This window comes from Staurois parvus, unplaced genomic scaffold (assembly GCF_062004578.1).
Source record: "Staurois parvus isolate SC_StPar_1 unplaced genomic scaffold, SC_StPar_1.0 ptg000438l, whole genome shotgun sequence".
NCBI lineage: Eukaryota > Metazoa > Chordata > Amphibia > Anura > Ranidae > Staurois > Staurois parvus.
Window position 1 is genome coordinate 1,618,313 of NW_028318234.1, and position 57,296 is coordinate 1,675,608.

Genomic DNA, 57,296 nt, shown 5'->3' on the forward strand with positions numbered 1-57,296 from the left:
TCTCTGGTCATCTCCTCTACTATGTCCGCAGTCTCTGGTCATCTCCTCTACTATGTCTGCAGTCCATTGGTTCAGAATTTTTTTTTTCCTGTTTGCTGCCTCTAAAACCTAGGCGCGTCTTATGGTCAGGTGCGTCTTATGGAGTGAAAAATACGGTACTTTCAATGGATTTCATTCATAAACCGAAAATTACATTAACCGAGGTGTTCGTAAACTGAGGTACACCTGTATTTGTAAAGCACTGCATAAATTTACGGTGCTATATAAAAACCTGTAATAAATAAAGAACTATAAAAAAAGTAACAGATAACCATATAATTGATTACCAACCATTTTATTTGCTACAAAAGTTATCATGAAAAAAGGCATGGAAAATAAAGTGGCATTTAAGTGGATTTCCACTAAAACATGATCCATTTAGAATTCAAGCACCTATTATGGTAATACATGGAACTCTCCTGCTGGGGAGTGTGAGAAAGCAATAAATTAAAGTGTATCTATACCCCAAACTTTTTAGAATGAGAAACCCTGGTCAGGTTTTACTGCTGCGTGAGGCTCTGTTGGAGAGATTTCTCCTCACTTTCTGTTCTGCAGACAACTTTTTACCATACAGGAAGTAAGAGAAAAACTAAAACAGACAATAATAAAAAGCTTACAGAGGTTCCAGCATTATTATACTTAACTTAAAAAAACACACATTTTGGTAATAGCTACACTTTAATGTACCGCTCCTCGCACGACCTCCTGCTCTCTAGCTCCCTTGTCTCCTCCTCCCATGCTCATCTCCAGGACTTCTCCAGAGCTTCCCCCATCCTCTGGAACTCTCTACCCCACCCAATTTATCAGACTATCGCCTACTCTGCTCACTTTTAGGCGATCTCTGGAAACCTCTCTCTTCAGGGAAGCCTATCCTGCTCTCAGCTAACAATGGAATCTTCTATTCCTCCTATCAGTCCATCCCCCACAGTTATTACCTCGTGTACCACTAGCCCCTCCCTCTTAGATTGTAAGCTCCAAGGAGCAGGGCCCTCCTAACCCGCTTGTATTGAACTGTATTGTTGCTGTATTGTCTCCTGTTATATTGTGAAGCGCTGAGCAAACTGTTGGCACTATATAAATCCTGTATAATAATAATGTATAAAAGTATAATGGAATTCTGCATTTCACAAAAATGTTAAGTACAGTGCAGGCATACAATATTAATACCCTATTGGTATTGTAATAAAAGAAATCAATACCTTTTTGACTTGCAGTGTATAGTTCCCTGCAGATGAAGCCTAGCAGAGGAGAGATGCTGCTTGATGACATGGACATCAGTAAAGCAGGATGCCCAGTCTTGGCTGCTAAATGATTAGATCACCTGTCTGTCAACCAGCACAGTTCACTGCAGCAGGCTGGATGAAGCACAGCTGCCTGTTGTTCACATAGGAGGGTGACAACACTTCTGCATCATTGGGAGCTGGTGGGATAGCGTTGTCACCGTAAGAAAAGAAGGACTTGGAAAAAGTGCAAAAACTGGCAGGATCAGCACCAGGGGCGGACTGACCATTTGGAAACTCAGGCACTGCCCGAGGGCCCGGGGTCAGTAGGGGGCCCCATGAGATGCCCTTGGTACCTTTTTCATAGGGTTTTTTGAGTTTGGGCAAGGACACAGGGACACTGGCCCCAATTTGAGATCCTGACACACACGCGCACAACTCTCAACTTGGGACCAGTGGTTGTGTCTGTGTATCTAAACAGATATGAATGGGCCTGCCTGCACACAAATGCAGGGGACACCGGAGTATCCCATGCAGGGGAACACATGGTCCCTTGCACTAGTGTATGCATACAAGATATGCCCATGTCAATGAGTCCTTTGGGTCTTCATACATTTTAAACAACTATACTGTGTGAGTGTATTTCTGCTAGATGAACGTTATCGGGTATGTGGGTACCACTTCGCAGTGTTCCTCCCTGACCAGCCGCAGCCTGCCTTATACTGACAGGCTGCAGGCAGCGGGACTGGAAACGTCATCCTGTGCCTCCCGAGTGCACTACAACACAGCTAGACACCCCCGTCAGCAAGCAGCCTAAACAGATTTAATGTCTCCCAGACGTCTTTCTACATTTCAATGGGGCTTATTCACACCATAATCTGTGTGTTTTTCATGCATTTTATTCACTTGTATGCATTCGACAGGCATTTTTTGTTTTTGGCATTAGGAAGGACAGGGCATTAAATGAGCCAAAGTTGTTTTTTGTTATAGGGTTGCATTTTTTGTTGTGCAAAAAAAAAAAAAACGCAGCTTGCTGTACTTTTTTTCCACTGCAATGCAACACAAGTGTGAACAATCCTCATTAGCATACACTGATTTTGGACCATCTATGCTTTTGAAAACACCTCCTAGATTGTAAGCTCTAATGAGCCGGGCCCTCGGTTTCCTCTTGTACCAAATTGTATTGTAACTATAATGCCTACCTTCATTTTGTAACGCGCTGCGCAAACTATTGGTGCTATATGTAAAATAAATATGCAGCGCTAATATTGATAAAATCTGGTGAAGACAAATAAAGCCTCTGAGGAAGTGTTTTTACACGAAACGCGTCAGGAGGTGCCCCTGACTTGTGTACATATACCACAAGGCCATCCTGATTGGTGGCCTTATCAGATCCTGATGTAAGTTTTGATTTACTTGTTTTATGCTGGATTTTTGACCATTAAAGAACTACTACACTATTAGAAGCTTTCTTGGGGCTCATTATTTCCATGTGAGCCTGTTTTTGAAGGTCCTGAGGATTTGGATTGATATATGACTTCCCCCTCCGCCTGCTGTTAATGGCCCTGGTGGAATGATTAAGAATGCACCTAGACTGAGAACATCTAGTGGCCGACTTGCGGATGACATCTGCCTGGTATTACAAGTCCAGAGCACCAGGAGCAGGTCTTAATTGCTCCATGCGCAATTAATGCGCTATCTGGTTAGTGCATTGTTTGTACATTCACAAGTACACAAGAGTCACCATTATCATTGACCATGGACTTTTGAATACCTGCACATTATCACTTTGCTTGATTACTGAGCTATCTAACATATGTGGTTTAACATATGACTTTGTTATTTATTTGTCTTCACCAGATTTTATCAATATTAGCGCTGCATATTTATTTTACATATTTCTTATATTGGGTTTAGAGATTGCCTTTATGCTAGCGTCTTTTTTATCATTACTATTATCATTTTTATTATCATTATTCCCAGCTCTCAATTACTACTTTTGCAATATTGATGCTATATAAATCCTGTATAATAATAATAATTCCATTGCAATTGGTATGAATGGTTCCTAAAGCAGGTTTAACTACATTTACATTTTTTTAGCCGCGGCATTTAGAGTGTCTAATCCTGGAAGCAGAGAATTCTATTTTCTCAGAGTGTAAAGGGCACCATTGGAAAATCATTACATGCATTTATATGTGTTTAGAAATGTCCTCTAAACGCATATATCACAGGCTTCACACTGCCAGTGTGAATCATTTCTTTTTTTCTTCTTCTAATAAGGCACTTTGCACACGGGGCTGTCCAGGTTCAGTGCACCAGGGAGGGACCATTGCAGCATCCAGCTCTGTTGCAGGCAGCTTGGATAGGGCGCAATGCTGTACTGAGTGGTACCCATGTTTAGGGCTCCATGTGCTCAGGGATGAATGCAGATCACTTGGATTGTGTGCAAACGCACCTGAATGCACAGGGCCTTAAATACGTGGGGTTGGATGTTGTACTTGTCACGCCCGGGACACACTGCACCTAAACAGCCCAGTGTGAGGGGCCTAAGTTCTGCATTTATATGGCACTGCATAGTCTGTACTCTCTTCGCAGAACATAAAACCACATCTGTCCCTACCACCAAAGAAGCAATCCCTACATACACGCCAAGGACCATTTTACCGAACATGCTTTGAGAAAATCCCCTCTAGGCTAGGTTCACACCTATGCAGTTTGCGTTTGAGCCGTTTCAGCATTGCGCTTTGCACCTGTGGGTTTGCCACATTTTTTATGCATTTTGCCATTTATTTTTTATTTTTCTTGTTGCTAGGCAGATTTAAAACACAAAACACATTAAAAAAAAAAAAAACGCAACACATTGAAGTCTATAGAACCAAAAACACAACTTTTGGCATTCAAAAAAGTCCCTGACCCTTTAAAAAACACACTGGGTGAAAACTTGCAGATGTGAACATGTCCCATAGGAAATCATCTTAAATGGACCGTACTGCGTTTCTGCAAAACGCTGCAGAAAACCGTATAGGTATAAAAAACATTTTTAACATATTTACAAAGGTAAAAGTAAAAATATTTTTAAAAAAAGTCAAATTCACAAACAGTATAAGTGCAAACAGCAGTGAAAAGATGTAAAACAGACCATAAAAGACTAAACTAAGCTGTAAAAAACAAAAACCAAGAAATCTAGTCACATATAGCACATTGTATAGTTTCACAGGTTGTATGCATTGACAGTGTCAGCTTCAAATCTCCTTCATATAGAACGGAATAAGAACAAATTCACTCATTCATGATTTTTAAAAATTCATTTTTACACTTTAAAGTGTCACTGTTTAATAGGCAGCTAATATAACAACCACCTATAAATAGGCACATTTAAGGCCCTATTTATAATGGAGTGCAGATATCAGTAACCACATTGCTGGGCCTACATTTTACGGATGTGCCAGCTGTGAGTTCTTTCGACTTAAAGTGGCTGTAAACCTCAGAAATGAATGACAAACAAAGCATATCCCTCTATAGTGTGTACTTGTCATAATCCAGAGCACTAAATGTTAATTCTGTCTGCTGGTTTGTTCTTCTGCTATTAGCATAAATCACTTTTGACAAGTTTTCCTGACACCAAGAAAAAAAGGTGACAGGGGAGGGACCTCTAGCAGATTGACAGCCTCAGTTCTGGTCCTGTGTGAAGGGGGGGGGGGGGGGAGGTGTCCCGTCCCTCTAATTAGCTCTCAGAGCTCTCCTCACTGATGTAACTTCAGCCTTCAGAGCTGAAGAGCTGAGAGATCCTGTGTAAATTCTACACTTTTAATGGATGCAGGGGAAAGATGACTGTAGATAAACGGGTACAACTTAATCTAGGATTATGTGTTCCATCTCTTTGTGACACCTGAGGTCAGTCACTTCACTTGGTGTATATAAGGGTTTACAAAAAGGGTTTACCAAAACACTTTCTATGCAGAGGTGCCTGTAGATAAAAAATAAACTGTGCACCTTTGACTAAAATTGGATATGCCCTTGCTGTGGGTGTAGGGCATTTTTGTATCTCCTGAAACCTGGCAAACAAAATTTCCAGAAATAGCATCATCCTGTCCTGCCTTGTTGGTAAAAAAGTTACTAAGACATTCCCAGCCGTTACTGTTCACCCTCCACCCATCACAAGAGCAATCTCTCACATGTGCAGTGGGTTTACATTAGCTAGGAGTCTCTTAGCAACACCCTAGAAACAAGGTAGGACGGGGTGATGCCATTTAGTTGGACCACATGTCAGATGCCTATAGAAAAGCTGAAAAGTATGCTTTTCCTTTAACAGACAACAATCGTGAAATATGACTTTTTGATATCTGCTGTAAAATATATAGTACATTCACATTCAGGATTCATTATGAGCTTTTTTTTTTTTTTCTTCTTGATGAATTGTACCCATATTAGTATTTTCCAACCAATTAGTCTGTGGTTTAGTAACACATAGATAACAGTATTAGAGGCTCAGTTGTCGCTTACACCAGCTTCTGATATCTGAAGCACCAACAGGTCGCCCAAGAGCGTACTTACAGAGAATATTAAGAAGAACAAGAAATATATACTTTATGAATCCTCGTTTTACCATAGCATGTAGAATCTGTTTATATGGCTCAGTACAGAAGCTTTTATCAACCAAGGTGGACATGGTCGGATTCACATTGTTCCATGTGCGTGGCAGTGTGCACATGCATAGGCGTGAATGGGCCCATACAGTATATATTTCTCTTTCCCACTAAGGTGCATTGCATAGAACCAGCCACATAGGAACGATATTGGATTGAAAAGCTTTACTACAAGAGAGTGGGTGAATAGGCACTGGACCATAGAAACAAGCTGTGTGTACCTTGGTGAAAAGAAATAAATACATGTGTATTGTATTTGCTTGTTTAAAAAACCCCACAAAGACTTGAATCCGTCCTCTAACCTAACCCTGGGCTATCACGGGCTGTAATATAATAGTAAGACATGCTTTGACTTTGGGTAGTTGTGGGTTTACATCAGCCTTTCTCAACCAGGGTGCCCAGGCACCCTGGGGTGCCTTGAGGTTTCTTCAGGGGTGCCTTAGCAAAATGTCTAAAAATTGCCCAAAACTTGTATACAAGCCAGCGGGTGGAACAAGCCTGCCTTTTAGTTACACAAAGGCACAGGTTTTCATTGTGCATCATTATGACCTTCAAGCCGCCGGTGTCCTGACAACCAATGACATCATCAGTTGATAAGGAGGATGTCAGCTGCCTGCACAGCATCCTAGTTTGACCCTCCCCTGCCCCCTCCATCAGTGCTGGGGACACATTAGCTCAGTGATGGGGAAAAACTGAGAGAGAAGAGAAACACTGGAATACTAGTCAGTACCAGTGTGCAAAAGTGTATTTGCTTTGGAAGAATAAATCACCTCTAATGTTGGGTGTCTTACATGTGTGGATGTTGCTGTTAGAATAGTTTTTCACATTTTAGAATGGGGTGTCCTTTTAAAATTATGGACAGTCTTGAGGCACCCCATTTTAGAATGGGGTGCCTCAAGACTGTTCATAATTTTAAAGGGTGCCTCGGGACTATATAAATATATAGTATATCCGCTTGCCAACCATATAACTTGCTTATACAGCAGCAGAGCAGATCTTCTGGGCTGGATTACGTACCTAATACATGATCAGCGCTTCTGGGGAGGATGTGCGCGTGTGCACCCACCAACCCAGCTGTGCTGTCATTTGTTACAGCAGAAGCCAATCAGTGGGCAATTGGCTCAGTGATTCACAAACAGACCTCTGTAATGGTAAACATCACAGAGCTCTGTATAGTGACAGGTGATCTTGTTGTTTTCTTTTCATTCCCTGCGAAGGAATTAAACCAAGATCAATTAGTAAAATCAGCACACAGTACACACATTAACACTTCCTAGGTACACAATTAACCCTTTGATTGTCCCAGATGTTAACCCTTTGTACAGTGTCAGTGCATTTTATTAGCAACGATCAATTTATTAGTGTCACTGGTAGCTAGTCAGTTCCTACTCACTAGTCAGTGCCCACTGCACTATCACAGTCCCACTATAAGTTGCTGATTGCTGCCATTACTAATTATATATATATATAAGTGTGCAGTGCAGAGGTGCTGCTGCAACCACATATGCTGGCTGCAGCAGCACCATACTGCAACAGGGGTCAGCAAGTGTCATTGGTGTCAGTGGGAGGAATAGTGCCGCATCATTGGTGTCACTGACACCAACGATGGGGCACTATTCCTCCCACTGACACCAATGATGGGGCACTATTCCTCCCACTGACACCAATGATGGGGCACTATTCCTCCCACTGATACCAATGATGGGGCACTATTCCTCCCACTGACACCAATGATGGGGCACTATTCCTCCCACTGACACCAATGATGGGGCACTATTACTCCCACTGACACCAACGATGGGGCACTATTTCTCCCACTGACACCAATGATGGGGCACTATTTCTCCCACTGACACCAATGATGGGGCACTATTCCTCCCACTGATACCAATGATGGGGCACTATTCCTCCCACTGATACCAATGATGGGGCACTATTCCTCCCACTGACACCAATGATGGGGCACTATTCCTCCCACTGATACTAATGATGGGGCTTATACTCGAGTCAATAGTTTTTCCCAGTTTTTTGTGGTAAAATTAGGTACCTCGGCTTATATTCGGGTCGGCTTATACTCGAGTATATACAGTAATAAAACAAACCCAGTGGTGATCAAATACCACCAAAAGAAAGCTCTATTTGTGTGAAAAAAGGACATAAAATTTCACTTGGGTACAGTGTTGCATGACCGCGCAACTGTCAGTTAAAGTAGCGCAGTGCTGCATAGCAAAAAAAAAAATGGCCCGATTATGAAGGGGGTAAATCTTCCAGAAGGCAAGTTGATATCTTTGGTTTGTTTCAGGACAAACAGTCTCCTTTAGTGAAATTGTCTGACAAAAAAGACTTCTCTACAGTCTATAGACAAAAAGACATGACAAAACTATAAAGAAAAAATGATCAGTTTTAGTTTTAAAACAAATAGGGGTCTATGCATAAAACATTCGCTGTGTGATTATGGCAAACATGTACACACTCAAGAAGAAAATTGCTGTATTTTCTCTAGTTCATCTAGTTCCATGTCAGTTGCCATAATGTGTTTTTTTTGTTTTTTATCCTGAGGTATTTCTGGGGAAAAACCCACTACGGCCACTACATGGTACTGAACTCTAATATACATATTAGAGAAAATATGGCCAATTTTTATTCTCAAATCCGAACAAATGTTTTATACATGTTTTATAGACCCCATAGTGTCATTGTTGACAAAAACATTTTTTTATTCTGTAATCTGTCCTGTTTATAATAATGCTAAAATTATGGATTCTGGTACAAAGTTATTTTCTAACAAAATATATATTTTTTTTATTTTGTATTTTTTTTTAATTGGATAGTAAATTAAATTACTGAACAAAATAAATTTAAAACAGTTTAATTATTAATGGTTAAAAAATAGAACCGAAAAAATAATCAAAATCGACAGAACAAGGACAGCTAATTAAAATAAACAAAATTATTTTACTGGTAGGGTTGCTCTAACAGACATCATATGCAGAGTAAAGGTCACTCCTATAAATTTGTTGATAAAAAAAGTAAATACCATGCAACAAAAACGTTGTTTAGTGGTATATAATAAGGCCTCTGAACAATGTTCCCTACACTGCCCCGACTGTTCATTTTAAACAGCAGTAGTTGCAGCTATAGGATATGGCACAAGTACTTGCTGTCACTTTGACAGCCAGGATTTGCCAGTAAGAACAACAGGGGAAAAGGAACACAGTGGGCCACAAAAAAAGATGCCATGGGTGGACAAAAAAAAAAACCAAGGCATAATTTATAGTTATTATTCCTTTGAAAAGTGGAGTGGACACCACATTACAGACTGACAAAACCACAGACTTATTAACTGAAACATAAATGTACAAATTGTGCAAAAAAATTAGTACATTGAGCTTGGACATCATTCTGCAGAAATTAAAAAAGGTCTATTTCACAATTGTCGTTCTTGAAAGATTGCCATATTTTAAGTCTGAACAAATTTGAGAAGCCAGAGAGTCAAGACACCTAAACTATTCCCTGGTGCCGTCTTAAAGTGCTCTTACATTAGACTAACCTGTTATTTTATTTTAGTGTATTTGTCCACCCTGGCAGACCAACCTCTCCACATTCGCACCAACAAGTTACAGAAAACTAGAGATTTCTTCTTAAGACAATTTAAAAAAAAATTCACGTTTAGGCAGAGATTAATACATGTTTTTTTGTCAGTGTTTATAATTTCTTCCCAACTTCAGTGAGAATCCAGTCGATGCCTTCCAACAGTCCAGACAAAGTAGAAGCTTCTGTATTCTGCACCTGTATATTAAAATAATTAGTAGGGTATTTGTGTTCAAAGTATAGACTTTTAACATGAGTAAAGGAGTTTAAAACAGATGATTCCTGATCACTGTAGCTGTAGGTACTGTGACGTAATTCATCCTCAAAATCACAAGAAAGAGACTATAAAGTTGCGTTTCACTTAGTTTCTAATAGCCTAACCACCCTACTACTACCATATTGGAAAAAAACATTGGTTGGGTTTGATGCTTACATCTGGAGCACTCTTTATAACTGGTGCACGGTTTATAGTTTGTGCATGTACCAGGTGCTACCCACAATTCCTATGATCTCACTGTTACTAGACAGCAGGGGCAGACTGACCATTTGGAAACTCGGGCAATGCCCAAGGGCCGGGGGTCAGTAGGGGGCCCCATGAGATGCCCCTGGTACCTTTTTCATAGGCTTTTGTGAGTTTGGGCAAGGATATGGGTGCCCCATGAGTTGTCAGTCCGCCCCTGCTAGACAGAGTCGATTACAGGCAAATAAAAAGCCAATCAGAGTTGCTCTGTACCTTGTGATTGCTGTGAACCAACAACAGCAATCACAAGTATAAACAATGCCTACGTTTTCAAACATTTAACCAATTCACAATGGAGGAGGGAAAGGAAGGAGGACTGCAGGGAGAAAGGGATTGGCAACAGTACATTGAAGGTTATAAAGTGTCATGAACTATCAATAATTGTCAGATTATTTTTTGAAGGCAGGGGGTTAATGTGGCACTGATCACAAACGATTGTGGGACCATTTTTTGAAGGGGTGAATACAGGGGCTAGTACTCAGGCTGCCAAGATTCTGTTGCAATGGAAAATAGGAAAAGAAGATTTCTGAGCCTAAGTTGTGAAATGTGAAGATAAATTTATCCACAATGCCCATATATACAGAGGTGAACGAGAGCTTGTTTTACGTGTGTTTACTGCTTGTTCAGAGTATGTATATACTTTAGAGTGCATGGTCTGGGCACAGGTTAACTTTGAACTGGAAACAATGAGTAGACATATAAATGTATGATACTGAAAACTAAGTCAGGGCATGGGTACATGGGCATATGTAGGTAAATTGGAAAATTTGATTCCAATTCTTTTGGGTTCCCATAGGAAATAACTATTTTAAATCTTAACTTAAGCATACAGGCTCCTCTCCTGCACTGAAACTCCTTAATCTGATTTCACTGCACACTGTGAACTTCTCACATTTTCATACTTGCCCAACTTTTCCCTAAAGCCAGCCTACTGCTTACATCAGGGCAGATGGTTCTTGAGAGAAGTACTGACGCAGGGTGCTGTGATGGCTTCAGGAAACTTTGTATAGCACCCCACCAGCCCTCACACCAGCTATGATCTATCTGTCTGTATAGTATAAAGAAGCAATAAGACCCAATGATGACATCACTGGGTCTATAATAAGGTATGGAAATAAAATGGTCTTATTTATAAACTGTATTAGCATGTTGAAAAGGGGTGGGGTGGGAAATGAAGAAAAAGAAAATATAAGTGGCTGGAACTTTAGCTTTAATTTACTCAAGTGCTGCCAATGCAACTACAATCTGTCTTTTATGGGGAGGTTGAAACAAAAGCAACCACCACATCTAAGGACCGGTAAGCAGAAATAAATGACACGGCTTTCCTTAGAGTAAGTTATACCTAACTACTACGCTAATAAATGTTGTTCATAGAGCTGAACATCTTGCCATTTGTATGCCCTAAGCTTATTGGAAATAAAGATTTTACAGAACTAAGAAACCATGATATAACACATCAGTTTAAAAGCTTGTAAACAAAAATTAACTCACTCCAAAAAGAGAATGGCCCATTTACACCTATCAGCATTGGTGTGTTGTTAACGCACGTTAGGTCTCATGTAAGGGCAGACTATTAGCTTTGAAAGGGCTGTCAACCCACCAGAAGCAGATAGGAAAATGTTCCTGCAGTATTTTTACAACATGCAGCTACCACAATGCATGGTAGCATGTTAATGTGCTCTGCAGTGCCAGCGCCTGGCTTTCGGCATGTTGATAAACCACTTAAAAAGCATGTTATCCCCAATAACATATAAATTATGAAATTAGATTTATGAAAAAACACAAATTAAAAAAAAATGGAAATATTACCATCCACGGCCGATTCAGATTGCTCAAACACAAGTCATGGGCCAGGTAGACACAGGGAATCCTCTTGTCCCCGGGGTTGGTGACACAAGCCAGAACCAACAAAGGTCTCCTCAGAGGTCCCAGATTTGGATCCATCATTGTCATGATCTGAGCTACTTCCTCATCACGATTGTGTCCTACACAGGAACATCACAGGAGTAACAGTGTCACACATAGCTTCATTTACTTACTCTTATTTCACAATATGGTGTCAACATGACTGTTACACAGTCCATACATGTCACAGGACAATGTACACTACAGTTATACAGGCACGTATTTTAGAACTAGCTGGGCCAAAAGTATGCATGACTGAAACTGCCTGGTTTCAATTTGCCAGTATTTCTTCGAAAAGAAATAGTTAAATGTGTTGGAGGCAATGATTTAAGGTTGTTTAAGGCATTTAACCTGTTTCCACTAGTGTAGCATATACAGTTGTGTTCAAAATAATAGCAGTCAGACATCACTAACCTGATCAATCACTGTTTTTGGTAGAAATGATATTTCTACATGGCAAATAATTTACTAGCAGGTGTAGTAGAGTAATAGAAATCCAACAGACCCAACAGTCATGACATGCATGCTGCTGATTCTGTGTAATTGAATCACTAATTGAAAGGGGCATGTTCAAAATAATAGCAGTGTGGAGTTCTATTAGTGAGGTCATTCATTCTTTGAAAAACAGATGGCAATTATTGCCCTTATTTAAGGAAGGAAGGCAGCAAATGTTGTACATGCTGGTTACAGTGCATTTCTCTCTGAAATTCGGAGGAAAATGGGTCGTTCCAGACATTGTTCAGAAGAACAGCATACCTTGATTAAAAAGTTGATTGGAGAGGGGAAAACATATAAAGAAGTGCAGAAAATGATAGGCTGCTCAGCTAAAATGATCGCAAATGCTTTAAAATGGCAACCAAAACCTAAAAGACGTGGAAGAAAGCGAAAAATTACTATTCGAATGAATAGAAGAATAGCCAAAATGGCAAGGACTCAGCCAACAATCAGCTCCAGGAAGATCAAAGAAGGTGTAAAGTTACCTGTGAGTACTGTTACAATTAGAAGACGCCTATGTGAAGCCAAGCTATCTGCAAGAAGCCCCTGCAAAGTCCCACTGTGGAAAAAAGACATGTGCTGAAGAGGTTGCAATTTGCCAAAGAGCACATTGACTGGCCTAAAGAGAAATGGCGCAACATTTTGTGGACTGATGAAAGTAAGATTGTTCTTTTTGGGTCTAGTGGCCTGCGACAGGTTTGTCAGACGACCCCCAAACACTGAATTCAAGCCACAGTACACTGTGAAGACAGTGAAGCATGGTTGTGCAAGCATCATGATATGGGGATGTTTCTCATACTACGGTGATGGGCCTATTTATCGCATACCAGGGATCATGAATCAGTTTGAATACATCAGAACACTTGAAGAGGTCATGCTGCCTTATGCTGAAGAGGAAATGCCCTTGAAATGGGTGTTCCAACAAGACAACGACCCCAAACACACCAGTAAAGGTGCAACATCTTGGTTCCAGACCAACAAGATTGACGTTATGGAGTGGCCAGCCCACTCCCCAGATCTTAATCCAATAGAAAACTTGTGGGGTGACATCAAAAATGCAGTTTCTGAGGCAAAACCAAGAAATAGAGAACTGTGGAGTGTAGTCCAATCATCCTGGGCTGGAATACCTGTTCACAGGTGCCAGAAGTTGGTTGACTCCATGCAACACAGATGTACAGCAGTTCTCAGAAACAGTGCTTATACAACAAAATATTCATTAAGTGATTCAAAGGAAAGCAAAATCTTCAAACATTTTTCAGTTTATATAGTGAATGTTTGAGTTTATAAAGAAGAATACAAACACTGCTATTTTTTTTGAACAGTCTAATATTCACTTTTCTTCCATTTTTTTTTTAGAGGAACAACAGAAATTTGATATATTTTTCTTCATGTTTTGATTTGGAATAGAATGTGTAGTGTTTCCAATGCATCTGTGTGTATGGAAATAAAAGCTATTAAAAGGATTTTGAGCTTTATTCATTTTTTTCAACACACTGCTGTATATATACAGTGGGGATCGAACGTTTGGGCACCCCAGCTAAAAATTTGTATTAATGTGCATAAAGAAGCCAAGGAAAGATGGAAAAATCTCCAAAAGGCATCAAATTACAGATTAGACATTCTTATAATATGTCAACAAAAGTTAGATTTTATTTCCATCATTTACACTTTCAAAATAACAGAAAACAAAAAAAATGGCGTCTGCAAAAGTTTGGGCACCCTGCAGAATTTATAGCATGCACTGCCCCCTTTGCCAAGCTGAGACCTGCCAGTGTCATGGATTGTTCTCAATCATCGTCCGGGAAGACCAGATGATGTCAATCTCAAAGGTTTTAAATGCCCAGACTCATCTGACCTTGCCCCAACAATCAGCACCATGGGTTCTTCTAAGCAGTTGTCTAGAAAACTGAAACTAAAAATAGTTGACGCTCGCAAAGCTGGAGAAGGCTATAAGAAGATAGCAAAGCGTTTTCAGATGTCAATATCCTCTGTTCGGAATGTAATTAAGAAATGGCAGTCATCAGGAACAGTGGAAGTTAAAGCAACATCTGGAAGACCAAGAAAAATATCAGACAGAACAGCTCGCAGGATTGTGAGAAAAAGAATTCAAAACCCATGTTTGACTGCACGATCCCTCCAGAAAGATCTGGCAGACACTGGTGTTGTGGTACACTATTCCACTATAAAGAGATACTTGTACAAATATGGTCTTCATGGAAGAGTCATCAGAAGAAAACCTCTTCTATGTCCTCATCACAAAAATCTTCGTTTGAACTTTGCAACTGAACATATAGACAAGCCTGATGCATTTTGGAAACAAGTTCTGTGGACCGATGAGGTTAAAAATTGAACTTTTTGGCCGGAATGAGCAAAGGTACGTTTGGAGAAGAAGGGGCACAGAATTTAATGAAAAGAACCTCTGTCCAACTGTTAAGCATGGGGTTGGATCAATCATTATTTGGGGTTGTGTTGCAGCCAGTGGCACAGGGAACATCTCACGAGTAGAAAGAAAAATGGATTCAATAAATTTTCAGCAAATTTTGGATGGTAACTTGATGCCATCTGTGAAAAATCTGAAGTTAAAGAGAGGATGGCTTCTACAAATGGATAATGATCCTAAACACACCTCGAAATCCACGGGGGATTACATCAAGAGGCGTAAACTGAAGGTTTTGCCATGGCCTTCACAATCTCCTGACCTCAACATAATTGAAAATCTATGGATAGACCTTAAAAGAGCAGTGCGTGACAGACAGCCCAGAAATCTCAAAGAACTGGAAGACTTTTGTAAGGAAGAATGGGCAAAGATACCTCAAACAAGAATTGAAAGACTCTTGGCTGGCTACAAAAAGCGTTTGCAAGCTGTGATACTTGCCAAAGGGGGCAGTACAAGATATTAACTCTGCAGGGTGCCCAAACTTTTGCAGACGCCATTTTTTTGTTTTCTGTTATTTTGAAAGTGTAAATGATGGAAATAAAATCTAACTTCTGTTGACATATTATAAGAATGTCTAATCTGTAATTTGATGCCTTTTGGAGATTTTTCCATCTTTCCTTTGCTTCTTTATGCACATTAATACAAATTTTTAGCTGGGGTGCCCAAACTTTCGATCCCCACTGTATATGTGTGTGTGTATATATATATATATATATATATATATATATATATATACATACACATATATATATATATATATATATATATATATATATATATATATATATACACATATATATATACACACACACACATACACATACATACATACACACATACTTATTTCTTTTTCTGTAACACTTTAGCTCCATTTTAAGTTGGACCTTGAGATAAAATGCAAGGTTGCTGATAATGTTGTGGCCTCCACTCCTGTAAAAAATCTCAGAATAATAGTTCATCCTAAAGGTATCTGTAATGAAAGAAAAGCTAGATTTTACATAACTTACCCACTGTCTTCTGTATCATGGCACCTAAATGAGGGTGATGTGACACTCTTTCCAGCAAGATCTCGAGGAATGCAGAGTAGCCCAGATCTTGAGAAGATACACTAGCAATAGACTGGAGTGCCTTCTCGCAATATCAGAAGGACGTCATGTTCAGAGATATAGCAGATGGGGATAAGATAATACAGTAATCTAACAGTTTACTCGAAGCCAACCATAGATGGGTCGAATCTCCAGCAGTTCAGCAGGGGCCAGCCAAGATCTGATCCATCCCGGGCAGGTTGGTTGTGCAACTAGCCTGTTGGATTTTTTTAAATGCGTTTACTTGTGGTGACTATAGCTGCTAGCACTATTCATTGTGTTCTGCCGCCTGGGAAGGCTCCCTACCGGCAGAACACAATAATGCTGTAGGAGGTAGGTGGATGGAAAGAAAAATCACATAATCTATGGGCTGCTTTACAGGCAGCTGTGGGACATACTATCAGAGAGTGATAGGATCAACAATACAGATCACAAAAATCAGAATAAATTTAGCAATACCTATTTTTATACATTAACTCAATGTCAAATGGGCCAGCATTACAGCAAAGCAACTAGCACTTTCAGAAGGCAAGGTCAGCAATAGCAGGTTGTCTACATACAATCTCTAACTGTGGTGCCTATTTTTATTACTGTAATTCTTTTATATGAAGTCAGCATATTCTGCTACATTATAAAAAAGGGAAATAAAAATAAAATGCAATGCAAACAAAACCTACAGCAACACACAAAACAATTGCATGCACAACAATGTTGAGAAGTACAAAAGTGCTTTTACTGACATCCAAATACATATTACTTTAGTATTGGTTAGAAGTAAAATCTTTCATTATACACTATGAATTTGTCTTGTCCCAGATCTGTCACCATGTTAGCACTGAACATGTGGTGGTCTGTGTACCCCATAAATCTGTGACTTGAAGAAGGACATCCACAAATGGTCACCATCAAATTTAGCTGAGCAGTTCTGCAAAGAAGAGTGGGCAAATATTGCAAAGTCTAGATGTGCAAAGTTAGTAGAGACATATTCCAACTAACTAAAGGCTGGAATGAAAGCAAAAGGTGGTTCAACAAAACACTGATCGACGCTTCCTAATTTGCAACGGGTTCTTGAGCGCTTTTCCTTGATCTCGGGTCTACGTATTAATTTGGATAAAACCGTTGCTCTCAATATTACTTTGGCTTCAGATTTGGTTTCGCGCCTACAATCCCACTTCCCTTACCGGTGGGCTTCCTCTTCTCTTGAATACTTGGGCATTCGCTTGACCCCCACCTATGACTCCCTTTTTGCTGCAAATTATTATCCTTTGCTTAGCTCCTTATCTTCTCTTATGCATTCCTGGCAATTTCCGCACCTGTCTTGGATAGGACGGGTTCATTCAGTGAAAATGACCATCTTGCCGAAATTGTTATATTATTTTCGCACCCTCCCAGTGCAAGTTCCCCCTCATTTTCTTCGGTTGCTTCAGGCGAAGTTTATGCGTTTTATCTGGGCCAATAAGCATCCCAGAGTTTCTAGAAATACGCGCTTTGCTCATAGACTCCAAGGTGGTCTTGGGGTACCCAATGTAACTAAGTATTATCAGGCGAGCCAAATTGCCCCGCTGTCTATGTTGCACGCTTCCTCCGATGTTCCTCTCTGGGTCCTGCTGGAACTGCCTAATTGTGCCCCTATCGCACTATCGACACTTCTATGGCTTCCCCCTGCCCTGCGCCCTACGGCGCTGAGTCCGATGTTGCTCCATGGCCTACGAGTCTGGGACTCGGTACGTTACTCCAGTGGCCTGATGTCACCTTTCTTGCCCTTGCTTCCAATCGTTAATAACCCTCTTTTCCCGCCGGGTCTAGATCACCCGAGGGCATTTTCTTGGTGGGTGGCTCATGGTTTCTCACAGGTGCGACACTTTTTGATTTTTCGGTCCTTTCCCACCTGGAATGTCCTCCGGGAGTCTCGGGATGTTCCCCCAGCGGAATTTTTTCGGTACCTTCAATTGCGGCACTGGCTACTCTCGCTGAGGGCCACTTCTGCTTTCCCATATCAGACATCTGCCTTTGAACGGCTTTGCCAGCAGCGTCCGGGCGCCCCAGGCCTTATCTCCCTTCTTTACGCAGCTTTGAACAGATGCTCGTCGCACACTTCTCTTTCATATGTAGTTCAGTGGGAACGCGACCTGGGAGTGGCTGTGGATCCGGAGGACTGGAATAAAGCCTGGTCACTCATAGCTAAATGTTCGTTTAATATGACCGCGCTGGAAGCAGCCTATAAGGTATTGTTTCGTTGGTATTGGGTGCCGGCTCGTTTGGCCCAGGCTAACCCTGCCTGTAGTGATCGATGTTTTCGGGGTTGTGGCCATCGTGGCGATGTACTGCATATCTGGTGGTCATGCCCGAGGTTGGTTCGTTTTTGGTCTCGTGTGTTTGGCCTCCTTTTCACTTTGTTTCATCTCTCCATACGCCGGGATGCTCGGTATGCTTTGCTTCATTGCCCCATACCGGGCCTCTTGGCTCGTCAGCAGCGATTGGCTTCCTATTTGTTTTTATCGGCCACTAGGACAATTGCCCAGGCCTGGAAGAGTCCGTTTGTACTTTTTCAGGGGGTGCGGGATCGTATGACTACTATGATGCTCAATGAACAGATGTCGAGTATATGCAATGACTCTCAACATAAATTTTTGAAAATATGGGAACCGTGGTTGCAATATGCCTTTCCCACGCTCCCCCCGGCCAGTGTAGGGAGGTGATGGAGTTTTGTATTGGCGCTCATGGACCCTTGCTCTCTGGTGTGTGTTTTTGTTTTTGTTTTTTCTCTTTCTTTCTTCTCTGCTTTTCTTCTTTCCTTTTCTGTTTGTTTTGATGTGACAGTGGACAGCTGTCTTTAGTTGCGATAATCTGAGTTTCACTGATGTTATTGTAACCTATGTGCCATTGATAGCCCCTACGTGGGCATACGTTTTGCCTTATTGGAATTAGAGCGTTGTCTGCTCTATTATACATTTTCTATCGGTGCAATTGATAGCCCCTGCGTGGGCGTGTTTTGTTGCCTCTGTTTTATACTGTTTAAAATTAATAAAAACCATTGAAATACAACAAAACACTGATGCAAGGGGGTGATCTCATTTCCAACTCAGTGATTCTGTGTTTGAATTTTTTTCTGACATGTTGGTCTTATGTCTTTCACTTGGATGTTATATGCTGCGCTAAGTAAATACAGCTGGATAAAACAAAAACTGTGCCTGTCTTCATTTCAGGCTGCAAAGCAACAAAATGTGATTATTTTAAAGAGGTGTGATTATTTTCTATACCCACTGTATAATTTATTAAAAAGAGTGTCCCATTAATTCTTATTATATACTTTGTTCTAAACCAGAATTATTTTTTTATCTAGGCAAAAAACAGCAGATTGTGTTTTTCAGCAATAGGAGAAGTCATGTGACTGGTAACCACACATTTGGCTCAGACATGTGACATCTCCTTCTAATTTCCCAATCTAAGCCTGAAGTATGGAGAAACCCTGAAGTATTTCCTGTACTGGCAGTATGTATTGATCATCAGCAGCCAAGTATTTCAACGCTCCAGTCTTCTACAGAAGTAACCCATTCCTCTACACTGCTCTTTTGCAAACTTGCAAAAGTTAAAGGCGCAGTCCAGTGAAAGAAACAAAAACATTGCATTGTAAGGGTTAGACCACCCAAATGGGACATTTGCATTACAGGTGGAGTCTGGTAGACTCAGGCTTTTGCGTTATATCTCGAGGACCTGAATTTCCCCAACACATGTCCTGGCCCTGTCTGTGCCCATTTGGAGTGTCATAGTGTTCTGATTCTACCTGTTGCATTTGTAGTATAAGGTAAGTAACTCTAAATGAAACTTGGTAAGCGAGAGATCTTGTAATTGAAGGAAGATTCAAGAGATCTCACCAGCATAGTTCATGAGACATAAGATATGGAGGTTGATTTACTTAAACTATTAAGTGTAAAATCTGGTGAAGCTCTTCATAGAAACCAATCAGCTTCCAGTTCCTTTTTGTCAAAGTTTAATTGAACAAGTTGAAGTTAGAAACTGATTGGCTACCATGCTCAGCTGCTCCAGGCTTTGCACTCTCCGGTTTTAGTAAATCAACCCTGTGGAATCCACAATATTTTTTTTTCTTCATTATGTTTCATATTGAAAAAATAAAAACTGAGGGTTTTTATCAGCAAAAATTAAATATTGCATATGTATATATTCCATAGCTATCATTTTCAGCCAAGTGAAGCTCAGTACTAGTTCTGTGCTCTAAGAAGTTTTTTTTCCCACAGTCACTATAGCACGAATAGATCAGAATGACTCAGAAGAGGAACACCCTCCTCCTCTCCTAAGAAAGATGACATCAAGTGTATGCACATATGCAGCCTCACTGAAGGGAGTCTTCTTTCATAGATATAAACAACATAAAGCATACACATACATGGTGTCGCTGCGATGGTTATGAGTAGCAGAATGTGTTTGGTTTTTATGCTTTTGTTGTATACAATCTTTGTTTTTCAAATAAATATATAACAAAGCATTTTCAAAAACTATGGGTTTGCTAGAGACTGCACAGCAGAAGAAGCTTCCTTTTATACACAGCTGTCTCTTCTTGAATCTTTGTACTGAGCCCTGTGATAAGGGAAGAGTAATAGGTCTAAATTGTTCAGTTCAAGTATGAAAATTTACCTTGATCTACCAATAATTTTAAAATGGTAGGCAGAGGAGACAATGAAAGTAGCATTGCAGCTCTACAAAATATTTTATAATATTTACATGCAATATTTAATTATCGGACCAAAACCTTCATTTACTTAAGCTTAACTGGCTTAAAAAAAATGCTGCTCTTAGAGGAGTTTTGCTTGTAAAAGCAACTAATGTTATCCTAAACATTAGGTTGTCCAGAGGCATTTTTAAGGTCAGCGTTTAGAGGCAGAAAAAAACCCTTCTGTTTTGCATAATTAGGCTCCATGTACACGGAACATTTGGAAAACACTTCTGAACGATGGAAACTGACTGCTGGAAAACGTAGGTTAAAAAACATCTGTTTAGCCACGTTTGCATACCGCGTTTATGCGCATTTATGTGTGTTTGCGTTTAGAAGCATTTTTTAAAGATAACATCAGGAGACCCTCCAAAATGCCCAGAATGCACTGAAAACAGTAAAAAATTAACTATTTCAGACATTTTGAGAGAAATAGAGAGAGCATAAGCAGAGAGAGCAGTATGTGTTGAGATGACCTGTCTTTTCTGGTTGTATTCACTATGGATCCCATCATGAGCATAATGCTACCATATTTTCTACCATATTTTCCTTCATGGTTCTACCATATTTTCCTTCATGCAAAACTTGGAACTGACTGTGCTGGTGTACCGGGTCCATTTGAATACATGGAAAACGCTTCGCATGCATTTCTGATGATGAAAAAAGGCTCTGGACAGCATCTGGACATGGAACAAATGCTTCTAAACGCAAACGCTTATTATTATAATACAGGATTTATATAGCGCCAACAGTTTGCGCAGAGCTTTACAAAATGAAGGCAGACATTCCAGTTACAATACAATTTGGTACAAAAGGGAAACAGAGGGCCAGGCTCATTAGAGCTTACAATCTAGGAGGAGGGGTTGAGTGATACAAAAGGTAATAGCTGTGGGGGGGGATGAGCTGATGGAGGAAATAAAAGGAAGTTTACTAGGTAGAAGCAGGATAGACTTCTTTAAAGAGAAAGGTTTTCAGGGATCGTTCAAAGGTGGATAGATTAGGAGACAGCTGGACAGATTGGGGTAGAGAGTTCCATAGGATGGGAGAAGCTCGGGAGAAGTCCTGGAGGCAAGTATGGGAGGAGGTGACATGGGAACTAGAGAGCAGAAGGTCTTGGAAGGATCGAAGAGAGCGATTTGGTTGATATTTTGAGACCAGGTTGGTGATGTAGCTGGGGGCAGAGTTGTGGATGGCTTTGTAAGTTGTTGTTAGCATTTTGAATTTTATTCGTTGGGTGAGTGGAAGCCAGTGGAGGGATTGGCAGAGAGGGGTAGCAGACACTGAACGGTTGGGAAGGTGGATGACCCTGGCAGCAGCATTCATGATGGACTGGAGGGGGGGATAGCCTGTGTAAAGGTAAGCCAACGAGGAAGGAGTTGCAGTAGTCGAGGCGAGAGATGACCAGGGAGTGAATTAGGAGCTTTGTGGTACCATTGGTTAAAAAGGGGCTTATTCTGGAGATGTTGCGGAAGTTGAGGCGGCATGATTTGGACAGGGATTGGATGTGGGCCTGAAAGGATAGTTCAGAATACAGGGTTACACCTAGCACCTTGAAGTGCAGGGATGGGTTGATAGTGGTGCTATTGATCCTGACCGAGAAATCAGGGAAAGAGGCACGTGGGGGAGGAAATATTATGAGCTCTGTTTTGGATAGATTGAGTTTTAGGAATGCAGTACACAGTTAGCCGCATTTACACGCATTTGGCATTTGAAACGCTGATAAAATCTACTCCTGAACACAAGATTGGTGCATTCAAAAACACGACTGTAATCTCAACTGACTGTAAATGACTGTAGATGGCATTGTGTACATGGACACATAGGAAAACATTAGGGAAAGTTCAGGGGCTGCTAAAAAAAAAAAAAAACGCAGAAAAGCTCCTGAATGTGAGTTTATCAGATGCAGTGTACATGAACCCTTAGAGCATTTTTGTGGCAGAAATATATGCTGAACACTCCTAAATTCTGTAAAACATAAAAAAAAAAACGCTCAAAATTTTCATTTTCTTCTGCAAGGAGCACTGGTGTTTTCTTAAGCCAGAGAGCATGGAGCCTGGAAGTGGTGCATCCAGGGATTTGCTCTTGTGCAGCCCATGCTCGAGTACAGCTAGTGAACAGCCATTCATTACTATGAGTGGCTGTATGCTCCAGCTGCATCTCTATCGGGTACAGAAAGGCTCCTGCAATGTATGCCCAAGTGTGTCCAAGTTCATGAGACCATAAAAAGGGGAACCTTTTTTTTTTTTCATGAACATTATATAGAAATGTGCAATCTCATGAAACATTTTCAAACCTGAACTTTCGTATCTGTACAGTTTCACACTGCAGTGCCTCCCCCCCCCCTGCCCTTTTGTGTAGGTGGATAGGAATGAGCATAATACTGCATTGTACCCCTAAATGTTAAAAAGGCTGTGACCAGAGACGCAGCAAACAGAATCTTTGGGAACCAGTTGTAAAGCTGGGAGGAGGACTGTGGGAGTTAACAACAAGGTAAGTATTTATTTCTATCCACCTAGACAAAATGAGCATTTAACCCTTGCAATGCAAGGGAAGGAGGCCACCGCAAGATGAAGTTTTACAGATACCCAGAGTTCAGATTTAGAGAACACAGTTCTCTAAATCTGAACACAGGAATAGCACAGTGGCTAAGTGGTTAGCACTTCCTCCTGACAGTACTAGGGTCGTTGGTTTGAATCCCAACCACGGCACCACCTGCCTGGAGTTTGCATGTTCTCCCTGTGCCTGTGTGGGTTTCCTCCGGGTACTCCGGTTTCCTCCCACACTCCAAAGACATGCAGGTAGGTTAATTGGATCCTGTCTAAATTGGCCCTAGTACATGTATGTATGAATGTAAGTTAGGGGCCTTAGATTATGCGCCCCTTAAAGGTTAGGCACTGATGTGAACATACAATATATATGTAAAGCGCTGCGTAAATTGACAGCGATATAAGTACCTGAAATAAATAATAATAAATAATATGTCATTTCTGGATTGCAACTGAGGATCCAGTAACCTCCGCAATATGGCCACACCAGTTCATTCTGAATAATATGTAATAGCCAGCAGCCACCAGCTACTCTTACTTGTATGTGCTTCAGCGTTTGCCACATAGATGAAGCCTTCCACCACCCGGCACACTTCCTGCACTTGTGGAATGAGAGTGTAGAGAACTTTCGGATTTCTGTCCTGTGGATTGTCTGCCAGGAACATCTTATTGGCTGATGCACTCTGCTCTGCTCGCGCTCTGTCACGCTCCATGCTAAAAGAGGAGAGAAATGATTTAGTGCTATCACAAATATTGCTTCCAAACCTTCTAATACCAACATTAAAGCAATATTGAATTGTCTATGTATACCCCAAAGTTTTTTATTCCTAGTTTTGAATGGAGTAGGGAACAGTCAGAACCCCTGTGAGGTTTGTGTTGCGGTCAGTGTCCAGCTATGGAGATGCAGCTGCTCTGTGTCTTGATCACCCCTGACAGTGGGGTCTGAAAAATCCAAAATTTTACAGTTGTCACCAGAACAGCATAAGAGGGGCTCTCTTCCAATGAAGACCCCAGTTCTAGTGACAACTGTGTCAGAGGGGAATTCCCCTGACTATTATCACCCTGCATGGAAATATGTTACCAGCACTGGTTTTGCCCCCACTTTAGATCTAGATCAGGGGTCTCCAAACTTTTTAAACAAAGGCCTGGTTTACTGTCTTTCAGACTTTAGGAGGGTCGGAGTGACCAGTGGGAGTAGAAAATGTCCCAGAGTCAGGAGTAAACAAAAATGACATCGTGCATGTAGTCAATGGAAAGAGGAATAGTGTCCAGTCATTGGTATTAGTTGAACAGTACCCCATCATTGGTGTCAGGGGAAGGAATAGTGCCCCATCATTGGTGTCAGGGGGAGGAATAGTGCCCCATCATTGGTGTCAGGGGGAGGAATAGTGCCCCATCATTGGTGTCAGGGGGAGGAATAGTGCCCCATCATTGGTGTCAGGGGGAGGAATAGTGACCCATCATTAATGTCAGTGGGAGGAATAGTTCCCCATCATTAATGTCAGTGGGAGGAATAGTGTCCCATCATTGGTGTTAGGGGGAGGAATAGTACCCCATCATTAGTATCAGTGGGATGAATAGTGTCCCATTATTGGTATCAGTGGAATAGTACCCCATCATTAGTATCAGTGGGAGGAATAGTGCCCCATCATTGGTATCAGAGGAAGGAATAGTGCCCCATCCTTGGTATTAGTTGGAGAAATAGTACCTAATTGTTTATATCAGTGGGAGGAATTGTGCCCCATCATTGGTGTCAGTGAAAGTAAAAATGCCCCATAGTTGGTGCCAGTGGAAGAAATGGTGCCTCCTTATTGGTATCAGTGGGAGGAATAGCACTCTGTGGGTTGAATAGAGGCAAGCAAAGGGTCGCAGTTTGGAGACCACTGATCTAGAGTGTACCCATTATAGTCTTATGCACACGGCCGCACAACATAAAAACCGGGCATATTTCCATGCCAGGAAGCCCCAGGCGCTGTGTGTTGCCAACCACAGAACCAATGGCTGTGCATGCTGAATACACACACACACACACACACACACACACACACACACACACACACACACACACACGTACGAACACATACCCACTTTGTATTCATGCTTCCTGACTCTGTTTTGTTCCACAAGTGAGACGGGAAGTCCTCATCCCATTGCTGGAACACAGCGCTGTATACTGTATGTAGCTGAGGCTGTGTACAGTTAATACAGCATGCCCAACAAGTGCACCTGTTAGTGAAATAAATAGTTTGGTTGGGCCAGCTTGGTCCACACAAACTTTTTAAAGGGATTTTAAACATAGAAATCAGCTTTAAGTATAGAGGTATAATTGCTTAGCATATTCCCTGCTCCAGTGTTCTGGTTCTCTCCTCTCTTCTTGGGGCACTCAGAGTTGTGAGTGGGCCCTTGCTGCTTCAAGTACAATGCGGGACTATTGGTCCTGATTGTATGGGATGACATCAGAGTATGTCTGCTGGCAGGAGTGCCTTAGATAAAGCTGCCCATAGATGGATCGAAATTCGGATGCTTCAGAAGGGACTGAATGAATTTTGTGAGAAGTTGATCTACTGTAATGATTGACTGCTCATGAATGGTAATGTTGGAAAAAATTTAGTTTGATTAGTACAGCAGCCAACTGGCTGCAGCGCTGATCAGTGTCATCTGACAGTGGAGGATTCCCATTGTCAGAATACAACAGGACATTGGGGAATATTCCTTTATCCACCTCAAATATGTGGGTGGGTAGGGGAATCTTTTTTTTTTTTTTTTTTTTTTTTTTTAAAGCTAGCTGGCTGTTAAAAAAAAAAAAAAAAAAAAAAAAGAGATATCCATGTATGGCCAGCTTAAAATGATACTGAAGGTATTTAGTTTTTTTTTTAATAACAAACATGTTATGCTTGCCTGCTCTGTGTAATGGTTTTGCACAGAGCAGCCTTGATGATCCTCTTCTGGGGTCCCCTGCTCCCCGTTCCCTGCTGTTGAGTGTCCCCGTAGCAAGCCGCTTGCTATGGGGGCACTCATGCTTATACTCACCTTTCATTCCCTCACCCATTGTTTAATTGATCCTCCCCATGATGCAGCAGGGACAGATTACTTAGTTCTATGTCAGCTCTGAACAGAGCGAATTACAGCTCACACAGGGCTTTTTTATTTACTTTGCTCCAGTGGATGAATGGGGCAGAAAACTAAGGTGGAATATAAGCAGCAGGGTAAATACTGAAAGTGAACCTATTGCTTTGCCGTGGATAGGCAAATCACAGACTTACTTTAAAACTGCATGTCAGGCAAACAGTCAGATACACAGATTAAGTACATTAAAAAAAACTGCTCTATCAAAGGATCTGTAATTCTGCCTATCTAATCTTGAGATTTACACAGTCACAGCTTTGCCACACAGCCTATGTAACAGGGCAGGAAATGTGATTTCTCTCTGTTGCAGTTCAGTAACACAAGTCTTGTCCCCTGAGTCTGTGACTGGACAGTGAAAGAAGAAGCAGCACACTGATAAGCTCATCCCTGTGGCACTCTGCTCTCTCCTATTAGCATGTTCCTTGTTAGCACATAAGCACTACAGCACAACTGATTGGCTCCATGTGTATATTGCAAGAGGGTGATGCAAATTCAGCACTTACACTGCTTGTATTTAATTTACATTTAACGATGTACTGATGAACAGAGGGCTGTGGTATTTTGTGCTGTCTGATGTTCCACCTTAAGTACATGAAATCTAGCATCCTATTTTGCAATCATACGGGGCTCCTGTGATTTTAGGCTGATCACTTGTTTCTGATTATTCACATTTTGACCAGCAGCAGACATATTTTAGATTGTGAATGCCCTGTAATGTCTGCAGAGAACAAGTTGGAAAGTCATTTTGACCATTATTCCCCATTCTTACCAGACAAAAAAAAAAAAAAGAATAATTTTGTACCTAGAGTGTTCTGATCATCATTCAATTCATCATACAGTAAATACACATCAGTTAAAATTACCCCCTTAGAGGCAAGTGAGAGCATAACCTACTTTCCCAGGGCTTCATTTTTTTATCTAGGCATAAATGTAGAGCTCTAATGTACCTTTCATCAGTAATCTGGTGATCTGAGAACCCCTACTATTGATCCAAAAAAAAAATACCAAACACACCTACTCACATGCAGCCTAATGTACTGAAGTGTCAGTACTAGGATCCCCAAAGCCACCAATCAATAAAAAAAAAGGACATCCAAGAGGCACTGGGATGTCAATCCTTATCCACACAAGGCATTGAAAACAGAGTGCTCATTCAAAGAGCTCACTGGTTCTGGTTAGGCAGCTCACAAGACAATGGAGCTACCCTCTAGTAGGGTACCCAGAAAGTCATCCAAAGCAAACATCAAAAGAAAGAGCACCAGACCGAATGGTAAAGAAATACAAATCGCTTTAGTGGTTCACAGATAAAAAAACATCCAATGCAGTTCGGTGGTCAAAAACACCCCCTTCTCATCATGGCATTTGATAGGGATCGTGAAAGAGCTCTTCTATTGTAATCTATATGGAAAAGGCGTTCGTGAATCACAGGAATTAATAATGAATGGTGACAGCATTATCCACTTGTGGACCAGCCACACACCCATACGTTGCTGGACTTTCAGAGGTTATACCAGGATGATGCCTGCAGCGGCAGCCGTCGTCCCAGTAATGTTTTTTTTTTTAGCCGGCGGTCAGCTTTCTTGTAAAAGCAACCTTAGCGGCTGGATTGCTTTTACAAACAGAAAGAAAGGAGGTCCACCACTCCCGCTGCCTTTCACGGCTCTCTTGGGGTCTCCCGTTCCACTGGGAGACCCAAGTGTTCAGCCGGCAGTTCTGCAGGCTAACCATAGAGCCGATTGGGGACCGGAATGGCTCTGATCATCTCTGTGGTCTAAGAAACCGAAAGCGATGCGCATTTTATCACTTCCAGTTTTGCGGTTGTAAACAAACCCTTAGGGGATTGAAAAAAGGATCGAATCATATTGATCTTGTTATGATCCGAAGCTTTAAAAAGGAAGAGGAGAGATTTGGGGGTCTAATAGACCCCAGACCTCTCACTTATAAGTACCTTTCACCAGTGGTGTATTTAGGTTTTGTGCTACCCTAGGCAACACAAAAATTGTGTGCCCCTTCCCAATGAGAGAACGAGAGAGTTCTAGGAGTGTGTGTGTATTATTTCTCTGTCTTCCCTCTCTCTCTCTTTCCTCTCTCTCTCTCCCCTACTAGCACATATTTCCCCCATTCCTCCTAGCAAATACCACCCCCCTTTCCAAATCCCAATTACACTTCCTAGAAAAAGTGGAGAGGAAAGAGCTTGGAGGAGGTAAGCTGTGTTGTGGTCTCTGGGCTCTCCCTCCTGTCGTCCAAGCAGCACATGATACACGATCACTGATAGACCTATGGGACTGTATACACAAACACAGTATGATTACCCCCCCCCCCCCCACCTCCTCCAAGGGCTGCTGACCTCCGGGCAGCAGGAAATGTGAGCAGGGGGTGGTAATCATACTGTGTGTATGCAGTCACATATGATCTATCAGTGATCGTGTATCAAGTACTGCATGGACAACAGGAGGGAGAGGCCAGAGAACACAACACAGCTCACCTCCTCCTAGCTCTTTCCTCTCCGCCACTTCTCCTCTCCCTGCTCTAGGCTTTCCCCTGGTCCCAGCTCTGAGTGCGGGCTGGGGAAGGAGCTCAGTGGAGAGCAGCCACTCAGGAACACCAGGGAACCCCCTGGATCCAGCCAGGTCTGTCTCTCCCTCAGCAGCAGAAAGCCGATGGGAGGGAGAGGAGGAGAAACCTCAAACCGGCTTTCAGCTGTTGGAGGGAAAGATGCACAGTGCATCCTTCTGCAACTGCTCTCCCCCACCACACCGATCCTCCTGCTGTCCAGGACACCTACAGGAGTACCGGTGCTACCCTTCAGATTGCGGCCCTGTATGGCTCTGTCCGCCACTGCTCACCAGGTCCCTTCCTCTGGGGGGGTGGTGCCACCCCCCTAAAAATTGCCGCCCTAGGCAAACACCTTGTTTCCCTTGCGGTAGATACGTCCTTACCTGTCACTGCCTATTGGTATCACAGGGGATATTTATATTCCCTGTGTTAACAGTACAGGTAATTAAAAAAAAAAGGGACAATGTAAAGAAAAATAAAAATGTCAAAAGCACCCTGTGCTCATGAGCAAAGGCAAATGCACACGTTGGTCCTGCACACATACGTAAACAGCAATCGCACCACACATGTGGTGTATCACCAAGAACGTCAGATCAAGGGCATTAATTCTAGCACCAGACCCTCTGTGTAAATCTAAAGTGGTAACCTGTAAAGGCTTTAAAAGGGTCACCTATGAAAATTAAAATTTACGTCGTTTGTCGCCGCTGCACAGGTGTGTTGAATTTTAAAGACTGACATGTTTGGTATCCATTTACTCGCCATAAAATCATTATTTTATATTTTACATAACAATTGGATATTATATTCTTTTTGTGCATTAAAATTCAAAAAAGTGTATTTAAAAATAAAAAATAATTTTGCAAATACATAAAAATTTGCAATGACCACCATTTTATTCTCTAGGACCTCTGCTGAAAAAAACAATGTTTGGGGGTTCTAAGTAATTTTCTATCAAAAAAAAAAAAAAAAGCAAAAGCCTCGTCTTAAAGTGGTTATTGGCTGTGTTAGCAATGCTAGCTGGCACAGCCAGTTACCAACTCTTCTAATTCATTAACCTCCTTAGCGGTGTTCCCGAGTGTAGCTCGGGGTAAAATTTCTATACCAAAAGCGGTAACCCAGAGCTACACTCGGGCTTACCATGCGGCGCTGCTCTGGGGGTCCCTGCAGCACTTACCTTGTCCTTTGCTCCCACGATGTGTCCCCTCCAGCGTCCCCGGCCATCTCCTCCGGCCGATGCCGGCATCCGGCTTCTGTGTTCCGGTCCCTGTGACGTCGGGACGTACGGGAGCCGGAACTGGCGGGAAATTTGAATTTTTTTAAAAATGTAATTTTTGCTGTCATTGCTATGTCAATGCATTTCACATACATTTTGTCCCTACTGCTTTGTCCTGTGCCCTGCCTGCATTTTGACTGTTCTTTCTGCCTGGAAACTTAGAAAAGTCCATGGCGTCCAAAAAGCGTCCCTTTACGTCAAAATCAGTTTTAAAATAGCGATAGTAAATCAGAACCACTTGCAGAATTGAGTGATAATGATTCGTGGGGAAATTCGTCATCAGACACTGAAAATGATTTTGCGACTTTGCTCAGCGATGTGCGAATTTGCCTCTGTATTTCAAATTTCAGTGTTTTTGGTTTGATTATATTATTGAATTAAATTTATTATTATATTATTATTTTTTGTGATTATTTATTAAATTATAATTTATGATTTCGTGTTTCAAATTTTATCATATCCGGAATGTTTAATAGACTCTTGTTCGGACAGATTTCAGTGAGTTATTCCTAAAAATTACAGCCTACAATAAAAAACTACATATTTCCATGCAAAAAAATGGTACCGCTTTCAGCACAAAAAAAAAATCGGAAAGAATCATACCGCCAAGGAGGTTAACACCTTTTCCATACACCTCTGTGGGTGATTAGCTGTAAGTGCCCACACAGCCAGTGTATTGGTTCAGGGTTCAGTGGCTTCTGGGTTGAATCAGAGCACTACAGTGTGACTGTGCTGATCAGAATTGCTCTTTTTATCTCAAGCCCTGAAACTTTTTATATCATATTAATTAGAGCAGTAACTTATTCCTTGCTAAACAGCACAGTCTATGATTTCAACTGGACAAAGGGAAACCTGAAACCAGATGCTCTGCAGTCACTTTAGCTAACCCATGGTGCTCTGGAAATCCTCTGTCATGTCAACCGGATATGAAATACACAATTTAAAACCTTACAAGCCTAAAAACCCAAAACAATTATAGCTTCATGTTAGGCACTTACCGTGTAGTAGAATAGAGGGTTAAGATGTTACATTTATGTTGGTTATTTAATTGAAAAGTTACACCAGAGCCAATGCCTGTAAAAGAAAATATTAATGATGACTATATTTGACTTATACTGCATAACTCCACAGGAGGAGATCCACACCTCCCACAATGACTGAAGAAATGACACTCAAAATACAATCTAGTCTCCCATGGACATTCAGCAGACAGCCATTTTAGCTATGAAAAACACGACTAGAGAATATGTTGCCAACAGTCAATTCTTATACTGTATGTTTGCAACCCTATCCTTGTCATGTTTCTATCTACAGTTGCAAGAAAAAGTATGTGAACCCCTTGGGATTACGTGGAGTTTTGCATGAATTGGGCATAAAATGTGCTCTGAACGTCATGTAAGTCACAACAATAGAAGAACACAGTCTGCTGAACACAATACTACACAAACATTAGATGTTGCCATGGTTTAATTGCACATAACATGTAAACATTCACAGTGCTGGGAGGAAAAAGTATGTGAACCTTTGGACTTAACTGGTTGACCCTCTTTTGGTAGCAATAACCTCAACCAAACATTTCCTGTAGTTGCAGATCAGACCTGCACAACGATCTGGAGTCATTTTGGACCACTCCTCTTCACAAACCTGTTTCAGTGTAGCAATATTCTTGGGATGTCTGGTGTGAATCGCTCTCTTAAGGTCATGCCACAGCATTTCAATCGGGTTGAGGTCAGGACTCTGACTGGCACTGGCACTCCAGAAGGCGTATTCTGTGCTGTTGCAGCCATTGTTTTGTGGAATTACTTGTATGCTTTGGGTCATTGTCCTGTTGCATCACCCATCCTCTGCGGAGCTTCAGTTGGCGGACAGATGGTCGTACGTTTTCCTGCAAAATGTATTGATAAACTCTGAAATTCATTTTCCCATCAATGACAACAATCCGTCCAGGCCCTGAGGCAGCAAAGCAGCCCCAAACCATGATGCTCCCTCCGCCATGTTTTACAGTGGGGATGAGGTTTTGATGTTGGTGTGCTGTGCCTGTATTTCTCCACACATAGTGTTGTGTGTTCTTCCCAAACAACTCAATCTTGGTTTCATCTGTCCACAGTATATTTTGCCAGTAGTGCTGTGGAACATCCAGGTGCTCTTTTGCAAACTTCAAACGTGCTGCAATATTCGTTTTGGACAGCAATGGCTTCCTCCGTGGTGTCCTCCCATGTACTCCATTCTTGTTTAATGTTTTCCTTATTGTAGATGTGTCAACAAAAATGTTAGCATGTGCCAGAGACTTCTGTAGGTCTTTAGCTGACACTCTGGGATTCTTCTTTACCTCATGCAGCATTCTGCGCTGTGCTCTTGCAGTCATTTTTACAGGACGACCACGCCTAGGGAGAGTAGCAACAGTGCTAAACTTTTTCCATTTGTAGACAGTCTGTCTTACCGTGGACACATGAACATCAAGGCTTTTGGAGATACTTCTGTAACCCTTTCCAGCTTCATGCAAGTCAACAATTCTTGATCGTAGGTCTTCTGAGAGCTCTTTTCTGCGAGGCATGGTTCACATCAGACAGTGCTTCTTGAAACCAGTAAACCCAAAACAGGTGTGTGTTTTTTAAGGGCAGGACAGCTGTCAGCAACACATCCAATATCATCACACTGATTGGAGTCAAGGTTGGCTCACTCCTGGCTCCAATGAGCTCTGGGAGAAGTCATTAAGCTAGGGCCTCACATACTTTTTCCTCCCAGCACTGTGAATGTTTACATGTTATGTGCAATTAAACCATGGCAACATCTAATGTTTGTGTAGTATTATGTTCAGCAGACTGTGTTCTTCTATTGTTGTGACTTAGATGACGTTCAGAGCACATTTTATGCCCAATTCATGCAAAACTCCACGTAATCCCAAGGGGTTCACATACTTTTTCTTGCAACTGTATATGTATGTATGTATGTATGTATGTATGTATATCAGTAATATGGGTGGAGTGCACAACGATGATCAATCACAGTGCATACCAATCAGGCCCTCCCAAAGGCCATATATAGAAAGAAAAGAAAATTGGATTGCTGCACATAAAAAAATTTTAATGTTGAAAAATTACCACACAAGTTTCCTTTAACGTTTTTGGGTCCTCGTAATTTTGGCTCTTATCCGTGTCTCAGTTGTATACAATATAACAATATGATAAAGGGAAAATCTTTCTCTCATCCTCATTTAGATTACAATATATCCATCAAGGAACACTATACCTGTCAATCATCATTTGCGGTTTATATGATAAAATGTCCATGTAGTTTGTTATATATTGGCGAGACCACCCAAAAGGTAAAGGTTAGAATAGCTAGACAAACACTCTATTAGAGATAAACTCACAAAGGTAAAGCTAGCAAGAAATTTTGTAGAAAAGGGTCATACGGTTTCTCAACTCAGATTTATGGTTATTGATGGGATTCCTAGAAATAGACGTGGAGGTAACAGGGAATTGCAACTTAGACAACGGGAGGTTCAATGGATCTATCGGAAGGGTTACATACGGCGTTTGAGCTGTATTTATTTCTTTTAAATAATTCTTTTGTGGTTTTTTCAATTTTTTTTTCTGGCTTTTGTATATATACGAGTGAGTGTGTGAGTGTAAGTGTGTGTGTGTGTGTGTGTATATATATATATATATATATATATATATATATATATATATATATATACACATATATACATATATATATACATATACATACATACATACATACATACACACACACACACACACATGTACTTTTTCATTTCTTCTTGGTTTTTCCTTAATATATATACACATGAGCTTTTTATAATAGGTATTATGTTTACATTCCAGATCTTTAATATGGGGATGTTTCTTCCTGACAGAATTTTCACTCTTAAACCACCACCTTTATTAGAAGATGTTCATCTGATGTGCATTCAATTTGTGGTTAATTATATAATTGATTCCAATTATGATGTATGTAATATATTGATCTAAGTAACATTACTGATCTGAAGAAGGGTGTTAACATAATATCCCGAAACTGTTTGTTCAACACTGTGATGTATTGCTTTGTCCATTATTTTGGGATCACCCTTTTGTATGGTGATTTTTCAACAATAAAAAAGTTTTTTTATGTGCAGCAATCCAATTTTCTTTTTATATATATATATATAAATAAACAAAGAATTTTGGACTCTCGAAACAAACCTTTGAGATCCCCTTTTTTTTTTCTCCTCACATGCATTTCTCAATTTGGTTGGCCCCTGTTTTTTTTAAAGGAGGCCCCACTCTTTGGAGAGCTGCTGAAACTAAGCCAATAGACATTACATATGATTCCTCAATACGGGTTAAGGCCTTGTGTCCAGTGCCTCATCCTCGTCTTTCTTTGGCTTAGTTACAAGCCAGCAGAATTCTTGATAACCAATTCAACTGAAAAATATGCTGGGGCAGAGCCTAAAGGCAATCTACCTACGGGAAATAGCTTGAATGCAAGTCCTATATATATTCGCACGTTTTCCTGATTGGTCTGAGACTCACCATCAATCTGTCTTTGAAGTATGCTGACCACAGGTAGCAGATCTGGAGATGTCATCATTCGTGTGACCAAGGAATCATCCAGCTGCTCGAGGCCAGGACCAAACATGGCAAACCGAGGCTCCCCTTGCATGACCAGTGATTGAAGGAATGATGTCACTGCTCCATAAATGGGGTTCTTGGACCGTATAGATTTTCTGGTCTTTGGGCAGCTCCTCAAGTAGCTATTAACAAGGAAAATCTGTGTAAATAAATGGGAACTAAAATCTGAAGTTCTAATATAAAAGTCTAATTAAAAAAATGGAACGTAATAATGGCTTGGCCAGTGTTGAGGCTTACACAGGGTTAATGACCCTCTCCCCTCCCCCATGACAGTATTTGGATCAAATGATTGGTCGCTCAGACTTGATCACTGCATCCTGAAAGGAAGTTATAAAGGTCACCCCCATGCCCGGAAAGTACTGCCTTCAACAAATAGAGTGACAGGAAAGATGGGTAGTAGTGGGTGGGAGAGAGTTTTCAAGAAAACCTGTCACTTATCCCTGAATAAGAAAACTGGCAGAATCTCTTTAACTTCAGCCTAGCCCCAGGCTGTAAACCTAGGCATTATTACAGCAAATGGATATGCTAAAATATATTATGATAAAAAAACAGGAGGCAAAAAAACAACCTAATTATTGTGTTGAATTAAAGCTCACCCAACAGAGAGCTCCAGTGATTCCCCCCTGTCCACCACAGATAGGTGGTTAGAAGAGCTGTCTGGCCGTAACCCCTCCGTTTCCTTTGGTGGCGTGTACACTATTAGGCTCCATGCACACTGGCATTTTTTTTAAAGCTCAAACACTGCTCGATTAAAAATCGCTGGTAATAGTTTTTTTTAATAGCATTTTAGTAGCATTTAGGAGCGTTAGTATTTTAGTAGTGTTTTTACAGTACATGCAGAGGAAAAAAACTCTGCTAAAACAATTTTTTTTCCGCTCCTAGACACTGAAGCTCAAAAAAATGCTAATAGCCCAAATGTGTGCATGAACACATAGGATAACACTATTTAGCTTCTAGGAGCAGAAAAAAATGCTAATAACGGCTTCTAGGAGCTTAAGAAAATGACAGTGTGCATCGAGCCAAAAAAAATGCTGGGAAAAACGCTGGTAATAGCGTCTTTTAGTGCCATTTAGGAGCGGTAGCGTTTTATTAGTGTTTTTACAGTACATGTACTGGAAAAATAAAAAGCTAGAAAAAAAAGCGGTTATGATAATTTGAGCATTAAGGAGTGTTATAGCAGTTTTTTTCTGCTGGAAAAATGCTCCAAAAAAACTACAAAAACAATTTGTTTTCTGCTACTTGAAGCTGAAGCTCAAAAAATACTAAAAGCCTGAAGTAGTGTGCATGGAAACATAGGATAACACTATTTAGCTTCTAGGAGCAGAAAACAATACGTTAATAATAGCTTCTAGCAGCTTAAAAAAACCACTAGTGTGCATGGAGCCTAGTAGAGTAGTCCTAAGACAGTGGTGTCCATGGGGAATATGGCTGCATATTTGATCCCCTTCTATTTCCATGGGCATCTTAACAGTGCAGTATAGAGGAATAAAAAGAACCTTTTTCTTCATACACCCCAAAGCCATCCTGCCATGTTCTTCTGCGTTTGGCACTTCCAAGATTATCAGATGTTTGTGTCTCCCAGTGTGGTTCCATCCTCCAACCTCTACGTTAGTAAAATACAGAGCAGTGGCGTAGGGTTCGGAGGCTAGAGCTACAGCATGTAGTGGAGGGACACAGGCACCCATCAATGCCAGAAATGTTGAATGATGCAGTGTCTGATGGAACTCTTCTACTGCCGGGAACTTTCATTTGGAACTTTTAGTGGCCGACTAGATCACTTTAACAAATAAAGTAAGGCCCAGCAGGTTGGTACGCATTGACAGCATTTCTGGAAATGTAGAGACATCACTTCCGACGTTGACGCCATTTTTTTGGAGTTACCGTGGAAAGAGTGGAGCTGGGTGTTCCTAGCATCAGAACCATGAGTATACACCCATGTTATGGGAAAAAGGTGTTTTTATATATGATTTACATGTGAGTGGGCAATTGGCTCTGTTTGTTTATATGTCTAATAAAAAGCAGGATTACACTATGAAGGATCTTTTCTGTTTTTGATATCATCCCATTATGGTCATGTGGATTTGAGTATCCTTGAGATAGAAGACCCAGAAGCAATAAGGTCATTTTTCCCTAGTGTTCCATCCTTGGAGATACCTTTCTTGGCACATGTGGGCCACCCACACGGTGAGTTGACCCATTGGGTCTCATTTGAAAGGTGAGGAGCCACCTTGGCCATCTGTGGATTTGTCTGCACACTGTGTGGCACTGTGATCACCCCACATAGCTTGCTGTGTTTTCTATGTCACCAAATTTGGAAAGTTCTTTTTATGGACTTTTATACAGCATGAACTGCATTTGAATATATGAGCACATGCACTGTATCACTACAATTTAATTTTTTTTTTTTTGTGTATGTATGACACTATTATCCACCTTTGTGCCATTTATATCTTGCAATATATTATGCCTGTCCTAGATTAGTAGGTTGTGGTAGCGCTCCACTATTTTTATATATAGGCCCAGCAGGTTACTTCCGCAGAAAGACTCACATGGACATAAAATTGGCATCCATCTGCTCGGATTCAGAAAGGCAGGAGTTGAGGAGAGTAACATCGGGCAAGCTGTGGCAGTCAATGGAGGACCAGGTGGGAAGGTCTCGCAGCAGGAAGTATTTCCATAGAAGGCGGTCTTGTACCATTTCATTCCAGTAACGGTTTGTCATTCCAAGCCTACATAGGTCTTGTGGGGTGAGGAATGACAAGATGTACAGCTGCATGTCGGTCTGCAGATAAACAATACCATTAAAATAATTCCATGCACATAACTCAATGTGATATAAAAGAAACACCAGTTAGGCATTTATCTAAATCCCTACAGCAGGCTGCCTGAAAAAAGGAGCCATGTGTTCCCCCATATATACAGGATATAATGCTTGTTTAGTCTACAGAGAATACTTCTCTTACTACACGATCCTGCAGGCATCTTCCGCATTGGTTCTAGTAGTTGACACCAGTCCCCTGAACACACTCCTCTTCCTCAGTCATGTCATCTCCCCTCTCATTGTCATCATCACGTAAAATGCAGGACCAGCAGCCACCAGTGATACCATCACCACTGATCCAGCATTGTCCTAGGTACTGTCAACATCCTAGGAAGGGACAGAAGAAGACTGGAGCAGTCATAGGACCATGGAGTAAAGTAACAATTCTTCTCTTTCAGAGCCCCATAGACTAAACAAACATTTTATCCAGCATACATGGTGGAAAAGTGATGGAGAGGGCACCATTTACAGATCAATTAAGCCTTTCAAAACTCTTACGGGGGTATACAGTGCTTTTTCTTGTATTTTTTTCTTTATTATGGTCAAGATGAAAAATGTTATTGCTAAACTATTTTAATTCAGCTAAAAATGAAATACTGCATATGGATGTTTTTCACTCCTGTATTTACTGCCAGAAGGTGAACCCCTAGACACACTTTTCACGTATTTTCTAGGCTATCCTTATCCCCTATGATAAAAATGCCTGTTTGTTTACAGAGCTCAATAGTTCATGCTGAGATTTACACACAGAAAAGAGTGAATCAGAGCAGTGCCTCCTTTCTCTGACTCCTTCTTCATTGAGTGAGGAAATGTTCTAGCTCCTGCCATTTTAATATCCAGAAGACAACTGTACCATGTATTTCCAAAAATTGAGGGAGAAGCTTCCTGATAGGGTAAAAAGAAAAAAATGACAAACGTAAAGGCCTCATGCACACCTGTGCGCTCTAAACTTCATTCTCATGGCATGCGAAGGCCACATTAAAAATATGCCTAAAGCTGCGTTGTTTCAAACACATTCAGATGCATTCAGCTGCATCAAGCATTTTGGCGTTCATTCATTTTATTACACACATCTGGGTGCGTTGCCCGCTTTTTGCGACAAAACAATTCTCCCCTGAATGTGCTGGCCCTGGGCTTTTTTGCCTACCTGTAAACACCTACAGTAGGTCTGCATGGACACATAGGCTAACATAGAGGGGTGTTTAGAGGCAGAATAAAAAAGTCAAATGCCCCTAAAAGCCGTGTTATTGACACTGTGTGTGCATGAGGCCTAAAGCTGAACCCTTGCAGTGCAGAGCTGGGCTTTAACTCTCTTACCCTCTAAAAACTGGACTTAAACTGGCCATAGATGGATCGAAAAGCAGGTGGTTGAGCAAAGTGTACTACTACACCAACTGGTGGGAGGTACCACCATTGACCATGACCCATTCAAGTGAATGGGGCCCAACTGCAACTACCCTGCAACCGCATGCAATGCATACAGTTGATGTGCGGTACTGTGGCATTTGCAGGGTTAAAGCAGATGGTGAGGAGGTGACATATTGCCTCCTCACCGCCTATCAAATCCATCTGAAAATTGCAGAAAGCACTGGTATGATTCACTAATAGGAAGCACAGCATACAGCAACATCAGCTCTGCTGTAAACACACATACGTTCAGATCATGCGCACGTCAGATTAGTGCCTGTGCAGCTGCTGCATCTACATACAGTGGGGCAAAAAAGTATTTAATCAGCCACCAATTGTGCAAGTTCTCCCACTTAAAAAGATGAGAGAGGCCTATAATTGGCATCATAGGTTGACCCCAACTATGAGAGACAAAATGAGAAAAAAAATCCAGACAATCACATGGCTGATTTGGAAAGAATTTATTTGCAAATTATGGTGGAAAATAAGTATTTGGTCAATATGAAAAGTTCATGTCAATATTTTGTTATATATCCTTTGTTGGCAATGACAGAGGTCAAACGTTTCCTGTAAGTCGTCACAAGGTTGGCACACACTGTTGCTGGTATGTTGGCCCATTCCTCCATGCAGATCTCCTCTAGAGCAGTGATGTTTTGGGGCTGTCGCTGGGCAACACGGACTTTCAACTCCCTCTAAAGGTTTTCTATGGGGTTGAGATCTGGAGACTGACTAGGCCACTCCAGGACCTTGAAATGCTTCTTACGAAGCCACTCCTTCATTGCCCGGGCGGTATGTTTGGGATCATTGTCATGTTGGAAGACCCAGCCACGTTTCATCTTCAATGCCCTTGCTTATGGAAGGAGGTTTGCACTCAAAATCTCACGATACATGGCCCCATTCATTCTGTCCTGTACATGGATCAGTCGTCCTGGTCCATTTGCGGAGAAACAGCCCCAAAGCATGATGTTGCCACCCCCATGCTTCACAGTAGGTATGGTGTTCTTTGGATGCAACTCAGCATTCTCTCTCCTTCAAACACGACGAGTTGTGTTTCTACCAAACAGTTCTATTTTGGTTTCATCTGACCATATGACATTCTCCCAATCCTCTTCTGGATCATCCAAATGCTCTCTAGCAAACTTCAGACGGGCCTGGACATGTACTGGCTTAAGCAGGGGGACACGTCTGGCACTGCAGGATCTGAGTCCCTAGCGGCGTAGTGTGTTACTGATGGTAACCTTTGTTACGTTGGTCCCAGCTCTCTGCAGGTCATTCACTAGGTCCCCCCGTGTGGTCCTGGGATTTTTGCTCACCGTTCTTGTGATCATTTTGACCCCACAGGGCGAGATCTTGCGTGGAGCCCCAGATCGAGGGAGATTATCAGTGGTCTTGTATGTCTTTCATTTTCTAATTATTGCTCCCACAGTTGATTTGTTCACACCAAGCTGCTTGCCTATTGCAGATTCAGTCTTCCCAGCCTGGTAGAGGTCTACAATTTTGTTTCTGGTGTCCTTCGACAGCTCTTTGGTCTTCACCATAGTGGAGTTTGGAGTGTGACTGTTTGAGGTTGTGGACAAGTGTCTTTTATACTGATAACAAGTTCAAACAGGTGCCATTGATACAGGTAGTGAGTGCAGGACAGAGGAGCCTCTTAAAGAAGAAGGTACAGGTCTGTGAGAGCCAGAAATCTTGCTTGTTTGTAGGTGACCAAATACTTATTTTCCACCATAATTTGCAAATAAATTCTTTCCAAATCAGCCAATGTGATTGTCTGGATTTGTTTTCTCATTTTGTCTCTCATAGTTGAGGTCTACCTATGATGCCAATTACAGGCCTCTCTCATCTTTTTAAGTGGGAGAACTTGCACAATTGGTGGCTGACTAAATACTTTTTTGCCCCACTGTAAATGTCTATAAGTTGCCTGCACGCATTTCCAAGGAGGACGCAAGGTATCAGTGCCTGTCTAAATGAGCCCCTGCCCATCTAAACATGCACACTACACACATCTAACTGGTAGGCATATATGAAGACCTTCTAACAGGTAGGTATAAAAAGGAAATTCTCTGAAAGGTAGGCATGTATGGAGATCCTCTGACAGATAGGTCTATATGGAGAAAAAAGGAAGGGAAAGAGAGGAGTCAGGCAACCGACAGTGTAGCTCAGTTTGTTAAGAAGACATCAATATACAATAAAATTCACTCACAAAAGTCTAATGCAATGGGCATGTAGTGACAGAAGGGGAAGCCTCCATGACCAAGTCCTATCCAGGTGGAAGCCGCAGGATGACATTGCCTCAGCGGTGAAGCGGTGCAGGAAGCCGGACCAGGATTTATTTTATATTCTTTATTTCAGATTCACACGTATAGTTTTATATGTTGCTATTGAGGGGGTTTTAGACCATTTAAATCACCTCTGTGTTGCTGCAGATTTGTGCAAATGATCTAAACCCCTCTCCTATACATGATTTAATCGGATTTTATAGGATTACCTTCCAGTGATAGCAAAGGTAGCGCTGAGTGAATGTGTTCTGTCTTAGGTCTCGATGGAGACCCCTCTGACGGGTGGGTCTGTGTGGAGACCCCTCTGACGGGTGGGTCTGTGTGGAGACCCCTCTGACGGGTGGGTCTGTGTGGAGACCCCTCTGACGGGTGGGTCTGTGTGGAGACCCCTCTGACGGGTGGGTCTGTGTGGAGACCCCTCTGACGGGTGGGTCTGTGTGGAGACCCCTCTGACGGGTGGGTCTGTGTGGAGACCCCTCTGACGGGTGGGTCTGTGTGGAGACCCCTCTGACGGGTAGGCATGCGTGGAGACCCCTCTGACGGGTAGGCATGCGTGGAGACCCCTCTGACGGGTAGGCATGCGTGGAGACCCCTCTGACGGGTAGGCATGCGTGGAGACCCCTCTGACGGGTAGGCATGCGTGGAGACCCCTCTGACGGGTAGGCATGCGTGAAGACCCCTCTGACGGGTAGGCATGCGTGGAGACCCCTCTGACGGGTAGGCATGCGTGGAGACCCCTGACGGGTAGGTCTGCGTGGAGACCCCTCTGACGGGTAGGTCTGCGTGGAGACCCCTCTGACGGGTAGGTCTGCGTGGAGACCCCTCTGACGGGTAGGTCTGCGTGGAGACCCCTCTGACGGGTAGGTCTGCGTGGAGACCCCTCTGACGGGTAGGTATGCGTGGAGACCCCTCTGACGGGTAGGTATGCGTGGAGACCCCTCTGACGGGTAGGTATGCGTGGAGACCCCTCTGACGGGTAGGTCTGTGTGGAGACCCCTCTGACGGGTAGGTCTGTGTGGAGACCCCTCTGACGGGTAGGTATGTATGGAGACCCCTCTGACATGGCATGTATGGAGATGAGATATATGGAGTATATAGGAGAATACAGACACAGCAGTCAGAACAAGTGTGTAATATACAGAACAAAGCCAACCGATGAAGAGAACTGAACCCCTCCCCCAATATTGGACCCCTGTGTCCCCAGTACATGGATATGACCAGTGGTGTCACCCCAGCCCAGGATTGTCGGTCACTTACCGGCAGCCTGTTCAGAGAACTGTCCGGGTCCCCGGTGCTGTCCTCCTCCGCCGCCGCCGCCCTCCCCCCTCTCTGCAGGTACCGAGTTCTCAGCTGTCGGAGTCCATGGATGATGGCCGCCTCCAGGGCAGACACCGTACTGCCCCCCTCCGCCATGCCCTCCGATCTGCTCTCCACGATCCGATCTCTAGACAGTCATGGCCGATCACAGCACTTCCTCATCACACACACCTTCCAGCGTCATCACACTGGGAGATTCCATACTGGGAGAAGATCTGCGTGTCATGTGACCGGCGCCATGTGACCCGCCCCTAGCAACCCAAAGCTTCCATAACAACTGTCAGAGCCAGCAAAGCTGGAGGAGAGGCATCATCATCATAACCACTTGAGCTCTGGAAGGTTTTACCCCCTTCATGCCTTTATGACCAGACCATTTTTTTTTTACTATTCAGCACTGCACTACTTTAACTGGCAATTGTGTGGTCATGCAACACCACACTTGCATGAAATAATAATAAAAATAATTTTTAATATACAAACAAAAAAAGAATGAACTTGGAGAAAAAAAAACAATATTGGTTTGTGCGAAAATGATAGCGTCTACAAATGATGGTTTATATACTGGAATTTGTATTAATTTTTCATACTAGTAATGGCTGCGATCAGTGACTTATAGTAGGACTGTGATAGTGCAGTGGGCAATCTGACACTAACTGACACTGACATCCCCAGGGACACTGATCAGTGTTAATACTATACACTGTCACTGTACTAGTGACACTGGCTGGGAAGGGGTTAACATCTAGGGACAATCAAGCCTTCACTGTGTGCCTAACAATTATTATTATTATTATACAGTATTTATAAAGCGCCAATAGTTCGCTCAGCGCTGTACATTACAAAGGGGGACAGAACATGTGACAGAACAATACCAATACAATGTGATACACGAGGGGTTCGAGGGCCCTGCTCTTTCGAGCTTACAATCTAGGAGGGAGGGGGTGGTGGTACAGGACGAGATAGCTGTGGGGGATGGAGTGGTAGGAAGAGTGGAGGAGGTCGGCAAGTTAGCAGGGGGTGGGGTAGGCTTCCCTGAAGAGAGGGGTTTTCAGGGTGCGCCTAAAGGAGAGGAGAGTAGGTGATAATCTGATGGGTTGGGGCAGGGAGTTCCAGAGGATGGATGACACCCTGGAGAAGTCCTGGAGGCAGGCATGGGAGGAGGAGACCAGGGAACTAGAGAGAAGGAGGTCTTGTGAGGAGCGGAGTGTGCGTGCTGGGCGGTACTTGGATATTAGGTCAGTGTTGTAGTTCGGGCAGTATGGTGGACAGCTTTGTACGTCAGTGTTAGGATTTTGAATTTGATCCATTGCGCAATCGGAAGCCAGTGGAGGGATTGGCAGAGGGGGGTGGCGGAGATGGAGCGGTTGGAAAGGTGAATGAGTCTGGCAGCCGTATTCAGGATCGACTGAAGCGGGGATAGCCAGCGGCGAGGCAGGCCAGTGAGGAGGCAGTTGCAGTAATCGAGTCGTGATATGATGAGGGAGTGGATGAGCTGTTTAGTGGTTTCTGGGGTTAGGAACGTGCGGATTTTGGCGATGTTGCGGAGGTGGAGTCTACACGAGTTTGTTAAAGATTGGACTTGGGGCTGGAAGGATAGGTTGGAGTCCAGAATGACACCCAGTACTCTGGCCTGCGGGGCGGGTTTGATGGTAGCGTTGTTGGATGTGACAGAGAAATCAATGGGGGGTGGTGTCCGGGCTGGGGGGAAGACAAGAAACTTGGTTTTGGAGAGGTTCAATTTAAGGAAGTGGAGCGACATCCAGTCTGATATGTCGCTCAGTAGGTGTGTGATTCGGGCTGAGACCAAGGGGGTGAGGTGGGGGGTTGAGAGATAGATTTGTGTGTCGTCGGCATAGAGGTGCTATTTGAAGACGTGAGAGTGTATGAGTTGGCCAAGGGAGGAGGTATAGATGGAGAAGAGAAGGGGCCCAAGGACAGAGCCTTGAGGGACCCCAACAGAGAGGGGGAGTGAGGGGGACGTGGTAGCATTATAGGTAACGCTGAAGGAGCGTTGTGACAGGTAGGATGAGAGCCAGGAGAGAGCAGAATCTCTGAGGCCGAGGGAGTGTAGTTTTGTAAATGTGTAAAAGTGTGTAATGTGTGCTGCTTTTACTAAGCAATGTCACTGTTTTACTCCCTGCTTTGCAGGGAGAAAAAAATCAGCCACATCTCTGCTCTTTCTACAGAGCCCTGTGTTGTTTACCAACACAGGGCTCTGAACTGTCAATTGCTCTGCCATACAGCTGGTCCCTGCCATAAATCATTGGCCAAGACCCACCAATCGACTTGTGCTGTAGCGAATGACAGCACAGCCAGGGTGGCAGGTGTGCGCCCCCTACCAGGAAATGCTGGATCACGCGGGTGTAAATATATATATATATATATTTGTGATCCAGCACAGCAGGGCCGCACTGTAGCAGTAAAGCTACAGGAGGTGGTCTGGAAGTGCATAGATAATAATCACATACATAATAATATTTATTATAATAATTACTATTATTAGCACTGGGTACCTTGACATTTATTAATCACTGGATTTTCACAATTTGGGCAACAATTTGTAAATTTGAACAATAAGATTAAATCAATGATCATATTATTCTTTATACCAGGGGTCTCCACACTTTTTAAACAAAGGGCCAGTTTACTGTCAGTCAGACTTAAGGAGGGCCTTGTCAGTGGTGTCAGTAGGAGGAATAGTGCCCTATTGTTGGTGTCAGTGGAAGGAATTATGTTCCATTGTCGGTGTCAGTAGGAGGAATAGCGCCCTATTGTTGGTGTCAGTGGAAGGAATTATGTTCCATTGTCGGTGTCAGTAGGAGGAATAGCGCCCTATTGTTGGTGTCAGTGGAAGGAATTATGTTCCATTGTCGGTGTCAGTAGGAGGAATAGCGCCCTGTTGTTGGTGTCAGTGGAAGGAATTATGTTCCATTGTTGATGTCAGTGGGAGGAATAGTGCCTCATAGGCCAGATAAAGGCAAGCAAAGAGCCATATCAAGAACTTATTTTGCACATGAGAAGGTTGTACCATTCTCCTATTGGAACATGTTACATAGTCACAAAGTTAGTCTGGCTAAAAAAAGACAAAAGTCCATCCAGTTCAACCATAAAAAAAAAAATTTAATAATCCTATACCCACAGTTGATCCAGAGGAAGGCAAAAGCCCCCAGCAAAGCACGATCCAACTTGCTCCTACTGGAAAAAAATTACTTCCTGATCCCCCGAGAGGTAATCGGATATTCCCTGGATCAACTTTACCTATAAATGTTAGTATCCAGTTATATTCTGTGTATCCAATAAACAATCCAGGCCTTTTTTGAAGCAATTCACTGAGCTGGCCAGAACCAACTCTTGAGGGAGTCTATTCCACATTTTCACAGCTCTTACTGTGAAGAAACCTTTCCGTGTTTGGAGATTAAATCTCTCTTCCTCCAGACGTAAAGAGTGCCCCCTTGTCCTCTGTGATGACCTCAGGGTGAATAGCTCTACACAGAGTTCACTATATGAACAACTGATGTATTTATACATGTTGATCATACCCCCCTTAACCTCCTCTTCTCAAGAGAGAATACATTCAGTTCCTCTAATCTTTCCTCATAGCTGAGCTCCTCCATGTCTCTTATCAGTTTGGTTGCCCTTCTCTGTACTTTCTCCAGTTCCCCAATGTTCTTTTTGTGAATTGGTATCAAAAACTGAACTGCATATTCAAGATGAGGTGTTACTAATGATTTGTACCGGGGTATTATGATATCTCTATCTGGAGTCTATACCTCTTTTAATACAAGAGAGGATTTTGCTCGCTTTAGAAACCACAGCTTGGCATTGCATGCCATTATTAATCTTGTGATCTACCAGAACCCCCAGATCCTTCTCCACCATTGATTCCCCCAGTTGTACCCCCCCTAGTATGTATGATGCATGCATATTCTTAGCCCCTAAGTGCAGAACCTTACATTTATCAACATTAAACCTCATTTGCCACATAGTTGCCCAATTACACAGTGCATTGAGGTCGGCTTGTAAATTGGAGACATCCTGTAAGGACGTTATTCCACTGCACAGCTTGGTGTCATCTGCAAAGACTGAAATGGGATTTATAATCCCAGACCCTATATTGTTTATAAATATATTAAAAAGTAAGGGTCCCATCACTGAACCTTGGGGTACACCACTGATGACCCTAGACCATTCAGAGTATGAATCATTAACCACTACTCTCTGAATACGATCTTTTAGTCAGTTTTCTATCCATTTACATACAGATTTCTCCAAGCCTGTAGACTTTACCTTACACATTAGCCGTGTGTGGGGAACTGTGCCAAACGCTTTTGCAAAATCCAAGTATACCACGTCCACCGCCACCCCTCTGTCCAAGTATACCACGTCCACCGCCACCCCTCTGTCCAAGTATACCACGTCCACTGCCACCCCTCTGTCCAAGTATACCACGTCCACCGCCACCCCTCTGTCCAAGTATACCACGTCCACCGCCACCCCTCTGTCCAAAGTTTTGCTCACCTCCTCATAAAAAGAAATCAGATTTGTTTGACAACTTCTGTCTTTCATGAATCCATGATGTCTGTTGCTTAAAATATTTTTTTCCAGCAAGATCTATGTGGTCTTTTATTAAACTCTCCAGTATCTTCCCAACTATAGAAGTTAAACTAACAGGTCTATAATTACTTGGTAAAGATTTTGACCACTTTTAAAATATTGGCACCACATTGGCCTTACGCCAATCCAGTGGAACTATGCCAGTCATTAAAGAGTCCCTAAAAATTAGAAACAATGGCTTTGAAATGACAGAGCCCAATTCTTTAAGGACCCGTGGGTGTATGTCATCCGGTCCAGGTGCTTTACTCACCTTTATACTGTCTAAATATTTTTGGATCATATCAATTGTGAGCCAATGTGGATCATCTGGGGCTGTGTCAATACCATGCCCATTATGGACAAGAACTCCCCCATGCTCCTTTGTATACACAGAGCTGAAGAAGGTATTAAATAAATTTGCCTTCTCTTTGTCCCCAGTCACCCACTCTAGATTATTTTGTAAACGGCCTACATGCTCAGACCTTTTTACTATTAATATATTTGAAGAACTTTTTTGGGGTTGGTCCTGCTATCTTTTGCAGTCTGTCATTCGTTTTCAATTTTTGCGGCCTTTATTTCCTTTTTGTATATTCTGTTATATTCTTTGTAATGTTTAAACAATGATAGTGTTTCTTAATTTTTATATTGAATAAAAGCTCTTTTCTTATTATATTTAGCCTTTTTAACTTTGGCTGTAACCCACATAGGTTTGATTTTTAGCCTTTTAAACTTGTTGCCCATGGGAATATATTTTGCAGTGTGTTCACATTCAGTTTTTTTGAATAACTCCCACTTCTGTGTTGTATTCATCAATGCCAATATTCCCTCCCAGTCTTGGAGAGCAGCTCTCAGCCTTGGAAAATTAGCTCTCTTGAAATTGAGCATTTTTATTTTTCCCGTATGTGCTTGCTGTTTACAGCTATCAATAAATGAAATCATTTTATGGTCACTGCTACCCAGATGTTCTTTTATATGGACATTCGTAATAAGCTCTGCATGGTTTGAGATTACCAGGTCCAGCAAAGCATCATTCCTAGTAGGGGCCTCTATGAACTGTACCATAAAATTGTCCTGTAGTAGGTTTAAAATTTTTTGCCCTTTAACGGTTCCTGCAGTACCGTTACTCCAGTCAGTTTCTGGGTAGTTAAAATCCCCCATTATTATCACTGTCCCAGCCCTTGCACCCCTTTTGATCTGTGCAAGGAGCTGAGTTTCCACCTCCTCATTAACACTGGGAGGCCTATAACAAACTCCAATGGTTACCTTTGTAGTACGCACCCCCATGTGAAATTCCACCCATAATACTTCAGCCTCATCACACTCTCCATCAACTAGGTCCTCTTTCACACTCGCTCTGAGATCACTTCTCACATAGAGACAGACACCACCACCTTTCCTATATACCCTGTCTCTCCGAAAGAAAACATAGCCAGGAATATTAATGGCCCAGTCATGTGAAGAATGAAGCCAAGATTCAGCAATACCAATTAAATCATAGTTCTCTTCATGCAACAAAGCTTCCAACTCACCTATTTTGCTTGGCAGACTTCTGGCATTGGCGAACAAACACTTTAATCCATTTACACCTTGTTCACACGTATTTTGCATATTTTTTATTTTCATACAAATGGTACCAATTCCACTGGTTGTTTGTAATATGGGAACCTTCTTATTATCTGCCATAGCCTTCCCCCCATCTTTCCCCATTCCACCCACCAATAAGTACTGACCTCTGGCAATTCAATGTTTGTATCTGCTGCTGAGAAAGTGGATGGGGAGTTGTTATGTATGTTTTATTTTTTTTATATAAAAGAGGTGGATGAAAGTGTTGAATATTTTGGCTCTGAAGAAGGGGGTGCATCCCCCGAGATGCATATATTGAGGGCCTATTTGGGCTGTATGTTGCTATCCCAGTGCTGGAGTGGATTATCATGAGACTTGAGGCCTGTTTTGTCAGCACACTTGAAAGTTTTTGTGCGTATTTAGTAAAAAAAAGGTTTATGGCAATGCACTTGGCGTTTGCGTCCTCCAATGTGTGTTTTTCACACTGGGCAGTTTGTTCAACTTGTATTCTGTTATTGGCTTACTATGGCATTCTGAGTAGTAAATGTAATTTATTTGTATATTTTATAGGTTGGCTTTTTGACCCCTCTTTTTTGGTAGCTTTGATTAAAACTACAGGCATAGTGGGTAAGAACATTGTTTCTTCCATCTACACTTGCTGATTCTTGCTGACCCCTTTGGGGTCCTGATAATTTGAGGGTATTCAAAAGGTGTCCTTGTATCTTCTTAGCCCCACTTTGTATCCTTTTGTCCACCATATGCTGAAATATACACTGCTCAAAAAAGTATAGGAACACATTTTAATCAGAGTATAGCATCAAGTCAGTGAAACTCCTGGGATATTGATTTGGTCAATTAGGTAGCAGAGGGGGCTGTTAATCAGTTTCAGCTGTTTTGGTATTAATTAAATTAACAACAGGTGCACTAGATGGGTAACAATGAGATGACCTCCAAAACAGGAATTTTACAGTTTTACAGGTGGAGGCCACTGATATTTTTTCCCTACTCATCTTTTTTTGCTGTTTTTCATTAGTTTTGCATTTGGTTAGGGTCAGTGTCACTACTGGTAGCATGAGGCAATACCTGGACCCTACAGAGGTTGCACAGACAGTCCAAGTCGTCCAGGATGGCACATCAATATGTGCCATTGCCAGAAGGTTTGCTGTGTCTCCCAGCACAGTCTCAAGAGCATGGAGGAAATTCCAGGAGACAGGCAGTTACTCTAGGAGAGCTGGACAAGGCCGTAGAAGGCCCTTAACCCATCAGCAGGACCGGTATCTGCTCCTTTGTACTAGGAGGAACAGGATGAGCACTGCCAGAGCCCTACAAAATGACCTCCAGCAGGCCACTGGTGTGAATATCTCTGATAAAACAATCAGAAACAGACTTCATGAAGGTGGCCTCTAGTGGGCCCTGTGCTCACTGCCTGGCACCATAGAGTTTGATGGGCATTTGCCATTGAACACCAGAATTGGCAGGTCCGCCACTGGTGCCCTGTGCTCTTCACAGATCAGAGCAGGTTCATCCTGAGCACATGAGAGAGACGTGAAAGGGTCTGGAGAAGCTGTGGAGAATGTTATGCTGCCTATAACATTGTTCAGCATGACTGTTTTGGTGGTGGGTCAGTGATAGTCTGGGGAGGCATATCCATGGAGGGATGCACAGAGCGCTACAGGCTAGACAATGGCACCCTGACTGCAATTAGGTATCAGTATGAAAATCCTTGGACCCATTGTCAGACCCTACGCTGGTGCAGTGGGTCCTAAGTTGCTCCTGGTGCATGAAAATGCCCGGCCTCATGTGGCGAGAGTATGTAGGCAGTTCCTGGAGGATGAAGAAATTGATACCATTGAATGGCCCCCATACTCGCCTGACCTAAATCCAATAAAACACCTTTGGGATATCATGTTTCGGTCCATCCAACGCCACCAGATTGCACCTCAGACTGTCCAGGAGCTTAGTGATGCCGTGGTCCATATCTGGGAGGAAATACCCCAGGACACCATCCGTCGTCTCATTAGGACCATGCCCCGACATTGTCAGGCATGCATACAGGCACATGGAGCCATACAAACTACTGAGTACCATTTTGAGTTGCTTCAGTGAAATTTCAGCAAAATGGACTAGCCTGCTGCATCATTTATTTACTTTGATTTTCAGGGTATCTTTGAATTCAGTCCTCTGTAGTTCGATAATTTTCATTTCCATCAAACGATGGGGCATCCTTACGTTCCTAACACATTACCCCGTCCATATCAGTGTAGATATCAAGCATGATATTTTTCCCCATTGAGATCTGATGTGTTTTCAAAGTGTTCCTTTAATTTTGTTGAGCAGTGTACAATATGGAACCTTTTAAGCATATACTGTATAAGGGTAAATCCCCAACAATTGGCCAATCAACGATACATCTATTTAGGAGGATGTATTTCACCACTTACAATCTGCAAGTTAATGCTGGTAGGATTCTGTCCATCTTTGAGGTACACATATTGGAGAATATCTGTTAGATGTGTGAACACCTTGTGAAGAATTGAATACATTATGAAGCTTGGCGGTCCCATACATGGAAAGATAAGAGAGCTAGTTGTCTATACACACTATATTGCCATAAGTATTGGTCGGCCTGCCTTTAAACGCACATGAATTTTAATGGATCCCAGTCTTAGTCCGTAGAGTTCAATATTGAGTTGGCCCACCCGGTGCAGCTATAACAGCTTTGACTTTTCTAGGAAGCCTGTCCACACGGTTTAGTAGTGTGTCTATGAGAATGTTTGATCATTCTTCCAGGAGCGAATTTGTGAGGTCAGGCACTGATGTCGGACAAGAAGGCCTGGCTCGCAGTCTCTGCTCTAATTCATCCCAAAGGTGTTCTAATGGCTTGAGGTCAGGACTCTGTACAGGCCAGTCAAATTCCTCCACCCTTAACTCGCTCATCCATGTCTTTATGGACCTTACTTGTGCATTGGTGTGCAGTCATGTTGGAACAGGAAGGGGCCATTCTTAAACTGTTCCCACAAAGTTGGGAGCATGAAACTGTACAAAATGATTTGGTATGCTGACGCCTTAAGCTTTCCCTTCTCCGGAACTAAAGGCTATGCCCAACCCCTGAAAAACAATCCCACACCATATTCCCCCCTCCACCAAACTTTACACTTGGTACAATGCAGTCAGGCAAATACTGTTTACCTGGGAATCACCAAACTCAGACACGCCCATCGGATTGCCAGACAGAGAAGCGTGATTGGTCACTCCAGAGAACACGTCTCCACTGCTCTAGAGTCTAGTGGTTGTGTGCATCACACCACTGCATCCGGTGCTTTGCATTGCACTTAGTGATGTAAGGCTTGGATGCAGCTGCTCGGCCATGGAAACCCATTCCAAGAAGCTCTCTACGCATTGTTGTTGTGCTAATCTGAAGGCCGCACAAAACATGGAGGTCTTTAGCTATTGACTCTGCAGACAGTTGGCTACTTCTGCACACTGAGTGCTTCAGCATGCACTCACCCCGCTCTGTCATTTTATGTAATTTTCTGTCATTTTATGTGGACTATTGCTGTTGTTCTCAGTTGCTTCCATGTGGTTATGGGGGGGAGGGGGAATAGTGCCCCATCGTTGGTGTCAGTGGGGGGGAGGAATAGTGCCCCATTGTTGGTGTCAGTGGGAGGAATAGTGCTCCATCATTGGTATCAGTGACATCAATGATGGGGCACTATTCCTCCCACTGACACCAATTACACTTGCTGACCCTGTTCTAGTATGGTGCTGCTGCAGCCAGCATATGTGGTTGCAGCAGCAGCTCTTACCTGCTGCTCCTGCACTCGATTTTCGTGGGGCCACTTGGCTCCGCCCCCTCACCGATTGGCCACCTGTGTGCCTTTCCTGAGCTACAGTTCTGGCGGCCAATCACCAGTGAGGAGGCGGAGCCGAGCAGCCACCCGAACATCCAGTGGCTGAACTGAAGGAGCAGCCACGCTTCCTGGACCGGATCGTCGTGGGACCGGAGCCAGGTAAGAAACAGCCCCTGCCCACCCCTGTACTTAGTGTCCCTTCCGTTGGAAGAGGGGGGGCGGCGGCACCGCACCGCCCCCCTAAAATGTGTCAGTATGCCATATACCGGCGTATAAGACGACCCCCGACTTCAGAGAAGATTTTCAAGGGGTAAAAAGTCGTCTTATACGCCGGCAAATACGGTAACACAAAATAATAATATAAAGTGTTTGGTTGGTAATATGACAATGCATTGCAAAGAAGAGCTTACTTTTTTTTTTTTTGTTATTTAGTTTATTACTAAAATCCCATCCTGGCCTGAAGACTAAACACATTGATCAATGAAAAAGTGATTAATTACTGCATACTACTGTATAGGGGTTAAATGTTAAGAAGACCAGTCTGGTCTGACTGATGCCAAGTCAAAGTGTTCTCTTATAAGTGTTCTCATATTGTGGATGGAACACTATGTATTATATTTGAATATTGTTAATGATTATGTAAATAAGTATATATAGTTAGGTCCATATATAATTGGACACAAGTTTTTTCAGGTATTTACCAAAACATATTCAAGCTATAGTTATATAATGGATATTGGCTGAAAGTGCACTCTCTCAGGTTTAATTTGAGGGCATGTACATCCAAATTGGAGGAAGGGTTTAGGAATTACAGCTCTTAAGAGTAGCCACCCCCCCTTTTTCAAGGGACCAAAAGTAATTGGACAATTGAATATAATCATAAATAAAATGTTCATTTTTAATATGTTGTTGAGAATCCTTTACTGGCAATGACTGCCGGAAGTCTGGAACTCATGGACATTACCAAAGACTGGGTTTCCTCCTTTCTGATGCTTTGCCAGGCTCTAACTGCAGCTGTCTTCAGTTGTTCTTTGTGGCTCTTTCTGCCTTTAGTTTTGCCTTCAGCAAGTGAAATGCATGCTCAATTGGGTTGCGATCAGGTGATTGACTCAGCCATTGCAGAATATTACACTTCTTTTCCTTCAAAAGCTTTACAGTCATTAGGTATCTGTAAAGTTCAGGGGTGCGGTACATACAGAGGGGTGCTCTATGTACCGAGTACAGGGTCCAGAAGTGCGCTACTTACAGAGAGCAGAGTTCAGGCGTGCGCTATGTACAGATTGCAGGGTTCAGGCGTGTGCTATGTACAGATTGCAGGGTTCAGGCGTGTGCTATGTACAGAGTACAGGGTCCAGGGGGTTGCTATATATGGAGCACAGAGTTCAGATTTGCAGTATGTGCAGAGCTCAGGGTTAAGGGGTGTAGTTCCTACAGAGCTCAGGGTTCAGGGGTGTGATACAGTATGTACAGAGTTTAGTATTCAGGGGTGCAGTATGTACAGTGGGTAGCGTTCAGGGGTGCAGTATGTACAGAGTACAAGGTTTAGGAGTGAGCAATGTACAGAATACAGGGTTCAGGGGTGCACTAACTACACATTTAAAAATATTGCAGATTCCATATTTCTTCCTGACAGGTTCACTTTACCATGCCTTTATAGGTCCACCCTACAGTGGTAGCACAGTAAATTTCCCAATGTGGGATAAACATGGAATATATTATGAACCATTTTGTCCTCTATACAATCGTGCTCCGCGGAAAACCTGGGTCGCCCAGACAGGGAGTTGCCATCATTCACGTTTCTAGCTGCCACCTACGCTGATTTGATTGACAATAAGAAGGCTTTGCTGCACAATAAGACTAAGCTGGATATGTGGAAGGGGAATCCAGTGGAGCAAAATGAAGGATACTAACTCAGGGCATGGAGTTCTGTACTAGCAAAGTACTAAGTGTGAGATCCAACTGTAGAAGGGAGTTATAAAAAGACACATGAAGCACTTTGGCCAGTCAGTAGTTGTAGTAGAGAGCAGTACTTGGGAAAGCTGCATCATATCCAAAAGTGGGATAAGAGAAAGAGGTATAGCTTATTTACAGTGGTAGGGAATCCCTGTTTATTAGTTGCTTTTAATTTGTAGTTTGTAAGTGTACAATAGAAATTAACTCTATTTTAACTTTGCCCAATGGTGTACTAAAGATAATTTGTATTTAGCTAAGTAACCTCACATGCTTCCCACAACCACATACCAATGTAGTAAATTACAAAACAAAATGATCAAAAAAAGGCTTCAACTGGCACTCCATCTATCCGAAAAGCCCCTCTAACATGTTTCACCCATCTATGATTAAGCCCTGCACAGGTAAAAATACGTTAGAGAGGCTCTTTCTTGATGGGTGGGTAGACCTCCTTTAAAGCAGGGTATACACATTCAGTTTTTTTGTTCAACCAGTGGACTAAACAAAAAAATGTAAAAACTTGACAGATCCCTGCATCAACACAAATGATGTTTATGCAGGGATTATATTCTGACAGCAGGGGATCCCTGATCCCCTCCAGAATACACAGATCGGCATTGCAGCCATTGACTGCAGGCACTGATCGGATGCTGGTTTTCCAATAGTTCCATTCGACAGAAGTCAGTCGTTGGATCATCTTCTGTTGAACAGACAGCAGTATACAAGGACTGAAATTCAACTGATTCCTGCTGAACTGACCGATTTTAGGTCTATTTAAACCCTACTCTGATTTGAAGTCTGGCCAGTGTTTTGGGATGTGATTTACCTTATGGGCTTTGCTGCCATTAATTAAAGTGTAGACTAACCATTGATATTTCAGCTGGTTTCTTAGTGGTCTAGTACTTGATAGCTGGTCATTGAATCATGCAGAAATTTAAAGAGGTGCACAGTCCAATCCGTTCTGATGATATTCTAACATGCCAACTGACTACTAATAACAAATAAAATCTGAAAGATATGTTTTTGCCATCCTGAACTGCAATATCAAACGAAAAGATATAGATTTTTTATTTTTACTTTATCTCAGATTTAAAAAAACACATCTACTAAAATCTCATATAAGCTTTAACGTTTTTTTACATGTCGGCAGAGTTGGAGCTCAACTACTATTCAACATCACTGCGTTTGGATGTGCGCCAAGAAAGAATCTAAAAAGGTGGTCTTGATTATCATTGGTGGTTCTCGCAGTTTGGTACTCCTCAAAAAAGGATGACCTTTATAGCCAGTCAATAATATCTTTCAAGGGACTAAGTTGATGGAAGCATACAGTAATAGACCAAAACTGTAGCGGTCATTCTTATTTGCAGTCATTTGGGCCTTTTGTGCATTTGTGATGGTAAGATTTTTCATCCTATGGTAGTGGATGAGGAAGGGTGTTGGTCGTCACAGGGGCAGCACAACAGGAAACTGCTGGTCTCTTATTTTTTTTCAACCTGCAACTAGACAGTGTATAGGTAAAAATGGAGCTCATCAGGATGGAAATGGGGAGGCTGCTAGTTCTGATTTGTTTTAAAGGTGAAGACTCTAGAAAAGGCATCCTTGTTCTTCACTACTACAGAGTCACCGACCTAGAACAAGGATGCAGGATAAAAGATCACTAACTGCTTCTAGTTCCTAGTCAGTGATTCAGCATGTATTAAGGCCAGGTTCATGATGCCAAACCCGGAGCCTGCACCTCTATAACATGTCACTATTAGAAATTGTAAAAATAAAAACAAGAAAAAAAAACCCTAAAAAACATTCCTATATATAGTTTCTCTGCTGCTACTGCTGTAAGCTGCACTTACCCTGGACCCCAGTTTTACAGTCATGTCAGGGTGGTTAATTTGTTTGGTACTGTACGGAATGATGAAAATGAGGGAAAAAAAATATCTTAGGTGGGAATAAAGCTGTTCTTTAACCTTAACAGAAAAGAATGGGTTATAAAACAAAAAAACACAACAACAAAAAAAAACTCCATTTATACTCACCTAGATGGACGCATCATCAATTCAATGCTGCATATATCCCCCACCACCTCGAAAGCTGAGAATTGAGTGACCACGATGGCTGATTGCTCGGTTTTTTGTCTTCAGGGAACAGAGAGTAGTGACTGTCAGTCACCAGCTCTCTGCTCTGCCCCTCAAGCACTTATTGGAGTGCCGGACTGTGAGGGGGCGGGAACAGCTTACTGAGAGGCTGAGCCAGCTGCCAGTCCAGGCATCTGGACCAACCCCGACATTAAATTCAGGATTCCTCCGGAGTCTGGACTGGCTGACTGAGTGGTATCAGCTGACAGTGGGCTGCCCTGTAACCCACAGAAGTAGGGCCAAGACAGCTTTCAATCTACTTCTCCTTTAATTGGACCCTATTTAATTGAAAAAAAAAAAATAATTTAAATATATCTGGTAACCCCTGCAGTTTCTCTGACTGTGCTTTTGGCACTGGTAGTTGGGAAGCCTGGGATCCTGCAGTGCACCCTTTTCATATAACTCCAGCTTGGGGCTGAGTCACGTCACTTATGCTCCATCTGTGTAACGGAACTTGTGCCGCAATGAACGGAGCTCCTCGCATATCATGACACAAGTCAGCCCTTTCCTCTTGAGGCGATATTCTTGGAGCTCACTTGTCTGCTCAGATAGGACCTCGGTTTATTTTTGAGCAC

General features: G+C 42.3%; 1 protein-coding gene across 1 annotated transcript; it reads right to left on the reverse strand.

Moving 5' to 3' along the window:
• Window positions 1–318: 318 nt before the first annotated feature.
• FBXO4 (F-box protein 4) lies at window positions 319–42,857 on the reverse strand. Its single transcript, XM_089687809.1, has 7 exons — window positions 42,576–42,857; window positions 37,361–37,593; window positions 34,713–34,933; window positions 31,170–31,245; window positions 23,755–23,930; window positions 11,829–12,004; window positions 319–9,697 (listed from the first exon to the last, which is right to left on the reverse strand). The coding sequence occupies exons 1-7, from the start codon at window positions 42,729–42,731 to the stop codon at window positions 9,614–9,616; spliced, it is 1,122 nt and encodes a 373-aa protein (XP_089543935.1). The 5' UTR covers window positions 42,732–42,857; the 3' UTR covers window positions 319–9,613.
• Between the last annotated feature and the right edge of the window lie 14,439 nt (window positions 42,858–57,296).

Excerpts from the sequence above, each read along its gene's own strand:
- FBXO4 (XM_089687809.1), bottom strand. The coding sequence starts at position 42,731 with ATGGCGGAGGGGGGCAGTACGGTGTCTGCCCTGGAGGCGGCCATCATC. Across the intron at positions 34,934-37,360 it reads GATGCCAATTTTATGTCCAT|CTACTTGAGGAGCTGCCCAA; the intron begins GTGAGTCTTTCT and ends CCTTGTTAATAG. Across the intron at positions 9,698-11,828 it reads ATCTGAATCGGCCGTGGATG|GTGCAGAATACAGAAGCTTC; the intron begins GTAATATTTCCA and ends TTTAATATACAG.